Here is a 72089-nt window from a genome sequence, read left to right as displayed (position 1 = left end):
ATATAAATTTGACTCGTAGGTCTTACAATATTAAATTTATAATGTGGTATCTTTGCTATTTAGATTGTTATATATATGCTCTATGTTATTTTCTAATTTTATGTTTTCAAATATTTATATTGCTTTAATACACACCTGAGTTAAATTCTAACTCAAAAAACAGACAACAATTTCAATGTATGTGTTTTGTATAATTATATTATATGTATATTAATACCGAATATTAATGGAATTGTTATTTAAGCAAAATAAGTGAAGTGTCACCGTTTATTATTACTTCTTTATTGGCGTAAATAAGAGATGTTTTAGCGTTGTATCACTAAAAATCTATAGTATTTTATGGTTTGGCGAGTTTGTACACTGCAAATTTTGCTTGGTGCTTAAACAGTTAAATACCTTAATTTTATTTGTGCTTATATATGATCACTCCATCCGTCAATTATTTGAAAATTTTAGAAAAGTATTACGTTTGCAATTAAAATGAAAATCATTTTTATTAAGCCTAACTTAACCTAACTACACGGTTACAAATTTCACAACTGATATAGCGTTTTCGACGGAGATTTAATATTAACCATTAATAAAGTTTCGTTACTTCGAATCTTAGACCAGAAAAAAGTTCGAGATAACAAGTCTTATTGTAAAAAAATTGATATTCGTACGTATGGTATAATATAATCTACTGTAATAAAGGTGGATTTCAATTCATTATCACTGTTTTACGCGTAGGACGTATTTATGTCCTACGTTTCTGACAGTTTCGGTATCTGAGTTTGGTATACCAATTATTGTGAAGTATAATATAAATTGGTCATTCTTGATCAAATTGGTTGTTTAGCGTGGGAAAATGGTAAACGATGTACCACATGTTGATTGAAGTGAAATATGTCAACTTCACGGTAATGTGTGGTGTTATTGACAGGCCCTGATTTGCGTATGTGTAAGCGATGCACAAGCATTAGGCCTTTAAACTTTTAGGGCCTCCTTTCCGTATAGTTTTTTTGTATCTACCAAAAAAAAAAAAAAAAATGTTATTTTTAATATTAGCAATACTATCGTGGAACAAAATGTAAAAATATTTATCTATGCTTCTTAATATATGTTTATTATTTATATCTACTATACGTCATACTGTTTACAATAATAATAATTAGAAAATCAGACAACCGTGGTTATTATTATCATAATAAGGTGTATGATTATTATTCATTATTGTTCAATGATAATCACGGATTAGTTCGTAGTGATAATAATCTTAAATTTAATGTTAATAATGTTTAAAAACAAAAAAAAAACATTTACTAACAACTAATAAAAACAGTTGTGAATGCCAACATAAAACCATAACCAACTGTTCACTGATTGATTACTATTTATTAACAAATATCATACTATCATATTTTGAGTTATAAAATTATACTAGTTTTAAATATTCAGCTGTTTAATTTATTTCAATTTATAATGTCATTCAAAATAAAAAATTTTGTGGAAAATGGAAATGAAAAAAGAAAATTAAAATAAAAATTCGAAGAAGAAAAGATAAAGTTAACTGGTTCACTAACAACATTTTTTACATATAACAACAGCTTTAAGAAAAAAAAGAAAACAGACGATAATCATTATAATTTTTCATAAGCATATCTACTGCTTATAGTTTAACAATGTTATTGAATTAAATGAATTGACATTAAAAAGAAAAAGAATCTCAGGAATAAATGTTTAGATGATACAAATAATCCAGGTGTGATTTTGTCTTTAGAAGAAAATTTCATTTACAACACTTATTAGTTATTATGTAATATGTAATATGTAATAAATTAATTATCTACCTACTGAACCAAGGAAAAAAAACAATGTTTATAAAGAATTAAAAAAAATTTGTGGCTTGGCGTGGCGCGTTGGCTGCTTCCAGTTGCGGAATGCCACTGGGAGTAAGTAACGGCCACAGCTACTAGCTCTCGGATGGGTGACCATTCGGGATCATAGTGGTTAAAAACCTTGCCACACATACACGTGTTTGCTATCAACCGTATCAATTGTAAAAAAAATACAACCTACCGAACCAACCTTACTTAAATACCCAATGGCCTTAGTAGCCGCGGGTCAACTAAATAAAAAAAAAAAAAAAAATTTGATTTTCTCTTTAAAACTATAAAAATATTCAACTAATTTACTGGATACATATTTAGATGATTTAGATTCTAACAATTTTATAAGTAAATTAATTCAGTTTCAAGATTTAAAAAACTTCATTTATCGACACTAAATCTTATCAAGATTCTAGTTCTTATTTGAAATGTATTAATATCATATAAATATGATTATTCAATGTAAATTTCCTAATGTAGACACTATATTACAAATACATTTGTCAATGTCATGCACGGGTTGTAGTAGTGAACGTTTATTTTCTGCGCATAAACGTATTAAAACTCACATGCATTCGTTTTTAATTTAAGAATTATTGGATATCATTCCTGGCAATTAACCAAGATATTATCAAACAATTAAAATTTGATGACGTAATTGTAGGATTTGCAGAAACACCTAGAAAAAAATGTGTATTGTACTTTGTAATATAATAACTGACTAATAAATAATACATTTATATTTAATAATTTTTTCATTTTTATCAAAACTATTTGTTAAAAAAGACCCCTAAACTTAATAATGCAAATGGCCTCTATTTTTCTAAATTAGGACCTGATTATTGGTATCAATTATTGGTCGATAACGTTAATTGACCTATCTAAGAGTATCGTTTCACACGGTATTGACGCGAACACGGAAGAAATCGAAATACGCCTTTCTCATTTCATTCATAATTATTGTCGGAAACGTGAATTACTGCACGTATGATTTTGACGGTACTATTTATTTTATGTGTAATACCAACACGAATAACTAATAACCAATTACTAAATTAACTCTGGGAAAACAATAAATGATTTTCGCCTAATCTGTCACTATGAATAAATAATTATAAGTTGCCTTATGTGTAATAATAACGTCCGTTTTAAATAAATAATATATAATAATGTTATCTAAATATAAATGTCCTTGGTCTACTACATACCGTGTGCCATTGGAAATGGTGTTGCTGTTGTGTTCTGTGTGATCGAATTTTATTTGCGTAAATAGATGATTATTACGGCGTAAACGAATCATATTGTGTCCGTAATAACCACACGATTTAAATCTAACCTTATAAGCGTGATCATCGCTGTCTCTGTCTTTCTTTGGATTTATATTATTTTTGAACAGTCTTGTTTGCACAATGTTTTCTCAAGTTCCAGTGTAAGGTATCTATAATTAAATAGTATATAAATATAATGAATTGCTCGATGTCTTGGTTTTTGGTATAGGTAATCAAACAGAATATCATACATAAATACGATATGTACATTAATACATTATTTAAATGTAATTTATTAACTAATTTAGCGCAGAACTATAAGCTAATTATAAATTAATAAATGCTTTTGAACATTTTTAATAGTTAAAAAAATAACATGTTTATGACCTAATGATAGTGTATTTAAAATTTAAATTAACACAATGCTTTAGAACAGTGATGCCCAACCTTTTTTGTTCAGCGTGCCACTTTGGTTAATAATCATCTTCGAGCGGGCCACTAAATATAAAAGTACGAATAATCCCAATCTTAATCTAATAATATAATTTTGTGATACATATGTGTACAATATATATGGTGTATATCTTATCTTTTATTGATTGAAAAGATTATGGATTGAGGTAAACATTGTAGATACATACGACGATCAGTCTGCTCTTTTAAGTGCATAGGTAATAGCGATCGTAAAATTTTTATTTAAAAATGTCCGACAGAAAAAAGCGTAAATATAATGACGATTGCCGAATTTTTTTATTTTTACAATTACAAAATAAATTTATAAATATAATTTTACTTTTTTTTTTGAATATTTTGTTTAAAACGTTTAAACATTTATTTTGATTTTATTATTATTATTATTACTTTTATAAAATAAATAAATATAATTTTACTTTTTTTAGAATATTTTGTTTTATTTAAAAATTTGTGACGGGCCACACAGAATACTTTCGCGGGCCACATGTGGCCCGCGGGCCGCGGGTTGGGCACCACTGCAGTTTAGAATAATAGAAAATATTTAAGGAATTAATTAATTTTTAATACGATTTTTTTCTGAAAATTTTAACATATTATATTAATTATATAACATATGTAGTATAATTTCCTTATTTTTTTTTCTATAATATGTTGTTATGGTGTAAAACTATAAATAATTATAGCAATAATATAGTTATGACAATTCTAAATAATATAAGTTTTTAAGTAGGTAACTACGTAAGTAGTACTTATACTTTTTTAATAATAAAACTTATAAACGCACATCATAAAAAATTTCGTTATTTTTAAATGTTGTGAAAATGCTATAAAGATGCTCTTAATAAAAAAATTTTAATTTTAAAAAGGTATAAATAATAAATTATGTATAAGTAAAAATATAAACCATTTTTGTTCAAATGCAAATTTGAAAACAAGATTAGAATAGATCAGAACGTCTGGTTTTGTTGCCTGGTATGGCACGGTGGTTGGCCTTAGTCGCTTATGTGTTCTGAGTTCAAGTATCGGTCAGTGTTGCTAGCTCTCGGATGGGCAACCATTTAGTGACAAGTCCTTGCCACATATACATATGTTCCAAAATAGTACTCTCTCTCACACTAAAAATCTACTACATACTAATAACTATTGTTGTTGAAGTCTAAAATCTATGTATAAAAAAATATATATATTCTTAGCTACTGCAATGTTTGAAACATTTTGATATAAAATTTTGTTTAAAATGTGTTGTAATCATCTCAATTAATCAAAATTTAAAAACTCAAAAATATCAACATTTAAAATTATACCATGTCTAGAAAATTATGGCGTTGTTTATTATCTGATGAAAGCTTAAGTATCTACTACAGTTATTCATTTTTGAATTACAACAAAATATCAAAATCGATTTTGTCAAAAAATTTTGTTGCGTAAAATTGAAACATTTTTTTTTTTACTAAGTTTAAAAACATAAAATAAAAATAAACCATTGATTGCTTAACTATTACATTCATTACTTTACTCGAGTTATTTTATTGAATTTTTACTATAAAAGACAAAAACTATTCGATTTTATCTTTGACACACAATAGCGTACAATAGAAATATACTTATAAAACCATACAAGTAGATTTTAAAAAAAGGAAGTCATCCTGATTCTTAACTTTTATTGTTAGGCGCACGCATATTCATGGATCAACTTATATAATTATAGGCTTAGTTATACAATATATATATATATATGCTTTGATTTATTATACTTTATTATTTTTCAAAGTGATCAATAACAAATATATAGTCTTTCGTTTTTAGATTATTACTAAAACGCAGCAAGAATATAATTAGTTTATAAGGTTGTCTGTTTTTTGTTGTTGTTTTGTTTGTAAATAATATATACCTACTTTTAATGGTAAAGTCGACGTGGGTACTATGTGTACTTTTAGTAAGTGATATTTATGATAATGGTCATTTTAAATATTTACTAATTTAGTTATACAAACCGGCAATATATTAGGAAATCATTTATAAACATTTGTGAGCATGCATTTGAAATTTTTAATTCATCAAGTAATATTGGGAACAAAAAATACAAAAATTATAAAATCTAGTTTCTACACTACTTTCACAAAGTGGGATATTGATTCAAAATTTACAATAATGTCAATTATAATGATTGATAAAACGAAAATATCTTATATTCAACGTTGAATATTGTTTATTAAAATTTAGACCATAGTATATTTTATATGTTGTTATTTGTATTTAATTTTTTGAAATGCCGATCATATTCTTACTTTATCTTTAAAAAAAGATTCCGAGTGATGCTATCGAGATTTCGTGTATTTATATATAAATAGATAATGTCATATATTTCAAGAAACCGGGTTAACGTTCGACCTCAGATAGGTAAGGTTCGTCGTCACTAGATTAATTATCATAGTATGAAATTGTACTAAGAATACAATTTGAATTACAAATTGTTGCATATCAATTCAAAAATATTTTGAGTAATTTATTCGCTGTTTGGTTGTAGTAAACCATAGGTAGTTGCTAATTAGATGGATACATATTTGTATAAAAACATTATTATATTAAAAACATGATTGATAATAACAATTTTTTGTTTTAATTTTATTCAATATAAAATATTGTAATATATGCGTAATTAAACATTGCAAGTAATTTACATTAGGTATACAACAATAATGAACATTGCGGTAGTACATAAAAATATATTAATTTGAACAGGTTACAACAGTTATGTCTCTTAAAAAAAAGTTATAAAAAAATCAATAAATTACATAATACAATAATATATAAAATTAAAGTTTGAACAAGTAAATATAATTTTATAAATGATAATATATTATTAAGCGAGTAGTTTCTTATAATTTGCCATTCTTTGATTATTTTATTATAATAATAAATTATAAGAGTTTTTTTTTTTTTTCATAAATATATTTTAATTTTGAAAAATCATAAATTATGATTCATAATATTTAGAAGTTAGAATGTACATGCATATTTTATGTATCTATTACATAATAACTTCAAATATATTAATTTTTATATTTTAAAGGAATTATAAATTTAAATATTGTACATCGTTGCATAGTTTTTTAAGTTCTCATTGAAAAATTATTTGATTTATACGTGTTTCTAACATTTCCATAGACACATATTTTTAATTAACTTCTTATTTCCTATAAAACATAATAATTGGTAAGAACCTACAGTTTGAATATTAGTAAGACTTTGTTTTTCAATTATAACGCAACGTAATTAACCTCCTATTAAATCACTTGAAGGTTGATACAAAATATAATATAGTTAATTAAAATTAGACACGCAATGGAAAGAAAAAATAATGTTTCAACTGCACATAATACAATAATATTTAAGTATAATAAATTGGACATCCAAACATAATTAACAATGTAAATATTTTTTTCCTACCTATTCTTACAATATTGGTTATAGGCACGTGTTATAATAATCCACAACCAATAATATCATTAATACCTACCGATTTAAACTGCATATTATTATGTTTTTACAAGTTGTATTTAATAGATTTCAGGGATAATGTTATACATAAAATTCACAGCACTGTACCAGTGTATAAAATTTTCTTTTCAAACACACTTTCTACAACGGTTTTTTTAATTCACTTAGTATTTACTATATATTATAATAAGAACTAAACTAAAAAATAGAAGTTATACTCGTATATCTCCAACGTATTTAATTACATTGTTTTCTTTAGATAATTGTTTTTTTGAGTGGTATTTTTGTAGATTTTTGAATCATGACGATCGTTTACACATTACGTCAATAGTTTTTTATCAAGTTTATGGGAAGTTTCAAATTTCTAATAACCACTAATTGTATATATTAAACATAATACATATAATGTATATTATTATATAATAAATACATATATATATAGTATATACATATTATGTATAGTCGGTTGACTTTGAAAAACGCAATCACATCGAATCAGCCGTAGGTAGTCTAAATTTATTGGCAATACCTTCGCTAGCGGCGGTTGTTCGGTTATTTATTTTTTCATTTTTGGATGGTGTTGATGTTATTGTTATTGTGCAAATTCGGGTTACCATTGTGATGAATATGATTAGAAATTCAAAATGAATGTACTGTAACCAATCGACCGTAGCCCACACCCACAGGATATATGTATTCATATTAGAATGACGAGGAAAAAATAATTTAATTAATAATAATCGTCCAATATATGCGTCACGTTTATTAATTAATTAATTTTTTTTTAAATCATCCAAATTGTTAACCACCAAATAACTAAAAATATTCACAATGCTATATTATATTTTTAATCAAGTTTATTATTTTTATTATACATTTCTATTTTCCGCCAAATTTAAAATTCTAAATTATAGATTTTGAAAAGTTCTAGTTGATTATAAAGCAATTTTCCATGACAAGTATACTTTTTATGTACTTCAATAATCAGACTTACTCGTCTTTGTGCATAGAGTATCCTGACAAATATAATAATATAATATAAACATAATATATTCTTTTAACAATTGTGTCACATTTACCGACTAGACAAACGATATTTATCGTGAAGAACACCAGTAGGTAAGTGATCAATAATATTTGTTTAAGTATTGTATAGTTCTAATAGAATGTAAAGTAATCACTACTATATCAACTACTTGTACTTTATCAATTATTCGCAAAGTTTATCAGTCCCAGAAATATATCTTTAGAATCAGAATATTTTTTGAAATAAGAAATTTAAGAATCAGGATTATTAAAAGCAGTTGTATTATTTTTTTTTAGAACTGAAAAATCTTTTTTGTTATATTAATTTAAATGTTAATATCCTTAAAATAAAACAAAAGTATTACGCTTTACTTGACTAATTTAAAAAGTTTATTTTAGAAAAAAATTTATTTATGTTTATACAATATTTTTGAGTATAGACTGTATGAAAGAATAGATACATACTGTTTGGGTAAGTGTTTACTTTTATTTTTTTTCTCCTACTTCAGATAGTGGTAAAAACGATAAACCAAAAAAATATTTAAGCTATAATTTGATTTCAGAATCTCTAATTAAATATGCTTTCAATAAATTTTTATGTTTCACTTTTTTACTTATTTGCCTATACCTACTTTGACCTAGATGAAAAGTACATGTGATTAACTGATAGTAAAGAAATATTTAAGTTGTAACTAAATGTGTAGCTTTTTCAAAATCAGAGTGAAAGAAATGTACTTGAAGAGTTTTGCTAATTAATTAGAAACATAACTTGCATGTTTCAAACCACGTAGTTAAATAATTGTTTTTTGGTTTTGATTTTAAGAACACTAATTTTGAAAAAAATTATTTTTAATTTTTAATAACATACGTACTAAATGAGAGTATATTATTACATAAGACACAACACAACATATAGCATACGGCAATGTTAATACTTATTATTTAGGTATAAAACTTTTAAAGCATGTCTGAATAGTAATCTTGTTTAATAATGATTATCAACAATATCATCCGCATCTAGGTTTTTACCTCGATCAGGTAAAAATAATAAAATTCCACAGTTGAGTACTTTTTACCTTTTTATATTTGAAAAAATACAATACGATTGCACACAAAATTAATTAAATTTAATATTGTATCTAATAAAAATATATTAATCTAGTATACAAAGATTTCGTCGAGTATACTCGTACCTACCCTACGTATTTAATTACATTGTATTCTTCAGATAATTGTTTTTTTGAGTGGTGTTTTTGTAGATTTTTGAATCATGACGATAATTTATACGTTAAGTCAATGGTTTTAACAAGGTTCAAGGTTTATGAGAGGTTTAAATTTTCTACTAACCATTAATTGTATATATTAAAAATAATTTATATAATTTACACATATATTATAATTATGTATACAAATACACAGTTAGCAGACTTTGAAAAACGCATTTACATCGAATCAGACATAGTCTAAATTTATTGACAAAATAAATTTATTGGTGGAGTGGTTGTTTGCTTATTTATTTTTTTATTTTTGGATGATGTTGGTATTGTTGTTGTTGTTGTTATTCTGAAAATTCGGGTTACCATTGAAACATTTATTGTTGTAAAAAATCAAAAAATTCTTATGTCTGTAAATAGTTTAAAGAGTCAAAATATTTTGAAAATTATACAATACATAGAAAATGATAATATAAAAATATCAAATATTTGCCTATCTACAGTTATGTACCCAAAAAAATAATTTGTAATTTTCGAGATTTTTGCGAATTTTGTCAACAATTCAACTTTAAATGCTCATAAAAAATATTGTGACTACAATTTTTTTTTTAAACATTTTATCAATATTTTATACTTATTTTTTGATCAGTGTTTATAAAAAAAAAGAAAAAAAAGAATAATTGTTTATAAAAAGTTCAGAAAATCAGAATATTTTGTAAATAATAACATGTAGGAAATAATATAATTTAAATTTTTTTTATTTTTATGACTATTAATTTTTTGAATTATTACCAAAAAAAAATAATCAATTTTATCAATAACTATTTATTAAATCAATAACTAGTTAAACATAAAAATTATTATTTTTCTTAATTTTTTTTTCGATTATATTATGTATGTTATATTAAATGTTAGTAAAATCAATTTTTATTGCCACGCAATTTGCTAATAGCTGGTACCTAACTTCTTTCCGCGCCCTGATATAAAATATCTAAAAGCACACTAATCACATTAATCAATCATTAAACACTCATCTTACTATAGATTTTCTAATTAAGCATAGATTCTTTCAGAATTTTTTTTTATAATTAGTAAATTACCTAAAAACAAATTTCCAGCTCATGATCTAATCAAATAATCAAAAACCTTCACAAAAAGCAATAATTTTTCTTTTCCTACTTATACAACTATATACTGCGTTTATCATATTATATCTCATCAACTTAGAGACATTTAATTAAAGTTATCATTTATAAGCTTGGCAAACCCAGACCTTTCCCCACCCAGATCTCGAAAAATTATTAAAACTACTTTAGAAACATCTATTAAAGTTCTAAAGCTAGTTCCGCTTTTGGAGAATAAAAAAAACGAAACGAAAGCTAACCATATAACCTCCGTCAACAATAATGTTATCCTTCAACATGACAATGTTTAATATCTAGGAATCACCCTTGATAAAATACTTAATTGGGCCCTATAATTTACGTTTACATACCTTGAGAAACCCATTACACTCCAAATTACAAATTAAAACTAAAGTCCTAATACATAAATAAGCTATAAAACCAGCCTTGATTTACGGTATCCAAAGTTGGAGATCAATTAAAAATTCAAACATTAGTACACTCCAATTAATCCAATCCGTAAACTTACATATCGTCATTGACGTTCCACAATTCGTTAGCAATTAGTCTCTACATAATGACTTGAAAATTCAAACACTTTCTGAATTAATCTCTCAATCTTATAGAAAATTACACATAACCAGTAATCACAACTAACCACCAAGTCCGCTGATCTCCAATGAGATATAATATAAATATATAACACAGTTGCGCACAAAATTAATTTAATTTCGTATTGTTGCCCTAAATGATTATAGTTTAAAAAACTATAGCTCAAAATCTGGACTAGGTGTTTATTTGAAACAATTTTTTGTATTTGTATTCTTACTCTCCAAAGATGTAGAAGATGTTCTTATTTTATTGAAAATATTCCTACTGATAACTTTGAATTTACTGATTATATACTGAACAGTTATTTATCATCTGATGCCGCTTTTCCACCAATTTTATGGGCAACTGAACCTTCAACAGAGCTAAGAACTTAAAAGTAATTAGGTAAAAAATGCTCATTCGTGTTTTATTTTTTCAAATATAAAAAGGTAAAAAGTGGGCAATCGTGTTGTACCGCGGTAAAAGTTATACTCACCCAAAAAGACTTAATTTTTTGGTAAAAATTATTACCTTCGTCCAAACGACCACCGTCCATATTTTCATCCACATAAAAGGTATACTTATAAAATAGTTAGAATTATATATCTTAGAAAGGTTTTTGATATTAAAGTAGTGTTGTACGCTATATATTATAATAAATATTAGTAAGTGGAATTAATAAAATATTATACACTTAATACTTAAGATTTTTATTTAATATAATTGTGAAATTATTACTACAATATTAATCGTTTACCTGATAATAAACATATACATTATTTTATAATGCTTTTAGGTTAAAATATTCATTTAGTGAAAGTATTAGCTAGTATATGACTAAGTAGTTATTAGTAAGAATGCGTTACACTAATACTAAAATAATCAAAAATGATTGATTAGACTTTAACGTCATATTATTGTACATTCTACAATTAAGATATTTACGCCCAACATAAAGTGATAAATAATAAATGTATACATATTTTTGTACTTATTGTGCACCTATTGAATATTGGAAAGTTGTTCTAAATTACTATGAATATTTTCTGTAGTAATAAAAACAATAGTTTGTAAATATATTTATTCTATAAACACATGTTACTGTGTCCATTATCCCGTATACTTTTTGTGCTTAATATGTTAATATTAATAAGTTTATCAGTCTACATGAATTTAATATATATTATTAAAATAATGAAAAAAGTTATTTCGTAACAATTTACTCATAACGTAATCATGACATTATACTATCATATTATTACCAATATACTATTAAGCGACCTTGGTCATCGAAGGTTATTCTTAGGAGTTACGGAGCTTACGTTTATGCTTTACGTTTTACAATTCCTTCCATTGAAATATAAACACTCGACACGTAACACGCATACCTTCCTATATGCCTACAGGTTAACATTAAGAATAATGGAAAACAGATGCCAGCTTCTTAATGTTATCTAAGTTCATTTAATGTTAATATACGTATTGATAATATTATTTCCAAATATCTTTAATACCAGCTACATAGTATACGAGTCAACAAAAATGTTCAAGGAAAAAATATTAGTGATAAAAATTAAAGAATGTCAGGAATCAATAATTTTTGTAGTGAAATTATCCAAAAACAAAAAAAAAAAATATAAAAAATGTATCAGAATGAAATGAAAATAGATACTCTGTAATATAAGTTAATCTGGTTGAGCGCTGTAAAAATATATATATATATACCAAGAATAAATAATGTAAATATTGATTTTTTTTAAAAATATTATTGATTTTAAATGTAAATAATTTTTTTTTTTTTGTGATCTAGAAATTATATTTTAAGCTAATTTTTTTTTATACGGTAATTATTTATACACTTGTGTAAATATTAATTAATTTTTTTTTCAATTGTATATCTAGATGATAAAATATTCCATGAATTTATGTTTTAAAAGTATTTAAAAATAATATAAGCCAAAATACGTAAAAAAATATTTATAGCCCCCTCCCCACCAAAAAAAAAAAAAATTCACTTTGACAAATTTTGGTTCTGAAGAACTTGTCATTTATAAAGGTTAAGTAGTTATTTAATACTTAAAGTACATCAAATATTTTTCAAATGTAATTAATACATTTTTATTTAAAAGACTATTTAAACTGGTGACTTTAATTGTTTTCAGGAATTATTAATTTACCAAGTATAAATCATGTTATTCACGGAAATACCAAATTATTTCAAAAAATTACAATTTAAAATATGTAAATTAAAAAATATTTATGATTTTTTGCAAAAACTACAAACGATAATATCGTATATTCGGATGTGATTACTGAGATAAGCCCTACTCAACGTATTCTAATAATAATAAATAACTTTATAAAAGTTATAAATTGCAGTCATGTAAGCTGTTTTTAAAACATTTATAGTTATTTGACACAACAGATGACAGCAGTCAAGTTCGTGAGCATCAGTCAATTGGTTGTTTCAAAAAATGTCTTCACCTTATAACACCTATTAATGTTATTCGATTAAAGTTTTGCGGCATAACATTCAGTATTTATTTGACTTCTTATAACAAAAGGTAAATTAAATAACCATACATATTTTTACGCGATAAGTTTTGATTAAAATTAGTTAGTTTTCTTACACAGACATTAAAGTTTGGTACCACTTCACTGTTTAACCTGTATTGTATAATTATTAAAAGTATAGTGACATTGATATTGGTTAATTTTAAACGCAGAATATTCAATAAGATTATGTTTTGTATCATTAATAAAAATAGTACTGCATGACTAATATTTTAAGAATCGCTAAATTACTATTTTATTTTAATCAACAGTATTAAAAAAAAATGTATTCCAATATTAAATGAAGTTCAAAGTATTTTAGTTTAAATATTAAATTCATTGCCACTTTTTACGATAAAAATAAGCACTTTGAGTTAAGTCATCAGATGTTATATTAACATTTACAAATTTTACTGTCGACTTTATAACAATTATATATTTTTCAATTGTGATGTACAAATATAATTATTTCTGAACCTAGCCGATCTTACACTTTTAGATTCATTAACGACCCCAACCTTGGGACAAAATGTACAATGATTAACAGTAAGAGAGTGAGTCAAAATTACCGAGAACTCACTTTGATATTTAAAAATTAAAGTTACAATTTCGAGCCTCTTTTCTTGAATTTAGCACTCAATTCAATTTGATGACGAGCCGAGGAAACCGCAGTAAAAATTACAACTGAATGTTATCACGTATAAACAAATTATATCAAAAAATAATAACAATTTTTATGGTCACGCGGGAATAATATTTATGGATTACAATAATAGCTGATAATTATAGTTATAATCAAAATAAATTATAAAAGTTTTAGAAATTGTTTCTATGGTTATCCTAATATGATTTGACTAATTTGGCTTCAAGTAAATAATTTAGTTTCTCTACTCCTATTTCCTAATCATAACACTAGATAATCAAATACTTTTTATGTGCCTTTTCAATTTAAGAACTATAGTTTAAATTGTCTAGTAAATAAATGTATGAATAATTAAATAAGTTTAATATTTATTTTATTTTATGTGTAACTATAATGGTTTTAATGCATATTCAAATCTTGTACTTTTTTAACAGTTTAATAATTATAATCTCATGTAATAATTGTTTACTATTAATTAATTATATTATAATTGATCAAACCACTCTCATCTAAATATAGAACAATAAATAAATAATTTCCCTAAAAATCCATCTCGTTAATTAAGACAGAAATAATGCAAAAATCTCCCCTCTTCTTTCAGTTTTATGTGTTTGTTATTATTATTTTTTTTCGGTTAACGAACGATGTTTTCATATAGCTTATAGCTTGTAGCAGGACCAGCTCAATAAATTAAATATCTGCTTAATAAGACATTATATTATAATAATTTAATCAGCTTTCTGTGATTTAAATTAGAGTAAATTTCAAGATTTGGATTATAAATTCAATACATTTTAATTAAAATTATATTCGTTCAAGAGTAATATGTATTATATTGATATATTAAATTATAGTTAATTAGTGAATGTAGGTAACAATTTATATCTTTTGAATATCTATCTAATTTTATAATTAATATACTTTTTTAAACTTTTGTCCATGACTTCTCTCTATAATTTTGTAATCTGATACAGTTGCACTAATAGTATTCATTTTCTGTAAAAATGGTGCATATATATTTTTTTATGAATAAAAAATTAAAATAATTATAATGATAATATTTATTTCTAGTTTCTGTTAGTATTGGGACAGAATTATTTTCGTTAAAACTATGATTTTGTGTATATAATATTTAAAAATTTCACAAAAAGCTCTTTAGAATAATACAGTGAAATCTGTTTTATAAAATATTTATAGTATTGAATTAAAAAAAAATAATCCCCTTAAGTGTAGAAAAACTCGTAAAAATCATATTTGTGTAAATGATTTCATTTTCAAACAATTCTACATGCTTAATTTGTTTTAACTTTTAAATTAACATGCATAATTGAACAATTTAAGTTACGTCAACTTAATATACTGTGAACAATTTTTTGACTTGTGAAGGTATGTACCTACCTTCCAGGGCATTGCCCATTTGCGCCAAAATAAAATAGGTATGTTTTTCCAACAGCCCATTTGCGCCAAATTTACCTGTTTTAAATATAATACAATAATATATTTTTTTCTAAAATAATAATCGATATAATTTTATTTTATTTATTGTTAATTGTACAAAACCAATAATAAACATTTTTTGTAAATAAATAATAAATAATTTGTAAAACATTTTTTTTTTTTTTTTTGAAAATTATGAGTTATCGGTAATCATAGTCAATTGTACGAATAGTTTTCAATAATATTCAATAATACATATTTTAATCTTCGTTTTTGGAAGTAATGAAATATATATATATATATATATATATATATATACATATATACTATTTAATGCTGAACATCAGACTAGGTTTAGAATTTGAAGAATGAGTTTTTTTTACGAGCACGGTAAATACTTTTTTGTACAGCAGATACATCAGATATAGTAAAATTTGAATTAATTATATAGTTATTCATTCAGTAAAATTAATTTTTTTGAGAAGAATACTTATGTCTTTGAAAGTCACACGCTTACATGCTGCAGTAATACTTAAAACCTATAGACCTTTAAAAATAATTGTTTAATACATTACAGACTTTACATTTTTTAAATATACAAATTAACTAATTCGTTAATGTAAAATGTTTTCGCACGTAAATTTGCGCAAATGGGCTGTTGAAAAAAAAATATCTTTTTTATTTATGCACAAATCAGCTGTACCAAAAATGAATTAATTCTTTTTTTTTTGTGCAAATGGGTAAACCCCCCCCCCCCCACCCTTTCATTCGATTATGATATGCTATAACAATATTGTATGCGTATAATATGTACACACACACATAATAAAATATTTATACATATGATAACTGTAGTGGTACGTTCGAAATTGTTATAATTCGATTTCTAGAGATTTTAAATAACACAAATAATATGACTTTATATTAAAATATAAATATAATGTATATTATAACAGCGTACGGTAAAAAAAGGTATTGTGTAGATCATTATATACACCAATATGTACATGTAAATTTACTGAGCATTTTCGCTTATGCTACCCCGTTTATAATTTATATAAATTATTTATTCAAATTCTAGTTTTTAAAAATTTTAGTTTACTCAAAGATCATATTTTTAAATTCTTATGATGTTATGCTCTTTAATAATACGACTTTGACGAATAAAGCACTTTTTAGATTCTGAATGGAGCAAATGTATTGATTTTACAACAATGTGTATATTTATTGTGTCTGTTATCTTCTTTTAAAATAATAAAAATGGTTCAATCTTAAACTTCTTTTTGGTTTTTAGAAACAAATTGTATTTAGTTGGTAATCTCTTAAATATTCAAGAAAAGTTTAGGAAAAAACTATACAGAAAAGTGGGAATAAGTATTTACGAGACAACACTGATATTTAACTATTTAACAAAATAAATTTTGTTATTTTTTTATTATTAAATAAAATAACTATATTAGTTTTTTTTTTTTTTTAACAGTGTAGTTATCAAAATATTTTGTCTCTTTTTAAGTTATTTATAGATATTTGAATTAATCGAATTTTTATTTATTTTTTCTGTCAATCAATGTTGATAAAAATGTTAAGCTCGGTCAATAAACTTGAATATTTAATACATTTTTAATAAGTTCTATACAATAAATAATGACAATAATTATCGATTTAAAGAACATCGAAATCACATAATATACACAATTTATTTATAAACATTTAAGTTAAAAACTTTTAAAAAGTTGGATATGTTAACGAAAAATAATGATTTTATAGTTATTTTGTTGTAATTGAAAAAAAATAAATATTATTTTTAGTGACTTGAAACTTTTTGCTTTATTTATATTTCTTCTACACAATTATATTATATTATACACTATAATATTTTCGTAAAATTTAAACCAATTTTAATGATGATACGAACCTATTCATAGCATTCAACTGTTTTTTGATATCGTATATCATATGTTGAAATCAATTAAATAGTTATGAAATAAATAAATAACAATAAAAATAATATCTTGTTATACTGATATTTTAATAATATATTTATATATTTTTTCCATAATCGCTGTTAAATACAAATGTAAAACAATGACGATTATAATATATATAGTATATCGGTCCTAACTTGGTCAAGATAATGTTATTGTTTTTGCAAAAACGAATGTAAACTTTGAATTACTAAAAAATAAATAACATATAATATGAAATATCTCAAGAGAAATATACTGATAGTCAACAAACATATCTTAGAAACTTATTACTTTAACATGGAGGTTTTATAGAAAGTATCGAGGAGGAGGAAAAAGAAGAATATGAAAAAGTTAGATTTTGAAAATTGGTTCAAAATTGATGAAAATATACTTACTACATCAAATTTTATCGAAGAAGATATTTACATGCTTTATCACAAACAAATGAACCTGGAAAAGTTTAAAATGAAAAGATTGAGTTTGAGTCATAAACAGATACTAAAAAATCTCCAACTCCTTTTGAAATAAAAGAGGCCCTAAGAGTATTATGAAGGCGAGTGCAACAATACTCGTCAAATTTTGAAATACATTAAAAATATGAACATTTTATCAATGATTTTTTAACGGTAAAAAAAAAACAAACATCTATAAAAAAAATAATATTCAAGTTAGTAGTAGTTGATATTTATTTACATTTTATTTATTTTTTTTACAATTTTAAATTTTGTATACCTACATAATATGTACTTTATGTATTGTGTATACTAAATTTGATGAAACTCTACATTTTTTTTTTTGATTTAACGTACGTTTTATTTTTTTTTTCAACTTTAATTTAGTGTTATCAATCAGATTATGTTATCAGTTTTGTTTATATCAAAGTGATCACATCAAGCAATGACCACTGTACTTATACAAAAATATACTTGTATTGGTCTTTACTTGGAGTCGATTTCGAATAAAATTGTTCATTTATTAGTTAAATTTAATAATAAATATGAATTTATTAAAATGTTATACATTTGTAAAATTTAGTCAAGTATAGTAAGTATTAGGTACTTAATACCTAGTACCTAATAGAATAAGATTATATTTATTTTATATTTTATAAAAAATTATTATTAAGGATTATCATCATTAATATAATAATATAATACAAAGATAATTAACCCAGAAATTATAATCATTTCTGATGCATTTCTGATTTAAAAATGTATTTTATAAGTTATTTAAAAAAGTTTGAAAGTAGTTTATATCACCAAAGGATAGTCTTTAATTAAATAAAAATAATCTTATAAGTAGGGCGTTTTCCATTATCACTTAAACACAACTCCCATATAATACTACATATAAACATGGCAATAAAATAAGAAGGTAAAAGTTCATAAACCCGCATATAATCTGTGTACATTTAATTTACTACACATTAAAAAATTAGTATAAAATAATAATAATAGAAATTATTTTGTTCAAATCATCGTAAATCATTTGCATTAAATATTCCAATAATAGTTCGGTAATAATACAAATTCAAATTAAAAAAAATATGTACATATTGTGTGTTTAAATAGTGTTAAATTTATATTTTATGTGAACGAATGAAAATATAACTTTTATAATATTATATTGTCATTTAATATTATGGTTTGTGGATAATATTTTATAAATAACTGATAGTGATATTTAGAATATTTACAATTATAAGTTTATAACATTTGAAAATTCAATAAAATATATTGTATTCTGGTCTGTGCGATAATAGGCTTTCGATAAACAGTAATATAAGAATATCCGTGCGGTTTTGGCTCAGTTTTTGATCATTTTTATGGTAACGAGTAATGCCTTTAAGTATAGTTTTATGTAGGTATTGATTCAAAAATTTAAAACTAGAATTTGAATGAAATTTACGTCTATAAATCATACGGAGGAAAACAGATTGAGCATACTTTGTACGTTGAAAAACATTGTGATTTCCCGATACAATATCTACGTATATTAATATAAATTATATTGAAGAAAAATATGATCCAATAATGCTAATACATACACTAACGTAATTTCTCTGCTGTGAATATATGATGCGCATTTCACCTGTGTCATGGGGAATTTTTCTTGTTTCGAGTGTGACCTAGACCGTCAAATGGTATTTAAGTATATTGACGCATGGTGGGTACAGATCTAGTATTAGTCAGTTCCACTAAACCAGCCAGGCAGTGCACGGACGGTAGACCTCACGGTTTTATTTTACTATTCTATGGAAATATTGTACCTGTATTTGTAGCTTGGATAGATTTTTATAGTAATATTTTCCAAGTTAACAGTTAACAGTATATTATATAGTTCTATACACATTTCAATTATACAATTATAATAACAAATAGTATAACGTCGAGATTAACGTGAAGTTTCCGTACCAAATTATTGAAACATTTGGACGAGAACTATACAGGTAATTTATGTTTTAAATGTCTTTATAAATTTAACGACTATTAAAAAAATAATGTGAACAGTTTTAAATTTAAATTTTTAGAATATTCCGATATTATTTGTTGCATTTTATACTTTTTTAATTCATTATTAAGATTTACTTTTTATGTTTTTAATTTATCTTGTTATTAAATAACATAAAATAATAACTATAACTTATAATTATATAGAAATTATTAGGTAGATACATAAATTAAGAATGATATTTATAGAATACATAACAAAATGTATTTATTTAAACGAAATTCACGCGTTTCTGAATAATTCGCTATTCCCTAGTAAAAAAGAAAATATTTAGTATACCATTTTTAGAAAACTAATTTATATTATCATCTTATACATTTTATACAAATTAATTGATTTCAATAATTATATTCTGTGTTAAATTGAGCTTAATAAGCAAATAAGATGATTTAATTAAATTCAATTTCTACAGTATATTATTTTTAATGTGACATTTTTATTCAAAGATATTTATTTCCAAGTATCTTTTATTTAACTAGGTATACAGTTTAATACAATAATAATATGCGTAATTATTTATTTTAAATCAGTAATTACTCAGTCTATTAAATAAAACTTAAATATTTAAATTTATTTTTAGTATACAAACTTCCTCAAATTTGACAAATAAAGATTTATTGAGCCTAGCATTTACTTTTGTTCAATCTGTCGTAAGAAATATATATATATATATATCCATTTATTTCAATAGCTTAATTTTCTTTTAAAATTACGTATATATTATTTAATTTAATTTCCTAGTTAATTATAGCTAAAATAATAGTATTAAGTGTTCGACTCATCTTAAATTCACTAAAAGAACTCTTTAAGTTATTTTTAAAATTACAATTTTAAAAATATCAAACCATGTTTATCCAACATCAAATGCTAAATCATTAGAATACACCCAATACAAATTGTATTAGAATTTTAAATTATAATACTGTACGTTCATTACTCTCTTACTTTAAACAAATTATATATTTGTTTATGGCTAAAGGTCTTAACTCTTGACATACGATATTATACATTCATTGTGTTAATGAAAGACCGATTTGAAATTTATACTACACATTTATACGTCTGGTTAATGTAAATACAAACAGAAAGACTTCAGTATTTGACTACCATATATTATATAATCATATAATAACCTTTAATTATTGTAAGTACAAATTTACGAATATCGGTTTTTATTCAAATATGACGTATATATATCGTATTATATCGTTTCTAATAAAGGGTGTTATATAATCGTATAGTATAATTATAATAATATATATAATTTAACTTTTTTTTTTTTTATTGATCTTTTAACAACTACTCTGCATAAAAAGCTATTAGTTACATTTAATTAATTACTAGTTGAAATTATTTAAAGTATTTATAAAACTTTATATTAGAACTATTATTAGATTATATTTTGTTGATTATATTGGTTTATTTTAGGAGATACAAAATGTTCTTGTCTTAGTTAGGTATCCAAGCGTAAAATCAAGGTTTTCTATCATAGTTTAATTAGTCAATATTTTTCTTATCATTAACATTCTGCTATAATTGTTTTACTGCGAGCGTAATACCACTGCTTCGAATTTAGGAAGTTCTTTTTTACAACGAGAAATTCATGAATAAGTCTTGTTTATACAATTCTTAATCAATTTATAATTGTTTCAACATTTTGTGTTTGGTTTTTTCAATGTCAATTTTTTTATTTGATTCAGTTTAATGTTTTGATTATTTTAGAACATATACTATTTATATCTGATGTGTATTTTATTTATAGCTTTTAAAGTCTTCGTAAAGAATTTTGATTGTGTACATAATACACCTGTATACGATATACTCATTATATAACAGTCATGTATTTTGTATTTATATGTAAAATTCTAAAAATATTTTAAAAAATCTTATAATTTAGATAGCTACGTATGCATGTATTTTGATAAATATATTTTACAATAGATATACCTACGGGTACAGCTTCTAAAGACTACCACTGTTAATAAATAAAATTTTATTTTGCTATATATTATATTGTATTAAATGATTCGGTCAACGGCCACGCATGTATAAGAGCTGTTTAGCCTGGTCAGGTTTCGATACATACGTTTTATAGTATCTACTTATATTAACGTTTGGTAAACGCTATGGTCTGCGAGTATTATCGTGGCAGACGGAATATATTTATTATTGTAGTTGACCTTAAGAAATTCACTTTTGCAGCTACACAATTGGATGAATATGTTAAAAATGTTTAAAAAAAAGTATAACCTGTTATAGGAATATAAATAAACTAAAAATGTATTCTAGATATTTACAGTTATATAGTTATATGTTTTATAATAACATAATGTTTAATATTACGATTGGTTTTTACATGATAGCTATATGATACATCATACAGTCATATCTATATAAATATAAGCTAAAAAAATCAATTTAAGTCACGTGTCTGTCTAGTATGAAACAATTACACATATTATTATAGGAATGATATAAAATAAAAATACATTCCTTTCTAAACTAATTCCTAGTGTCTTGTGTAACGAGTTATATTTTTCTTGTTTCTCAATTTGTTTAGCTGCGGTTGTTGACAACAGCAATAATAATAACTACATTATTAATTATAGTATTTTGAATTTTATTATGAGTTTTTAGTATAAAATGCTCGTATTCTCGTGTTTTTCAATAAGATAAAAATTATATTGTTATGCAAATTTATTTTAGTAATAAAAATATTGAATGATTAAATTAAATTAATTTTAAATTAATTAAATTCAAGATTATTATCTGTAAAAGTCCAACGTTATAACTATGTAAACCTGCTTAATAATACTTTTGTTTTAAATAATTACAAAGATAGTTATATAATCATAACGTAGTTGTATTAATGAGTTATTAATAGTAATATTGCACTAAGTGTATAGCTTTGTTATTGTATTATAATTTTTTTTCCAAAATGTTCTTGATATGAATTTACGTAGATATACTATTATAATACGGTAGGTATCTATTACTAATTAACATACAAGTTCAAGAAGCTAAATATTAACGTAACTACTAATTTCCATATCACCTTATATGTATAATAGTATAGGTATACTCTATACCTTTATTTAATATTTTAGAACGCAATGGTAATTTTTTAAAAATTTTTTTCTACGTGTTTCGACAATTAACTATATAGTATGAAAAGCGTATTTGGTCAATGAAATTCCCTGCCTAGTCCCCCATATTATGCTACATATACAAGGATAAATATCTTCTTTTACTTTATTAGTTATAATAACACAATATATTTGAATAATAACAAAACTAGCTGTATTTTAATTGATTACTCGTATAGTTTTTAATTTTCATATTGTTTTAATATTTCAGGATGCCAGCTGATATTGCCACCATGGATAATTTTGATTTGAACAGCCACGACAAAACTCGTGAGATGTCAGAAATTCAATCTTTTTACGATGGTATGACAGTTTTGTTAACCGGCGCTACTGGATTTTTAGGAAATTTAATACTGGAAAAACTAATCAGGTAATAGCTATTCATTCGAATACTTCTATATATTACACGACATATCATTGTTTAATCGTATTTAAATTGTTAGTTGTTAATCACCTGTATAATGTGTGAATTCACAGCATAATATTTACTAAATATATTCAAATATACAATAATATGTCAACACGACTATATATGTATACAGTGACGTGGCAAGAATATTTGAAATACTAAAGAAAATATTTAAACAATGACCTACCCCACTACCCCTACAATATAATATACGTATAACAAAAAAAAAAAAAAAAAAATTGAAGGTTGCTAACTTTATCTTTATTATTTAGAAATACAACGTATTGATTGATTATTAATTATCCGAAGTATTATGTCAATTACGACAAATCTATTACAAAAGTATTTCCACAATAACTAACGAATTTTATGTAAAGTGATTTTATTCATCTATACTAAATTATTTAAAAATATCATTGATTTTAAGTTTATTAATATTGCTTTCAATTATTTGTACGTTACAATAATCTTACGTGTAATATTGTATACACCGTGTAACACCGTGAACGTTGAAATTTGAAACTTTTTTGTAGAACTTAACTGTACCTATTTGATAGTGTACCTACAGCACGAAGTAGAATTATTATCGTTAAGAATTATTTTTAAATACTATATATAACTAAAACGATGGACGAAAATAATATTATCTGTAAAACTCTACAATTTTGGTTTTATAAATTAAAATTCATACTCATGTTTATTATTTCAAATTTAAATGTAATTCCTATGCTTGTATATACGCTTACTACGACATTAGAATACTTGAGTAGTTGTGTATACCTACGGTTATTTTCTTATGATTTATGATAACAAAACGCGGAAAACAAAGAGTATAAATATAATATACTGTATCCTTCATGCAGAATATTTAAATATTTATAAATTTAATTTATGTATACTTGAGTTGGTTTTATTATTTTATTTTTATACAAATTTGAATTCCAAAATTGGAATTTACCTCTAAATTAGATTTTTTTTTATTACGTGTAAAGTATTATGACTGAAAATACTAAGATCCAATAAAAATATTCTATGAAAGTATATTATTATCTACTGCTATATCAACTGAAAATATCAGATTTTATTTTATTTAGGAAAGAAAATTTATTTCCATAGCATATTAATATTTTGACACACATTCAGTATTATATTTTGTACAAGTACAACGTATACGATCTAATAACTTTTCATTACATCTTATTGTTTTATTTAATTTTAAAACTTCGTAAATTATTAAATTTTAGGTATTTAAATAATATACTTATTTTTTTGAAATTTTTAACAGTAAAATACTTAAGCATTTAATTACATATTTAAAATAATTAATTTTTAAATGTTAGCCAACTAAATAATTAAGAACACTTAATTATTAATCCAATAGTTCTTGATATAATATTGTATATAAATAAATAAAAAAATATTGTAAATTAATAAAAATATGTTTTATTTTTATTTCAGAACTTGTTCAGGAGTTAAAAGAATTTATGTCTTGATCAGAGAGAAAAAAGGAAAAACTACAGAAGAAAGGTTTAAAGAGCTCTTCAATGATCCGGTGTGTAAATATTTTTATTTTTTTCATGTTTAGATAATTTTAAGAAAATAATTTTTGAAATTAAATTATGGATAATAAATGTTTACTAGATTTGAATGTATAATATTGTGGCTAAATTATATATTACATTGAATACTTTAAATTTAAGACATAATTGAATATACCAACTGTACCTATACTATATTTGCTTGTCCATTTGATTAAAGCGAATTAATAAGATGAAATAAATAGTTATTAAATTATTTAAAATTAAAGTTATCTGAGATAAATATTAAAATTTAAATTAAGTTTTCGAGCTTTTCAATTTTCAATTACAATTTTTAAACTTAATATTTAAAAATATTCTGTTCAATTGTTTTTTAAACATCTTATATGTTCATTCATGGATATAGAATAAATAATACATGTAAATGGATTTTGACTGAGTCATATTTGTTGTTTTTTTTAATCAAATATGTGTATCAAAAATTACAAGTGAAAAACAATAATATTTATGAACATAAAGTATAAAATAAAAACATATAAAATGAACAGCAAACACATAATACTCGAATGTCAAAAATATGAAGAAAAAAAGAGTTATTGACCTCTAAAAGAGGCAATTAATACTTTAAATAAAATTTAAATATTTTTAAAAGTTATGCATATAATTTATAAATATGTATCATATAATGTATACATATCTATAAATATATTAATATATATTTATAATTTAATTGAAAAAATATATTTACAATTTCTTTATGCTATTAATATAATTTATAAAAAAAGCAAGTGAAAACGTGTATTATTTAAATATTTTATAAAAAAAATGTATTTATAAATTTATTTTTAACTTCAATGTATTATAATTAGTTGATATTTTTTCATCTAATTGCATGAATATTCAATATATGTTTATTAATTTGTTTATATTGTTAATTTTATATTTTTTAATTGTTTTTAAAATAAATTTAATGATAACGATAAATAAAATAATAAATAGCAATAAATCAATATCACTATAATGTCAATAAAAGCATGGTAATCATGGCTAAGTAGTCAAAAAGTATTAAAAATCAAAATTTAAATAAATACCATCTATACATTTTAAAATTTATTTTTTGTTAATTAAGACTTGAGATGTTTGATTTATAATTTCAGCTGTTTGAATTAATGAAAAAACAAGAACCTAATTATTTAGAAAAGATCACAGCAGTTATTGGGGATTGTTGTTTACCAAATTTAGGAATAGATCTACAAAACACGAACATTTTAAAAAATGAAGTAACAATTAATATAACACTCAAATATAATTATATATATCATTAACTTCTTTTTAATAATAATTTTTTTTTCTTTTTTTAACTAAGGTTAATATTGTTATACACTCAGCTGCCACAGTAAGATTTGATGAACATTTAAGAAAAGCTGTAAATGTCAATATAATTGCTTTACAAGATATTCTAAAAATGAGCCAAGAAATGCCAAACTTAAAGGTAGGTAATGCATTACTATGCACTTTTTATAATATTTTTTTTTCAACTAAAATCACTTAAAAAAATTAGGTAGAGGAATACCGCTCTACAGTATATTAGGTGTCAATTGGATCAATATTTAGGTCTATTACATTTGAATTCAATAATATATCATTTTATACAAAAAATGATTCTGAGTGGAAACAGTCTATCAGCCTATATCATCAAGTGATGATGTTTTTTTTTTTTTTTTGATATAGCTATTTAAGTCAATTACTTTACTTTTAGTACCTACATAATAGGTTGATATAGTTTTTTCCAAAAATATTGCATTTATTTTGCATTATTATGAGTATTTAGTTGTTGAAATTATATATATTTATACCACATTATATAAAATTATATAAATCAAAATGTAATAAAATTCTTCTGTAAATACCATATAACAATAAAAATAAATTCATAGTACTTATAATTAGATAATATTTTAAAATAAATCAAAAATTTTATTACTTATACTAATAGTAATATAAAATACATGCAATTTAAAATTTTCACGATAATGTTTTTAAATTATAACAAAATAGTTAATATATTGTTTTTTATTATTTAAATTTCGTCAAAATTCAAACTTTAAATATATATGAAAAAAATTGTGTCAATGTATTTTTAATACATTTATGCAGTTATGAGAATATATTTTGTGAGGTTTTAAATTAAATTTTTAAGCATTTCTACCCAGTAAATAATTCAAATTAATCGACATGTATTGGTTTAATTTTTAATAATAAAAATACATTTTTTATGCCTATAAATAACTTTAAAAGAGTTAAAAATTTAGAAAATTTTATTGTTTGATGAACATTATAATATTTGGTGAAACTTTCAAGTACCTACAATTTTTTATTTTCAAATTACATTAAAAAAAAATTAATTTTTCTGAAAATTGAATTTGCTTAAAAAATTCCCGTTTTTCCTTAATAATTGTCCCAATTATAAAAATAAATACTGGCAATTTTTAAGTTAGATCTCTTTAAAGTACAAACTAGATCTAATTTGATATTTAAAACCACTTCCAGTTTTGAAAACAAAAAAAATTTATCTACAACTTATCGTGTACTTATATAAAAAATCCAGATCCATTATAAAATCAATACATTCATTGCTCCGTTTAGAATTTAAATAATTTTAATAATAACAACAATTTGTACAACTAGTCACAACTAAATTGATCAGTTTTGTTTTTATTTTCATTTTATTTATAATTTCTATCTCTTAGGCTTTCGTTCACATTTCTACAGCTTACTCAAATTGCGTCGGGAGACAAGTCGTAGATGAGGTGTTCTATAAGCCACCAATATCTGGAGATAATTTGTTACAGCTCGTAAACAGTCTTGACGATGACTACATCACTAGAATTACTCCTTCGTAAGTAGTATATTTACGTATCGGTAAAATCTGTACTCTGTTAATAGATAGAGCAAAAATTCAATAATTAAGTTGAAACATTTATACTAAGCAAAAAGTATAATACGATTACACTTCTGTCGATAATCAGATATAAAAAATAAATAAAATAGATAGAAATAAATAAAATACTTAAACTATAATTTATCGGTTTATAATATATTGTTTAAGAGTAATCGCATTTAATGAATAAAATTCATTGGAGGTAAAAAAAAAAAAATTGATTTAATAAATTAAACCGTGTTAATTGTTTATTTAATTAATATAGAATATTGAAAGAGTGGCCAAACACATATGCAATGACAAAAGCAATAGCCGAAGGCGAAATTTTAACATATGGCAAAGAGTTGCCCATCGGGGTGATAAGGCCGTCGATGAGTGAGTAATAAATTTACTTGATTCTATGTATTATGATACAGTAGTACAACAAGTCTGAAACTCTTTAGCCGTTTGAAATACTCTTATTAAATTGTAATAATTTCTTGTATATTATGTATAATAATTGTTGATCTATCATAATTTATACTAGTAGCTAATTATAATAATAATAATAATAAAAAAATTACTCTTTTTAAGTGATGGAAAATAAATATATCATAAAATGTATTCTATATTAATATTAATTATAGTAACAATAATATTCATGGCAGTAATACTTCCATATTATATGTATTGTCATCATAAAATCTAAGTAGAAAATAAAAATATTTATTTTATGCCCTGTTGATTTCTGTCCTACGCCTAGACATTTCTGGTTGCACTACTGATATATTAATTCATTCCTATGGTCGTTATTATGAATAAATTATAAGGTTTTGTAAATTATATTTGAACTGTAGTTGTCGCAACCAGTGACGAACCTATTCCCGGGTGGATCAACAACATTTATGGACCAACAGGAGTCGTAGCTGCTACCGGCATTGGTCTCATGAGATGTATGCGTACAGATTATACTAAAATAGCTGACATCATACCTGGAGATTTCGTTACCAACGCTATTTTGGCCTCCGCCTGGGAAATTCACAATCAATGGTGAATAACGATTTTACAAACAATTACCTACGAGGGCTATGATATTTTCTAATTGTTTCACGTTTGTGTGGCATTGAAATCGGTGCAAATAGTCATATTATTAAAATGTATTAAGAATTAAAATATTTTTGACATAGCATATGACTGATAGTCCTCAAAGCAAAATGATGTTTATAGTCAGTTAAAAAATGTATTTTCAAAATAGTTACCATGTAGGGCCCTACCTTCGAAATAAAAATTCAAATATTACTGACCAGCATCATATGGTACGAGAATATTTATTTTTTTCAATCATATATGATGTTATTCGTACGACAGTAAAATAAAGTATAAACTAATTATGATTTCGATAGATGTATAGTACTATAAAGAAATAAATAAGTCGGTAGTCGAGTAAATCTCGTAAAGTTATATTGATTTTTGATGTAGCTGTAATATTATTATTATTTTAAGAAAAAACGGTCTACGGGTATTAATGTAATATGCAATTTTCTTTATAACCATCGAGATAATTAAATATTTGCACTGGTTTAATAACTCTTACTGATTTAATAATTAAAAATAAATTATATACTATTACGGTTTTAAATACACCAAATTTATCTGACGTAATCATTTTATAGGTAATAGGTACTACTAATTTACGAGTTCAATAATTAATTTTACTATAGATTCTCGCCTTAAAGGTCTTGATGTATAATTGTAATTATATAAAAAGTACAAGTAAATTAAAACATAAAATACAATATTCTAGGAAAAATTATAAAAACTCCAGTGATTTGAATAAAGAAAAGTTTGTGCCAAAAATTTACAATATCGTTTCTTCGAGCTCTAACCCCTTGACATGGGGAGAATTTTCATTTTATAACAAGAAATATGGATCCAGAATACCCTCTATAAGAGCGGTAAGTGGTCCAAAGACATTTTGATTTAAATAATAATATTATGTTGAATTCAAAAATGGTTTATTTACACGTAGACAGTCTTTATGATCAAATAAAAATAATTTTTTTTCTTTTATACATAGATTTGGCCAATTATGTTGAGACTATCCAAAAACAAATATGAATATTCAATCTTATGTTTTCTTCTTCACATTATACCTGCATACATTGTCGATTCCTTAGCCAAACTCACGGGAAGAAAACCACAGTAAGTACGCGACGACGAAAAATGAAAATAATATATAATACATTTTTTTTTTAAATTAGCTGTTAAAGCTCCAATAACAATGGTTGTTATTGGTAGCTTAAATATATTAGTGTATAAACGAAACAAAAGAAAAAAGATTTTTATAATTTACAATTATTTAAAATTTGAAAAATAGACAAATTACTTGAGTGTTTTCTTCATTCAGTACTATTTAAAGTGAAATTACGTCGGTGAAGATCTTTTGTGCTTAGGCATAATTTGGGCACTTAGTAACTATGTGGTAGATTGACAAGTGCTCCTTGTACATGTCATATATTGGAGCTGGTTCTTTGGTTATAAGGATTGAAGTAGGTTAGACGGGTGTGCTCTATTTTGGATTCGGTAATGGTAACTTCATCTTTTTTTTAAGATTAAAGGGAAATTTCAATTTTCGAATGGAAGATGTAATATTACTTAATTTATTTGTAAGAGCTACTTTGTTTGAATAGTTTTTCTATGTTTCATTGGTTTTATTATATGACTAAATAATACTTTTCGACCAATCGGTTATATTGACGCACGTTTACTCATATTATATGCCTGCGATTTTTATTTTTCAGATTAATAGAAGGATACAAAAAAATACACAAATTTACTGCTGTTATTTCGTACTTTAGTCTACATTCGTGGACGTTCCATGATGATAACACAAAATCGCTGATAAAAAAGCTGTCCAAATTGGACCAGTCCCTATTTAAGTTTGACATATCCAAATTAAGTTGGAATGAATATTTCAAAAAACATGTGATGGGAATTAGATTGTACATTGTAAAAGAACCAATGGACACTTTGCCGGAGGCAATGAAACGAAATACTAAGTCAGTATAACATACATTCCGACTGATTGGTCATAATTTTTTTATTGCAAGTATTTGATTATTATTATTTATTTTTTTCCAATTTCTGTTTTAGGTTGTACATGATTCACTATACGTTAGTATCCATATTGGTGGCATTATTAATATTAATAATATATGGACTGTTCTTACTATTTGTATAGGAAATTAAAATCTCTGTTGTCCTAAATGGCAATTTTACATGTACGAGTATGTAAAAACACATATATTGCATTATTGTTATGATTTTTCTTGTATCTCATTATGATTATACTTTTATTAAAATTTGTATAATTTTATGATCATGTTTATGCTCAAAATTATATAAAATGATTAAACATTTTAATACTTACACTGTATGTACATTCATATTATTGTTAAAAATATTTGTTCATGTATGCATGTAAGTATATTTTATAATATTTTATAGGTATAATGTGTTGGTATTTATAAAAAGTGGAATTAATAATTGTTATTGGCAATTTCAAAATATTGCGTGGATATAATATACCTGATTTTAAAATGTATTTATATCTGAATATAGTTTACAAATTATCGATTTTAAAAGTAATATTTAAAATTTAATTATTAAAAAGACTTTTAGTTATAATGTAAATTATTATAATAAATATATTTGGTGAAAAATTACTTTTTGACTGTTTTAATTTTTTATTTTCAGCAATAGAATTTTTATTTAAATAAATTAAATACAAAATGTAGACAAATAACAGATAAATTACATTTATTTTAATCATGGTAATTTTCTGTTTAAATAAAATGTAAATCTGAGCTTGATATCAATCAGCTTTTATAAAAAAATAATCAGTCATTTATTAAATAATAATATATGAAACTAACAGTATAATATTGAGTTAATTAAATTTATTAAATATGATAGAAATAATATTGGTTTATATTAAGGTTACCCCTTATAATTGGCTTTAAACTGCCTATTTATTTATACTGAATACAATATACTGTACGCCTGTATGAATTATTTATTTATTAGCTTATGCGTCGGTTAAGTGGTGGACTTCATGGTGTTGGTCTAGTACCAGGACTACAGAGGTAGCTTTTGAGAAATATGTTTATGTAGACTGATAAAATAAAAGCTTACCAGTAAAATATTCATTTCACTTTTTGTTTTTAAATTTTATAAGTAGATGCATTTAATATAATCAACTAAAATAATTTTAAGAATCGATTTCCGTTTTTTAAATTAATTACCATATTATAATATACATGTCTTGCACATTTAAGACTAAAATAAATTAAAATTGTTTGAAGATAGTTTTTATTCTTTCTACTAATAAATAATATTATAATATCACTGAAAGTTGTGTTTAGTTGATCTTTATAAATTGGAATAGCTAAATTAATTAATATTTATAAATATTCTGACAAATTATTGTCTTTTGAAAGCAGAATACACAATTTATTTCAGTTGATAGACCACAATTTTTTTCTCGTTTTGTACTTCGTTAATTCATTTAGTCTATTTTAAATATTAAATATTTCATAAAATAAAAACCTATCAATCCAAAACTCTAAGACAAATCACTAAAGTACCATACTACGTTTCCAATCACACACTCCATCACGATCTCTCTATACCCTTTGTTGCAGACGTGGCTAAAACACACTACAAAAGATTCCATAACCGTTTTTTAAATCATAGAAACCCAATCATACACGACATCTCTTCCTTGACTATCCCCGGAAATCCTCCTAAATGGCTAAAGCGAAAATGGTGTAGAAACCTACTGAATAATTAAATTTTATACTCATATCTTTTTTCTTCTGCTAATGTAGTACCTCCACTGGGAGGCCTCTACGCTCTGTTAAATACTTATACATTTCTTGTTATTTTATTTTATTTTTTTCTACTACTTTTTAATACTTCCTAAACTTTTCTTATTGTTTTTTTTGTAACAGATTGAATAAAATATTTAACAAAAAAAAAAAATAAATATATTTCACGTCCCATTAGTGCACGTATTTTTAAAAAAAAGTAACAAATTACCAATAAATGTTCAAAATTTTAATTAATTAAATCAAATTATATTATTTTATTAAAAAGGTTTTACTAAGATACATCATGTTTATCATACATACGTACAATATATAGCTACCATATAGTAATTACAATTTAATAAAATGTGATTAACTACTGCCATAACATAATATTATTACCAAATATTAAGATTATTTAATTTCAACGTAATACTTTGTTTATAAATTTAATTATCATAACACATTTTTTAGGTTCAGAGCTATATAAAATATTATTTTTTTTAATCTGTAACGTATAAAACAATCAAAATCTTATCTGTATACTCAATCTTTTTTTTCATTTAAAATCACGACAATATTTTTAATGGTTGAAACAAATATTACACGATATTATGGTGCTTGATATAGTTGCGAATAAGACACCTTTCTTTTTGTTGATTTTCAAGATATCTATACAATTTTACAAATTGTAACGAATCCATTTCAATGTTCTAAGACAAATAATTATACATTTTATCGATTTTTATTACATTTTTTAGTTAAATATCATTTATAATTATTCATGATTAAATCCAATTTTATGTATACTATATGAAACTTTTTTTTTCAGTTGTAAATGATAAATGTAAAATAACAATAATTTAACATCAGAAAATAAAAATCGTAATGTTTATTATGAAGTGTAATGTATATGCAGTGCCGTTAAGTATTTAAATCCCTGTGTTAAATATTTTTATGACCATCGAATATTTATATCCCAACCTACATAATATGTAAATATATTTGTCAATTTAAACAGTTACCCATATTATATATATATAAAAAAAAAATACATATATTTTGAAAATTACAAAAAAGAACCGATTAAATTAAAAAATCAAAATCAAACTAAACACCTATAATCTTATGAAATTTTTGTAAGTCTCCTATCTTTCTTTTTCTCAACAAAAGTGTATAATTTATCCTAAAGAAATATAATATTTAACCTGTATAACTACGTATTTAGATTAGATAAAACAAATGAGAAAATAAATTAAAAAAAAAAAACAATATAGATTAAGTTAACCATAAATATCTTCAATAAAAATATAAGTTTGTAAAAATCTTTCATTAGCTATTGTTCTTTATTAGAGTCATATAAATACAAAATATTAGGTAGGAAAACATTATACGATGAGTTGTGTTAAATTCAATCGATTTTTTTCTGCAAACATGTTCATTATATACACTTACATTGGAACACTTTATAATATTAAACATCATTTTTGCGTATAACTTAAATTTTTATGGAATTATAAAAATAGGAACGAAAAACGAAATATTTTTCAGGTAGGTATACTCACATGAACAGATATTTTACCAAATTTGCTAATGACAACCGGATATGATGAAAAAACGCAATCGTTAATGTGTCCCGGTTGATGTACGAAAAGTGTCATACACACTGTTCTTTCGCCTGTGCCCCGACACCAGTCGATTATATGATAGCAAACTGCCGATATAACACATTGTCTGTAGGTTTTGACGGTTTCTACTGCTTCCTACATACCACATGTATAATATTAGGACGGAAAATTTGACAAATTTTAACAATTTTGGGATGAAAAAATTTAAGGTTACAAAATTGAAGTGAAGTCTATAATACAATTTATACTAGCATATATTAAATATGCTTTAATTCTGTTAGGAATTGTTACTATAGTAAGACCCACAAATACATTTTGTAATAAATATTTTTATTTTACGTACGATATGTATATCAACTTTGATATGAAAACAATTTAACTAATTTAACTCGTAAATCATTTAGTAATTTATAAAATTAAAATTGAGTAAACTTTTATAATATATTTGTCAGAAAATGAACTATAGTCTTAATTATATATATATATTTTGTTGCAGTATATACGAGGTGTATGGTGCGTACAAACTGTGGTGTGAAAAAATTGTCAATCCAATTCGAAGACAAAAGATCCGTAACGTTCTGCGTTTTCACTGTACATTGCAAATCATATTTTCCCGGTCCAAAATTCGTTTTTTTCTTAGCGTCAGTTATGTCCAAGTAATGTTTTCCCCAAACGTATACGTCTGACAGTTCTTGCATTTCACACTGTTATTTTACACAAAGAAAATATGTATGTAAATACGTAACTTATTATATTTTTAGTATTACACTATGTATAGCACCTAAAATATTTGACTTTGAAATTTTCTTTTAACATGTATATCATGAGTGATAATTTGCCAAAATAACTAAAAGTAAAAATATCGAAATCTCAAAATATATTTCCCTAAAAAGTAATGACAGACAGAAAAAAACACATATTGGGCAGTAAACTTTCCATTTAATAAAATTTTTTGTTAAACAAATTATTTTCAAGAACCACGACCTTCATTATTAATCATGCGTATATCTATTTCTGTATAACGAATCACTTTTTCTATAAAACGAATAAACTATTTTATAACAAACCTGTCTTTGTAAATGTTGTCACTATCTAATACCATTGAGTATATATAGTAAATAACTATATAATATATAGTTTTATTAGAGTATATTATACTCAATGCTAATAATTAACATCTAAAATACCTATAATTGTATTGTATTTGATAAAGATAAGACATTAGTAGGAAAGTCGGTTAATGTAACGCAGTGCTGCATGCTGCAGTTCCAATATTGACGTAAACGTCTTCGTATGCTCAATATTTTTTGTTATTTTGTCTATTATACGTACATGTTAAAATATAAATAAATATCAATTATCGATAAATTTTAAATTTTAAATTAAGCTGATAAAGGTTTTAAAAAAAAAATATAAGTATTACCGAAAAAATCATATTCAGATAAATTTTCTTTCAACTATATCAAAAAATAGTGAAAACCTAATGAAGCAAGAGTAAGAATTTTCACTCATCTGCAATAGAAAACCAATGAAATTTCACTGTAAAATCAAATACATTCATTGCTCCATTCAAAATTTTAAAATATTCCTAATACAAAAATAAATTATTAAAAAATTGTATTGATTTAAAAATGTATAGTGAAACATCTTTAAATTATTTATTATAGTATTAATCAAAAAATATAAGGTTTATTTTTCCAGAAATTTAAAAAAAAAACAACTACACAAGTTTATAGGTAAAAATATCAAAAACGGATTAACAATTTTACTATTATAACATTTAATTTTTAAAATGTAAGCAAATTTTAGTAATTACAGAACAAATAGTAAATATTTTGATACGTTTCTATATTTTAATCATGACTCACGAGTAGTGTTATTCATTTTCATAAAACAAACTGTCTATATTATAATATGAGGGTATACGAGGTATGTAGAAGACCATATGGTCAACAGCCGCTCGGATGATATCGTATCGGCTCCCGCTAGACGTTAATGAGTCCGTATCGGCTCCGGGTCGTTATTCCTTGCCATCCATTAAATGGCCGTATTGCGTCCGGTTTTTTAATTTTTTAATTTTTAATTTTACATTATTTAAAAAAAAATTTAATTCAACACAATTTTTAACCATGCCTACCGAGAATTTCTTCTCACCGTAGCTAGTTCTCAGTCAGTAAATGGGAAAGAAAATGTTGTTGAATGGGAGCCGATACGTCTATACCACTGGCATCGGATCGGAGCCGATACGGCCACCTTCAAATAAAAGGAGGGAGTCGATATAGATACTTCCAGCCGCTCACATAATAACAATTAAAATTTAAATTATGAAAGATTAGCCTTTATTTATTATACGAGTATACCTACTTATATATTATTATATTTTGTCATAGTATATACTGTACTAAACACTTAAATCTATTTAATCATTAAAATAAAAATATTTATCATTCATCTTTGCACAATATGTTGTTGTTTTTGTATAATTATTGGTAAATTTTATAACGACATCGTCAGTACATCCAAACATATAATATAATTATAAAAACACATTTCTCATCGAAAACGAAACCACAGTATTATTGTAGGTAAGTATATGAATATTAATAATGTATTATTGTGATTACTGTATTATATTATTGTGACGTATTCACAATCAACTTACGTCAAGTTTTCGTGCGATGAGCCCCAACGCTTTACTCACGTGATGTCTAGACAAACCGGTAAAGTTGCACTTGTTCAGGCGTGTCGCAACTTCCGCAAAAATCTGTAACCACGTATTTGACCATGGTCCCATAACGACGATCCTGGCATTTGGATTAGCAAGACGATCGAACGATTTGGCCTATATCATATTACTTTTTAATATATTCACAACGGTTTTTAAACGTAGTTATAGAGTATGTAAGTATGTAAACACTTATTAAGTTTGACCTTTTTGAAAACGTGATCTAAGTTTTGGATGTTATCTAGAATTTTACAGTCCGGCGCATTCAAATTAGTCATTAGTAGGAGATAGTCGGCCTTCAAGAATGCTTCGAGATAATCTCCGGTAACAACCAATTCTGCAAACATATTTTTTATGATCGTGATGTTCGTAGTGGTGGTTGTACAGTTATATAGTAACGATGGTTGAATGGGACGACTACGAATTGGTTCCCAATTATCGAGTTGATTCCCGGATTGTCTACAGGTAACATACAAGTTGGTTCCCGGGTTGTCTATAGGTAACATACGAATTGGCTCCCGCAAGCTTTCATGATAATACAATCTTGTTAAATTTTACTAGTGGTGTTCGCGCAAGTTATCTGGTGCAATGAAATAGAAATAGATTTTATGGCCCTAATCGCGACTCCTCTTCCTTGGGGTCAATGGCCCCCTGCAATATGTTATTTTGAGATCAATTGTCCGATATTATTCTCGCGATTTTAACTGGCACCCGTTCAAAAATATTCATTTTTAATGCATATTTTGTATATTTAAGTGCATATCAGGTGATTTTTTAGAGCTACAAGTCCTCTGCCCTACTGATAAGTAATTTTATTCGGGAACCAATTCGAACAGTTGTATACTAGACAGTAATTTTATTCGGAAACCAATTCGAACAGTTGTATACTAGACAGTATTTTTTTCGGGAACCAACTCCACGTTTACCGTTGAATGTATTAATAATATTCACAAAAAAAATACGATTAACAGCGTCGAACTGATAACAGTTATTTATTTATAAAATTATAACCTAATTATATGGTTCTTATACAATATTATAGGTATAGAGTGATAATTCGAATAATTATATGTATACCATATTTATAGAAACTAGTTTATTATTAAGATTATTTAAATTATTTACAATATAAATATTTTCTATTAAAATCGATCATGACTTATTATAGGTAAATGACTAATGCAGATTAATTAATTCTTTTTATATAAAAATATGGTCATGTTTTGAAAAAAACATTTAATAGGCACATACCTACCTATTTCTTTAACTAAATGTAAGTTGTATTACATATGTATGTATATATGTATAACAATTTTAAAGATGATTATGTATTCACCGCGAGACACACAATATTTGAAAATTTCATTTTTTTTCCAAAAAAAAATATATATATATATACTTTTATTATTACTTATCGTTATTATTTTTTACCTTATTAGTAACATCATGCATTTCTAATTTTTTATTCTAAAGCAGAATATTTTTTAATATTAAGGAAATCAAATTTTCAATGAATTTTATAATTAATAAACATTTAAAGATCTTACGAGTATGATAAACGAAAAAGAAATTACCGTATAGAATGTCGATCTATTACTCTTCTTTTCACCGCAATTTTAAATACCTATAATTTATAAGTCAGTAGTCCGAAATTTGATTTTTGAAGATTGAATTACTCTGAATTTTTCACATTCTTCTTAGAAATAAGAAATTCAAAACTATGTTATTATTCAAAAAAGAGAAAAACTTAAAAAATTATAACGATAAAAAAATAAAAGAATTTTCCAAAAATTTTGTTTTATAATAACTTTAAATTATATAAAAAAAATATATTCAAAAACGTTAGTGTTTTCTGAAATTATGAATGTCTTACGTAAAATGGATCACTCCATAAATAAATATAAGTACCATTCAAGTTAGAGAAACAACACTTTTTAATATGTTCAGCCGTTTCATTAACTTTATCCATGTCTAAAGTTAAAATAAAAACGTCCAATTTATTGTCGGCGAACACTTTTCTTTGGAGTATGTTGAACACCAACTCAATGCTAAGCACATTATGGTTCACAGAGATTACGACTTTGGTGACGACAAAATCCATTATACACTACGTTTTATAACACTATAATATTATATTACTATCAAAGCTCAGTTTTATAATTTAAAATCACTTAACATCAAATAATTATATTGTTTAGAAATACCGTAACACGATTTCCACGGCAACAAAATATTCACAATAATACTTGCATGCAATTTAAATTTTATTGTTATTTTTCAAACAATTCTCAGCGAGATGGACTGTCGCCTTTTATTTTATTAAGAATATTTTATGATAGTTTTTACTGCTAAGTATTTATTTTTTTTACTGTTTTTAATTTTTATTAGCCATTAGGGTAGATTAATTTAATTTTTTACGTAAATATTGCATTCATATTATTATTAATATTTAATTATAATAATAAAATAATACAATAACCTTATTATTAAATTTTGAGCCAATACCACCTTGCTGTAAGATAGAATGACTAGATTTTAGGTAGAAAAGTCTAAATAGATAATATTTTAATATAACTAACCTATATATTATGAAAATTTTATGATTGTGTTTTATATTTTTTTAGATTATAGATTTTAGTACGAAATACTTAAAAGAAACATTGTATTTAATTTTCATATTTAAGCTATAAAAATTAAAGATTTTATACCTTTTTTTCTATAAAATGACTAATATTGTCAAACTTAAAACTTAATGAATAATGAATATGTATTTTTAATATTTTTATATTCACATAAGACCATCTTATGATGAATTTCGTAATAAAATTTTAAGTTTTTTATCCGGTGCTAAATTTTTTATCGGCATTTATAAAAAAACAATCTAAAAAATTAAAAATTTAGAATGTCTATAAAAAGTTTCTAAAGATTCAAAATATTTTATTATGTACCTATAGAAAATTATAATATAAATATTTGGTTACATTGGTAATTTAGTTATTTTTTTTTTTTTTAATTTAATTACATCAAAATAACAAAATAAATTTTGTCATATAATCGTTTTTCGTTTTTCCTTATTTTATTTTTAACTTTTTTTCGATTATTTTGTAAAATATACTCAGTTTTTTTACTTTCAACCTCCCCTAATATATAAACTAGATTTAATTTTTTATGAAAAACCACCTAGTTTAAAATCAAAGTATTTTTACTATCCCATAAAATGATACAAAACAGAATAATAACTCATATTAATGTAAAACCAATACATTTATCGTATTGTTTAGTGCTTACATCCTAAATGGCTCAAATATAAATTCTCGCATATTCTTCTGTCTAACTGAAATATTATTTTAGAGTTTTATATTCAGGTTATTGTTTATATTATAATGCTTATAAATATAAAAAAAATATTCTGCTACGAAAAATAAAAGTAAAATTATAAGTAACAAAAAAAGCAAAAAATGTTTGTTCCTACAATTATATATATTTTTATAATCATAATAATTGTATTAAATTTAATATAAATTCAAAAATATTCATAAATATCAGTTAAAAGTTATAACAAATAGATACCTAACTACCTTAACCTCTCATAAAATAGCTAGTCTTTTAATAAAGGGGAAATAATAGAGGAAATCAAGTATTCAAGTAATAAGTAAACTCATTCATAACTTTTATATAATAATTAAAATGAAACTTTAACATATTTGTTTTATATATATATATACAACAACAATACTAAAATTAATCTACAATGTTTGTAATTTTTAAATTAAAAAAAAAAAATTCTATAACATGATTATTAAACTGAAATGTGCACGATAACATTGAATAAATATTATAATATATTAATTTTCTACTATCCAATGTAGATTATAATAAATAACAAGAATCATAATTACACAATCATTAGCTATATAAATATTGGTCTTTTGTAATACTAATATAAAAATACGATTAATGTTTTAGCTGTTATAATATTTTTACTAACGTATCATTAATAAATATGCATCAATACATCATGATATACTTTAATCTATAAATATTTGTAACATTGATTATTTTAACAACTAAGAAATTTATATCAATTACAGATATAACGTATATTTCTATGAAAAATGAAATAGTGAGTATACAGTTTTGTTGTGAAAACTTTAAACATTTCAAGTGATGGAAATTGATTATTATTTTTTTTTTTTTAATAGTCTGATTACCCTGTATTGTACATGTACATAAATAATTATTAAAAATGAATTTTTCAATTTTAAAACTATACATAACACATTTAATATCTATAAAATATATAATAATAATAACTATAACAATACGTAATAATACGGCTATTTATGATCAAATGTCTATTAATTACTTATAATATACTCTTATATAATAGTACTTACATAAAATACTGTGTAACGGTTATATATGATGTTCGTTTGATATTATGAAGAAGACGTGTCACGCGATAACAATAAATTACGGCGGTTATTTTTAATGTTTTAAACACATTTTCATCATAGTGCTCCAAAAAGTTTCTCTTCTATTAAGGAATTAAACTCTATTCATACGTTAAAAAATAATTGAACGCAAATGATATTTTTACTGCATATTTCGCGGAGATAATTTCGACGTGTATATTCTACGTCTGTTTGAAATAGAAAAAAAATTGTATTTTAATTTAAAATAACGACCGTAGAATTTATTTTTTATGACCTGCTTGCGTCGCAAATCTAAAAAGTGCCATAGGTATAGGTTATTGATGTAATCAATACTACGCGTGTATTTCACACGCGGAAAAAACATAAACGCTAAAGAAAAAATAACGGTCTATATGGTTTTAATGGAATAGTGTACGCGAGGCGCCCATCGATTGCAGTAGTGCAACCGAATCAGCTGAAACGCATCAGCTGTTGCAGTACGTATGCAGCGGCGACAGGATCGCGTGCACTCGGTCGATGGTTCGTAAGTCGCGCGAAGCGATAATGCCGTCCGCGTTGCAATGAGCCCGTCCACCGCCGGTGGTCTTGGACCGGTACGTGAGTGGCCCGGCGGATGTGCGACAGGGGCACGCCGCGCCACCCTGGGACGTCAACATTGCGTGCGCCGCGCACGTGTCCCACGAGTACGTCGAGTCCTTGGTCAGCGCGTAGCACTTGACGACACCTAGCGCCACGCACAGCATTTTGTAACCGGCTCCGGACGCCGTGGTTACGATGTAACCGGACCGCTGTAGCGCCTTCTTGGCTTCGTCTGTCTCGCTGTTGCTAGTCACCACCAACTCCTGTCGGACGCGCGATACACGAAAAAAGCATTTTATCATCAAATGGTATTATTGTTATTATATTATTATTATTATTCTGTATTTTATTTTGTTCATAAATACGCGCGATACCTCCCCCCCCCCCACAATAACGAGGTTAAAAAAATATAATAATAAAATGCATTCAAGTTTATGTAATACATCTGGTCTGAAGATTAAAAATGGGGTATTATGTGATTTTAAGCCGCGCGTGCTAAACAATGGATTGACGAGTAAGTGGTTTTTGCAATCAATCGATTTACAAATTGATTGATAGAATTATATAAAAATTAACAGGTGTTAAGGTAAAAAATTGATATCACGGCTTGCCCTTGATAGCATAAGTCGGATAATAATTGTGAAATTGTCAACGTTGTTTAACAGATGCATTAGACCATTGGGGTATGTATAACGAGGTATACGAGTGGGTAAAGCGATTAGGAACATCGAAAATTACGATCGTGTCAAAAAGTCGATTTACTAGTTAGGAGGTTCGAGACCTAACACGTGATTAAAGTTTTTTGGAAAAATTTTGCGAAAATACATAATGGTTTTTGAAAATTACTGTTTTTTAGTATTACACTAAAAAAATAGGCTTGAGTGGAATATTCCTCCTTAAATGTTTTAAATTTATTTGCTCAAAAATGCTGTGAACATAAAAATACATACTACTTACGATCAGTAAACTATTTAATAGGTCAAGGAGTGATACGTACCCATTTCAAATACAAGGGTTAATATCTAGTCCTAAATATTATCATATAATAAAACACAGATTTTTAAACAGAGCGTCACGAGATATGATAGTGTAATATTATTAATTATTATTATGAACGACCGTCCTGTGTTAGAAATTCATAATTTGTGTTTTAATAGTCGTATACAATTTTATTTTAGTTTTAAATTCCAGCATAACGTTTTATTTTTTAATGAAACATTATTGAATAAAGCATACAAAGTATAATTATAATAATATATTATTTTTAGAGATAAACAAATGAAATAGTCAAATTTGACTTCGTACTGAAGACATTGTTTTTGAAAAATAAATGGATAATTACATTTTTTTAGAGTTCTAAAATCTATTGTATTATCTATGTCAAATGTCAATCTAATGTTTTAAATCAATTAGTATTTAAAATATTTAATATGTTTGTATTTATTATTCTAATGTTTAAAAACAATATAAAATTATTTAAAACCATTAAATGTACGCTATTTAACGTAAGGCTTTTAAAAACGATCAACTTACTGATATTTTACCACAAACTTAGAGTTATTGCAAAACTATTGAATACTATCCGAAATATTGCACATTTTAAATATTTGAATGATAAAAAAAAAGTTTAAATACTCTTTTTAATATTAGAATTTTTCTTGAATATAATATTTTCTCCTTTCTATTTTATTATTATTATTATATTATGACATTTTTGTGTTATTAAGAAGAAGAAGAAAATTTATTTAAATCATTTTGACTTAATTTCATAACATGTATACAGACGCTTTATTCATAATTAATAATCATATCTATGTATCCGACATTATCTGTTCGTAAATTTAGTGTTTTTAAAACAATATTGGTGTAGTGTTCACTAGGTACTCACTATTATATTATATTATATATATATATATAGACTATTGCTTATTTGTATAATATGTATGCGTAGACTATTTAATTACGTTTAACAGTCATTCATCCCATTTTAAGAAAACAATCGATATGTGCATACACATATAATGTAACTAATTGATGATTTTTTTACCTGATTGCAGCTAATGAATTTTGGCAATGAGTTTAAATTTTTCTGTCCATCGCAGTACGCCCAGTAACATCTTCCACTCCACCTACAAACACACATACGTGATAAAATGAGTTCTTAAAATACGTCTTGTTGACGCTTCACGATTTTTTATTATGTTTATATAGATAATTTTGCGTTTTTATAAATATCCATTTTTACCACATACATATGCTTCGCCTATACGGGAATTCACATATAATTCAATATTGAAATAATTTATTTTGAATTTATAATAATACAGTTCACTTAATGCTTTAAATATCTCTCTTGATCTATTTTCTATCCTTAACTCTAATTCCGTAATTGTCATAAAAATAATATCTAATTACTTTTATATTATAAGCTAGTTTTATCATTAAATAATTGTTCTGTTTTTATCACATTTATACAATAAATAATTGTGTATTTTTGTGTACTATGTTTTATAACGAATTATGCATTTATATTAATTATGTATATTATATTATGTAATAGTTGAGCTATTATAGTTTTGTGCTGAAAGCTAATAAAAAAATAAAATAATATTTAATAACAGTGTAAGTATTGTAGATAAGTATAATATAATATTTATCTATTTCAAATAATTATCAAAACAATTTGATTTCATATAAATATATATATATTATGTTGCAAATAATATACCTATCTAAAATAAGTAGGTTGTCAAAATAGTATGTTACGACGTTTAAATAAATAATATTGCAGTGATGTCGTAACGTTAAAACAAATTGTTTGTTATTAAACACAAAATGTGTGTTCTAGTTTTAAACAATTAGTGCAAAATTACGTAATTTTGCTATTGATGTTCAATTAAAACAATAAAATTAACGCTTCCCATTTAAAAAACAAACTATTCACTTAGTATATAACGGTACTAATAAATACAGTAGTTGATTTTATTAGTTTAAAACAAATTTATTGAATATTAAATAAGATTAAATAATTGATATCTTTGAAAATTATTATATTTACAACTGCAAATCGGCAATTAAAAACCTTACCCTTCGATTGTGTCAAACTTGAAAAACGGTTGATTGATTACGCCGGCGATAGGTTTTCCGCTATGCTTGTCAAATAAACCAATATTAATTGTAACACAATGGAGTCCACTTGAATGAAATCCGTATTCGTTTATATTATCGACATTTCCGTTTATATATTCGTTTGTTGAATCTAAACAGTAGTAGGTTAAATAATATATTAGTATTTATAATAAATAAGTTTTATTATTGTATTAACCTAACTTATATCATAAAATAATATAATGTTTAGAGCATTTACATAGTAAAATTAGTATAAAAAAACGAAAAAATTATTAAAATATAAATATCAACTAATAACGTAACGACTATTAAACTTATCGTTAAACTATACATAATATTGAATATTATTAAAAAACTTTAATTGTCCACCATTCATCAATAGCGTTTATAGTGATAACATTTTTTTAATAATATTTCAAAGAGTTACAATGATATCATTTTTTTCGTTTTATAATAATATTATTTAATATACGTATTATAAATTATAATACATAGGTACAATAATTACCAATAGGATCGATCCATATTCCGACTTTCTCCAAATCTAAGTTTTCCTCTTCAGGTGGATAACAGTCGACGTTGAGATCATTCAACCTGAATTCTTTATGAGCAGCTTCGGCTAAACTTTTTGCTGAGTCTAAATCGTCACTCAAAGCTTTGGACAAACACTGCAATGTCTCTTCTACTGTCTCTCCGACTATTATGGTGACGTCTTGACCTTTATTGTTCTGTATTGTATCATTTTCTTCACCATACACGTTTCCATCGAGTTCTGGAAACTATAAATAGAAATTTAAATTTAAATGATTCCTATACGGATAAGTTCATAAGATTTCAGGGTTCGGAAGAAATACGATATGTGAATACTCCTTGTTTGAAATTGGATCAAAACCAAATTAAACAATGTCTACGCAACACTAAACATTAACATCAGAAAAACAACAGGACTTGGAACTAATACATAAGCAAGTGACTACAACCAGTACGACCTCGATTTTCACAGAACTTAGTCCTAATAGAAGATTCTTAAGACGATGAAAAATGACTACACATAGAACATGTTACATTTTAATTGTTTTATTTATCAATCCTAAATCTATTAATATTAATTATTAATATATTATACTCACTAATAATCAGTACTATTTACATAACGTAACGTTAAAAAAAATTTTATAATATAAAAATTTCAACAAACTTGTTAACATATAATATTATTATAAAATGTCGAAACCTTTTTAGCATGATAAATAAATGAAAAACATACATAACTTATCAACTATATATTTGATAATACATATGTGACGGTTTCATATTTTATTGTATAGCTATAATATTAGTTAATATTGAATACTAGTAAATTAGAACTCAATATATGTTAATAATAAATGATATTGATAAAGAAGTAGGCAAAAAATTATAAAATGTCTGCACTTTATAGGTGTCAATAATATATATTATTGTAGTAATAATATGTATATTATACAATAGAATATGTTAATAATTTTAATTAAAATTGATGTTTAGACTAATAATGTGTAAGTACCCTGAAAAAAATTAATTTTGTAGTATTATAGACTAAAGTATATCTGTTATATAATGTTGGTATATTATGGAATTACTTTTTCAGACATATTTTTTGATAAACATATATATATATATATATATTAACTGGTTGGTTAGACAATGCGTAGTTCTTTTTTTCATTCTACAAGATAATAAATCATATAAGCCAGGAAGTAAATACAAATTACTGACGTCATACTTAGGTAACGTTTTTATCCAAGATAAATGTATTACCATTTATACTTTACTAAAAAAGTTTTGATTTTGAGAGGAACGATTAATGTATTCATTTTACAATGATGTGTATGTTTTTTTTTTTTTTTTTTTTTAGCACTTTTTGAAACAATAAAAATTTGATTTTAAATTTTGGGAGTAGCTTTTAATAGCCAATTGGATCTAGTTGAAATTTAAGAAGGTTAAAACTTTCTAGTAATTTTTTTTAATAATTGAGAAAAACAAAAAACAATTAAAGTAAAATGGGAATTTTCAAATTAATTTAATTTTCGACAAAATTGATTTTTTGTTTTGCTATAATTTATAATTAAAAAGCAAACAACTGTTCGAAATTGAAACTTGAAGTAAGTAATTTATAGAAGTATAAGAATCTATATTATATTTTTCTATACATTGTATAATTGTATTATATTGATAAAAGAATATTGTCAATATTTTGACTATTTTTCAACCATTTAAGACAATTTAAATTTTCGACTTTGCTTAGTTATTTTTTGTTAACAAAAATGTTTTTTCTAAATCAAAAAGTTTGAAAATTGAATACAAGCTTTTTTATAAGTTGCTATAATAGAAAGTGAACGTAAATCTATAACAATTTTCATAAGCATTTAAAGTTGAAATGTCGACAAAATTTGTAAAATCTTAAACATTTTCAAATTATTTTGTTGTTAAAAATCTAAAATATTCGATTTGCTTATCTACTATGATGGTTTGAATATTGAATAAAAAATTCCTCATAAATAGAGGTCGGATTTATATTCTCTTAAAATCCTTTAAAGATTTAAAGATTTTAATTTTTGTATATTATTTTATAGATAATATAAAGATTTCTACTATGAACCTATTCATATTGTTTTATAGTAAAGTAGTATTGACTCAAAATTTAATAACAAGAGTACATTTTAATATACTATTATAATGATTATTTATTAATAATATTTATAAATACTATGCTTTTAGCAAAAATTAAATCAACCTACTGTTCTAATGTAACACTAATAATTGTAAACTAAATTACTTTAATTGAAATATCAAAAAGCATATTTTGAAATAAATTCAGTAACAGCCTGACAAAATCGTTTTTTTGTATAAAATGATACATAATTCAAATTTAATTTAGTCATTATTGTGATCTACTCTAAATAAATACGTATACTGTACAGCTGAGTGGTATTCACTTGCCCAAACGATTTTTTTCTATATTTTATAGTTAGGTATATACAATACCACGCATACTTGTATTAAAAAATCTATCCAATATATCTGCGAGATTTAAAAAAAAAAAAACATGAATGTCATGTCATATTATTTTCACAAAAAATAATAACTATAAGTAGAAATATCTAATATAATATTTATATGAAAACAAAAATTATTTTACGCAAATACTTTTTTTGAGAACACTGATATTTTAAATTGTATTATATAAAAATGAATTCTATTTTAAGCAAAGAAGTTATAATTTGCAAATAATGTTTTTATTGTTTATTGAATAATTTTTAACTTAAATATATTAATACGTTAAATTAAATTATGAAAACTGTCGAAGTAGAACACCAAAACAAACAAAATTATCGATCTAATGACTTACAATAATATAATATATTATGTCTATATACGTTTTTACCTCTCATATAATATTCGCAATGCACTTATATCGGTACACCTCAAGGTAAGCTTTACTGGCTACTTGTTAAATTTATAACCCTGGCCAATTATTAAGTAATGTCCATAATTCAGTATGTACGTATTATGTAGTCAAAAATTATTATCCAGTTATATAATATACACATACGACATAATAATAATAGATGCACAAATGCACTATAGTCCATAACAACATAAAGGTTTAAAGTGTGATTAATTTTAAAATATCTGTTATGTGATTTATATTACGAGGAGAGCAATGACTGAGATCCCACCACGTGCCGAATAACTTTTAACGTTTAATACATATTAATAATTGTATGATAAATATAAAATAGGGACCGGAAATATATTGATGTACTAAATAATTTAATTTAATTTATATATTATCTATTTACTCAATACGACTCTCCATATTTCATACATAAATATGGGTATTAGTTTAATTTATATTTAGTGCGTTATAAGGTATTACATTATATTATAGCAATACAATTTTAGTTGGAAATAATAGGGTGGTTATTAAAAAAAAATTATTAATAGAATTGACTATTGCATTATAATGATTTTCTGCCAAATTGTATTAATTTGTTAATTAATTCGTTTTTTATTCATTGTTCGTATATTTTCGTGTTTGTATTTGATGTAGGAATATACATTAGGTGACGCTTGTTAACAAATCATAAATAATAGAAAACCCAAATTTCACAACGAACTAAAATTATTGCTTCATGTAACGGTATACTTAACGTAGCGTGTATAATATTTTTAAACGAATTCTCACAAACGTAAGCGTATAAAATAAAATATACAAAATACAATAATATATTGTTCCGAGCCCTGAATAAAAATAGCACGTGCCCCGCACGTGTATGGATATCATGATACGGCAACCGCCAACCACACGACCGACTGTCGGCCGTCGTCTGCACGTCGAACGTATGTCTCGCGCGACATTCGACCGTCAAAATAATAATATCATCACATATTTTATTGTGCACCTACCGCGGTGCACTGTAGCTCGCAGTGGTGCAGCCGCTGCAGCTGTGACCGCGGCAGTCCAGCGCGCACCAAACGCGATCTATATGGCGTGCATGTTATAACGTACGTATATGGGTACGTCGTATCATTTGGCGTACCTGTCGGCCGATGCGTTTGGCCACGATGCGCTGCACCAGCACGTCGGCCAGCGTTTTGAAGTCGTGCGCGAACCGACTGCTGTTGGCGTCATCGCCGCATTTCTCCTGGACCAGCATGGACAGGAGCCGCGGATTAGACCGGCACAGCCTGGCGACGTGGGCCGCCGCTTCGGACGCGAGGAGCGCGCAGCCGATCAGGCCGCGGCCAGCCGCGTTTCCGCCGCCGTCCGGGGAAAACATGGTGCAGTCGCAGTGCGCGCCGCGTGAAATTCGAACGCGATGTGCGCGCCGTCGCGCTTAGCCGCGACATCGGCCGGCGGCGAGAAAATCAATCACTGCGTTGCGAGGTAGACGGCGGCGGCGGAGAGCGCGTGCGCGGGCGCTTGTTATTTAAGTAATAACGTTGTTTGTGTGACAATGCGGCGGAATACCATGTAGGGAATCGTGCGATAGGTATTATTGTTGTGTGCCTGTTTAAGCGTAAATTGTAAATGGGTACCTACGTTAATAGAAAAAAAAAAATAATAATAATATTTGAAAGGACAAACAACTAAAAGTATAATCTATAAAGCGTATACGCGTATATACATAAATTAATTTGTGTTAAACTATCTGCAGAGATTCGTCGTCTGTAGATTTAACTCCATTCTGCGATACCATATCGTATCACGTTTATAAACGTATGCTCCATAAAATAAAATTTATCTGAAAAACTTTTGGTCTTGAGTAGTTGTTCTCATACCCTACAAATATTAAAAAGCATTTGAAATATTTTTGTTTCTTTTTTTTTTCAAATAATTTTTCATTAGAATATTTACAAACCTATTTAGGAAATTTTAAATATATAATTTTAAAAGCGTTTATAACAAATTTGCATCTAGACGATACATACTATTATAGATTTATGCAAAGGCCAATGAAGTATGGTTTTTTTTTTTTTTGTTGTTGTTATTTTTCATATTCAATGATAATTAGTATATGTAAGGATAATCCAGCCTTAGACCACCATGTGTAAAGATCATTTAACCACATGTGAGTAAAAATGCCATCTGTTTTTAATAAAATATTTTAAAATTTAAAACGGTATTATTTAATCGAATTTCACGAATATTTTTATGTCGTTAAAATACGTTGTATCCCAAAAAATGTTTATGCTACATTGTTTGTAAACGTTCAAAAATACTTACTATCTTTTTATTTTGAATACTTTTCTGAAATAATCAAGTATGTAAAAATTTTAATAGTTGCTGGTAAAAATGTAAATAGTATATATTTTTTTAAATTAAATCTCTATATCATTAAAGATAGTTTCCGGTAAATTAAATCTAGTTCGTATTTTAAATGGTTAAAAGTAAAAATTCACAGTGCTTTTCTTAAATATGAAAATCCGAAAAAATGCTTCAGATATTTTTTCTCACAGAATATTTAGATTAAATATTTCTCAAAAAGACCTAATTTCTGAATTTTATGAAATTAAAACTTAAAACAATAATCATAAAAATCGTTTTTTGTTTTTCATTCGAAAAATATTCCGTGATTACGCACATGCAATATATTGTGTATTTGTGTGTTTACATAGTATTTGTGGATACAACTGTAGTAGTTTTGAATAAATGTTTACCACTGAGCCGTTAACGAGTATTTTATTTAATCGTTGTGTGAACTTAAACGAACTCAGATCAGATATTAAGATAATATACTAGACTCAATCAAACACCTAAAATTAGTCAGGACTTAATTCAAAGTTATCTGTTTAAAGTGGTAACCTTTATAAAATTTAAGATATTATCGCTTTTACGTGTTCCACTCATGTCAAAAATAGACGTGGCTTTTAAAAATATAAAAACAGTAACAGAAATTCAAACTTGCCACAATTTTGGGATATGAAATTATCGTTTAAAATGTATTTTAATATATGGTTAAATATTAAACTGCTACATCTCGATAATTTTTTTTTTTTATATTTCAATTTATTAAAACATAGTGGCAACAATTTATAATGTTTATGTTTAAGTATCAATGTGTAAATAGTATAAATGTATGATAATATGACATGTCATCGTATACTTTTATTGTTCGCTATATGTACGTGGGCGTTGCATTTGCGTCACAAGAAAGCCGTATAATGACGACAACTAGTGATGATTGTTAATTAAATATACATATTATATATTATGCATAGAAAAAAAATCGCTTTCGAAGCCCATTTGAAGCCAATTAATTAGAGCACAATTTTGTGAGCAGTATTATGCGACGAGTTAGTTGTTTTTTTTTTCATATCTAACTATGTATTCAATTTAGGAGCACGGCAATAGCTATAATTAGGCAATAGTACTATACAAACTTTGTTTTTCAAATTAGAATACTCCTTTATATTACTGTATATAATTTATTTGATGATTATTTTAAAAATTTTGACGTATTGAATTCTAAATTTCGAATGAATAGTTTTTTAATTCTTATTAATACGTTTATACCAAGGAAAAGTGAGGATAATAATGTTTAAAAATAGTTTTACAAAAATATAAAATATATGTTGTATTTATTATACTTTATGGATTTTTTTTTTCAATTATAAAATATGTTAATAAATTAATATTAATTACTAAAATTTTCAACAATATGTGTTTTTTTCGACAATAGGTATACTATATCTACGACTGGCGAAATAATATACGTGTTGAAATTAACATTATTCAAAACAGATTATGCCACAGACTTTAAAACCACTTAGTACATGGATATATTTAGTGTTGTAAATACTATTAAAAGTATTTGTATACGTTTTACATTTTCATTTCAGTATTCAAAATACTACTCAAATACTTTGAAAAAGTATTTAGAAACTCCTCAAAAACTTTTGATTATTATTTTGTAATTCTTAGGTTTGTAATTGATACACCTAATTACTTAATTATTACATAATAATATATACTCGTATATGGTAATTTATATTTGTTTTTTAAATAACTATTTATTACACTTAGAAAACATATTTTTCAAAGTTATCAGCCGCTATGTTGTCTATATTTATTATAGTTTGGAGCACTTACCACTGAGAAAAACTATATTACGGAAGTGATGGACAATAATGTTTGTTTAACTAAATTTTTCAAAAAAATAATACTCACATTTTTTATATAATACTTAAAAAAAGTTTTTATATACTTTCCTTAAACACTTCACATTGTCAGGTATAATCCATATAAAGTTGTATAACATACACTTTATATGTTATTTTAGTATGTTTAATATGTATGGTGTATGTAATATACATGTTTAAATAGGTATATAAGTTGTTATTATTGTTCATTTTACATAGTCGCATTTAAATGTTCATTACTATTACCTACAGTTTTAAATTATTCTCAAGCCGTAGTATATGGAAACAGCTAAGCATAACAAACCAACAATCATTTATCGATGTTTAATTTATTCTTACGTTGAAATATATTATCGTTTACTACAATGACATAATATTATATCGTAGGTTAGTGATCGATTAAGTCAGCGTACAATCCAATATGAGTGAAAATATATATGCACATATTACACAGAATACCAATACAATTTAGTTATAGTTATATATATATATATGATGATTATTGTTTATATGTGTGATAAATGTACCATACTCATGTTATACAGTAGTTTTAATTCAAAAATAATTAATATTTTAATATTTTAATGTTATTGTCTACTTCACTATTTAAGTTTCGAACACTCTATATCAAAATATCGTCTACATAATTTTAGATTCTATGTTTTTTAAAGTATTAAAAATATTATATAATCATGATTTTTTTTTTAAAACATTCTAAGTTAAATTTTTAACAAAATCCCGTATATTTATAAATAATTTAAAAGTTTATAAAATATTTAAATTTATAAGATACATTTTTAACAAATTCATAACAATTAAGAAATTTTCCTAAGATATTATACAGTTGTTTGTAATATTATTTTTTCATATATTTATAAACATGATAATATTTAATATTTAGATTTTAGATGAGATAATTATGAAATCAGCGAGTATATTTATACTTAATATTACTACAGTAATAAGATGACTAAATTTAAACATGCCCAATTTGGAAAAGTATTTTTATTTATTCGGGTTCAATTTGTACACAAATTAGAGCTGTAACTATTTTTGGTCCAAACTCGGCTACGGCAAAACAAAAATTAAAAGTTTTAGTTTAAAAATATTATTTATGGATTTTGAAACTTTTAACGTATGTCGTAAATTATTATATTTTATACGCACAATAACATTTTTAAATTTGGTATTTTCGATAAATTTAATTATCTACTGCGTATTACTATATAATAGTAAAATAAATTACTGCAGCAATATAAATATATTACGAATTTACGATATAATTTGTATGTAGGAATTTAGACTTATTTTAGATGCATAATTTTTTGTATGCAATTATTTATTACTGAATTCAAATTAATTGATTTGATTTTCAAAATAATGCATAAATAAGAATACACGTGGTTTCAAATACAAGTTTTCACACGAGACAAAAATGATACATACCTGTGTCCTCTTATTTGAAGTTTCTTATTAATTATCACCTCTAATAACCGGACAATGTCTCGCAAGTTAAAGTTCTTATAAATAATAAATAGTGATAATAATAATGAATTTTATTATTTAAATGCATGCATATTATGAATGTGGAATAAAAAGTATAATGGGCGCAACCGACAGTTAATGTACACGCTGCTAATTGCCTAGCAATTTAGTGATTAGGTAGGAGATATTATAAGGGTGTAATTTGATAAAACTATTTTTTAAGTTAAAAAACTTACCTAGGCATGAAAATAGTTAAAATATTATAAGAAATATAATGCTCAAAAAATATATTATGTATATGGAGGTGGCTTATACATATTCTATAATTTTTATAATAGATGATGCTTATAATGTGTAAAATATAATATTATATTAGTATAAACTAAATATATTGCATTATTTACAGCGTTTGTACGTCCCAGTCCTCTTTGATCATGTCCGATGCTTTTTCCGCGATCATAATCGTCGGTGCGTTGGTGTGAGCCGCCGGTATTTCCGGCATAATCGATGCGTCTACCACTCTCAAACCGCGGACGCCGTGCACACGTAATCTCGGATCGACGACTGCCGTAGAATCAGAGGCCAGTCCTATCTTGCAAGTGCCGGACAGGTGATAGATCGTGTACGATATCTGTCGGGCGGAACACTTCCAGTAAGCGTCCGTGTCGAACACGTGTTGCTTGCACCCAGGCAACGGAGTGTTCAGGATCTTGGCGCCGATTAATTTCATCCGACCGGTGCGCAATATCCGTTGGAATAATCGGACTCCAGCCACCAACACGTCCAGATCGGTCTCGTCGGCAAAATAGTTAGGGTCGATTAATAGATGATGAAACGGGTTCGCGTCCCTCAGCCATACTTCAACCGCGACTCTTGGGTAGCATTACTCTTCGTCACTACTGATCCGGCGCTCCCGATACAGACAATGATAAAATCGTATTCCGGAAGCACGTTTGCTTGATCAACGGTTAACTGTGTTTCCCATTCCAAAGTTTCTCTCAAATATTTCAACGCCGATTCGAATAAAGGTGGATAGTATGATGACGATGACCATGAAGGAACATTACATCATTATGTGTTTATGATCAAAATTAGTGTCAAACCTATAAGAAATACACAAAATAATTATTACATAAACAAACACTAGTATTTCAACCGGCAGCGATATTCCGATGACGTCAGAGGAGTACCGTTTAACGTCGTCTCTAAGTTTGTACTTGTGTACATAAATTACACAAATACGCGTACGTACGTGATAGTGAAATAAATAGAATAACGCATACGTAATGATCATTGTGAGACTCAATTTTCATCGCCTCTATTTACTAAAAAAAGAATTAGTGGTATTTTGATCAACCTAAAACACATAGTTAATTGTTGTTGTCATTTATATATTATTATATAAATAATTATAATTATTTTTATGTTTTTAAATTCCATTATTGCTTAGTTTAATTTTTGTTATGATAGGGGGAGGAGTGATACAAAATTACAAATAAGTCGCCTCGGTAAAAAAATACAACTCAAACCGCCACTGTGACCTAAATCTGAAGATATAGTGGGCATGGACTAATTACACCTAAAATAAAGTTTTTGTTTAGGGTCAATGTACCAATCGCGCTCCTTATATTTTAGGATCAGTTTACCAATTGCGCTTGTATAAAAATTTTTCTATTTTCAGATATGAAAAAAAAGGTCGTTCAATCTAATTCTTTAATATCGGCATAAACAATCTACACACAAAAATGCTTAAAAATTAAAAACTTATTTATTGATCACTTGATTACTGGTTTAAGTAACTAATTATAATATATTTTTTAACATTATCGGGAATTTTATAAAACATTATTATTATTACGCACATTTAGAGTTATTAGAATTTGAGTGATAGACAAAAATAAATTTTCATTATCGTTGGATATTTATCAGTCTAATTACTCTAATTGTTTCGTTGTACAATATGTACTGTATTAAATAGAATAACACATTGATGATAGCCGTTACTTATATCTTGTTGTTTAATATTAGTTTGAATTATAAAAAATTTTAAATGTAAATTATTATGTAATTGATATAACTTTAAAGTTTTAAGGTGACCACAGTGACAAAACAATTATTTTAATAATGATATTGGATTTGTGTAAAAATTCTCGTTTTTCTTAATTTTTTGTTTATTTTACCCATTATAAAAAATATATTTTTGACCTTTTAAAGTACAAACTAAATCCAATATTCTTAAAAAGTCGAAAACTTAAAAAGAAAAGCACTAAGTAAAATTGTATACACTTATTTTTTAACTAATTTATGGTTACATTTAACTTGAAATTTTAAAATTTTATCTTAAAGAAAATATTAAAAAGTTAAGACAATATTTTTAAATTATATTTTAAATAATTTTTTGTAATATACCTACTAATATAAAATTAAATTAATTATTCTGTTTTTTTTTTTTTTTAATGTACAAATGCAATTATAAAATATTAATAACACATTGATGTATTGTGTAACAATTATAAATATTAATATGTTACATGACACCTATTCATATGAACCCCACTTTATACTGACCGATACATTTAGATTAACACACACACACACACACATACATATAAGTGTAAGGCTTATGGCCAATACACACTATGTATAGGAAGACAGTTCACTGTGTACCTTTGACCAAAATACACTATCAACACATGAACTCTGTAGGACTACGACACAGACATATATTGTTATCAGATAATAAGATTACCTGTATATGTAAGTATTATGTTATAAGTATTTTATAATTTATAAATTAATAGTCACTATCACTGAGTCCGTGGTTATTTAAATATATTTTACGATCCTTTTAATCCATCTCTACTCCCAGCAACGGTTAACTATATTCATAGAATCCTACGATTCTCCCTGAGTATCTTATATTTAACCGATCGTTCCCCCGACCACGTTACACTATAATAAATATACTATACCGAACAACTCCCCAAAACAAGTCTTCCAACTCTAGTGACGTATAATCGTATGCAAATAACTAACCGCTGATATCACATGTTTGCATCAAATAAAAAGGTTAATTACTTAATGTATCCAATGATTTTATATGCAAAGCTACCTATCGCCATATTTATGTAACATCATACCTACTATTAACAAATGATATTTTAATTAAATACTGTATTATTCTAGGAGTAGAATAAAAAAATAAATATTCTGGGATGAATAAATATTAAATACTGTGATATTTATTAAGAATTGTCAAGGTATAAAAATTAAATAACGCAAAAAATCAAATTTCTGATAAATTTTTATATTTTATAATATAAATGTGCTTATATTGCCTATACAGCGCTTAGGGTCACAATAAAATATACAATGTCAACATAATATCAGACATAATATTTAATATTAATAGACTTATCTGTGGTCAGGAACTCGTTTTGTTTAAATCGCCCATGCAATGCAAAGTGGTATATCATTGATTTATTTTTAAACAATACAATATAAAAGGAAATATGATTCTGAATCAATTTTACCTAAATAAAAACATGCATATTACTTTCTGCTTAACTGAATATTATTGAAATAAACAATTATTCATTGTACAGTGACACTACAAACCATACTTGATTTTTCATCGATAGGATAAAAATATGCACTTAAAGTGTAAGTAACAACGTATATAGGAAGGACAAGGAGGTATAGGCCTTGAATGGAACAATAATTAAAATATATTTAATATTTAAACACACAATATGTAAGAGTACTATCGTTTTTAAGTTTTGTTAAGTCTTTTTATCAAGCTTAGAGTCTACGACGCCCCGAAAACAAAATTTATAAGGTACACTTATTTGATAATATGTACCTATCATAAATATTATTGGTTTAAAGCGTGGTTGAACTAATGTCGAGTTCTTATCTGTTGATTACTTTTTGTACTATATAGTTTTTACTCTCCATAGTGACAAAATTGTGAGATTTTGGTTTACCCAAATTTAATTCTGTAAAATTGCAAACACTTTTTAACACCTACCCTGGAGAACGATCAGAGCACTTTTTTAAATTTTGCATTTTGATCCTATTTTTTATAGAATAATTTAGGACTATTCTAAAAAACAATTCTTAACTATTCTTAAATTTTAATACTGTATTAATAATAATAACATTATATGTATAGGTAGATGACCAACAAGTTCAAATAACATATAGGTACACGAAATCGTCAATTGTGTTGCAATGTTATTTATACAGATAAAATCGCTTTTTAGGTAATACACACCGTTGGACGTCGGTAGTTATTATATAATAGTCATATCAGTTAATATGCTCAAAATCTTAGACTAGATTTAATTTCCAAAGTTGTTTGTACATAAAGCTATCCTTTCTATACAAAAATTATAAAAATTAAAAACATCATATATAGGTATGTGTATAATCACACCATTGACTACAACGTCAATACGTCCCAGTCCTCTTTGATCATGTCCGATGCTTTTTCCGCGATCATAATCGTCGGTGCGTTGGTGTGAGCCGCCGGTATTTCCGGCATAATCGATGCGTCCACCACTCTCAAACCGCGGACGCCGTGCACACGTAATCTCGGATCGACGACTGCCGTAGGGTCGGAGGCCGGTCCCATCTTGCACGTGCCGGACAGGTGATAGATCGTGTACGATATCTGTCGGGCGGAACACTTCCAGTAAGCGTCCGTGTCGAACACGTGTTGCTTGCACCCAGGCAGCGGAGTGTCCAGGATCTTGGCGCCTAGTGATCTCATCGGACTGGTGCGCAGCATCCGCTGGAATAGTCGGACTCCAGCCACTAACACGTCCAGATCGGTCTCGTCGGCAAAATAGTTGGGGTCGATTAGTGGATGGTGAAACGGGTTCGCGTCCCTCAGCCATACCCGACCGCGACTCTTGGGTAGCATTACCATTGGAAACACTATGAACCCGTCCTTGCCCTCGGTGGCCCGGTATACGGCGTCGTACAGGTCGGCCTTCATGCCACAAAGGCTAGAAATCATCTTATGGGACGAGTATGTCGCCGACGCTAGCAGCAATTCGAGATTGGCATGTCCGTCAATCGACCCGGGCCTGTGCGTGTCCACCAACGCCAGAGCTTCGGCACCTCCAGGCACTGTGCTCACGCTAACACCATGTACTAGAAAGTCGTTCACAGCGTCTGTATCTTTTAAAATGTTTTCCATTCGTATCGAAACGGTTTTGTTTATCGATACGGTCAAACTGCCGAGCGCTACATGGTCCATCAGGTTCTCGCCGACCGGCAAGTCTTTCACCAACGGGATGTGATGGTCCATCAGGTGTTGCTTCGGACCGATTCCGGATAGCATGAGCAGCTGCGGAGAATTTATGGATCCACCAGAAACGATCACTTCCTTTCGTACAAACACTCTGTATCTTTTGAGCTTCGAGACAAATTCCACTCCAATTGCCTTTTTCGTCGCTCCATCTATCAGTATTTGCGTTACCGTGCTGAACTTTTTCACATGCAGGTTCGATCTGTTTTTCGTTGGGAACAGAAACGCAGTGTTTGTGCTCCAACGACGACCGTTTTTCATTGTAGCCTGAAGTTAAAAAAAAATATATATATTTTTTTGTAAAACCATAGTATGAAAATGTTGATGGTTTTAATAATGATATACAATATTAAAGTTATAGAATGCTCAAACGTTCTTTAAAATTAAAATTAAAAAACAACAAAATCACGTGATAACTTCTTGTTATTATAAATTTGTGTGCCACTGATTGGTTATTAAATTAATAATGAAAGTGGCTGCTTGGTGGACAAACAATAAAAATTGGTTTTATTTTTCCTATAGTTTATTATAAAAAACTACGAAAAGCTTTAAATAAGATAGTTATGCTATAAATTACTGTTATTTTCTATAACCTATGGAGTATATTATACTACGAGTTATTGATTTAATAATATTACAAAATATTACTACGGCCATTAATTACAAAATAGATTCTTTAATCGATATCATAGCTAAATAAGACATGGGAACCAAGAAGAGTATTTTAAATATCCAATTTTCTTCTTCCTACTTATAGAAATTCACTATCACAACTTGGTGAGCCATGGCAGGTGAACAGGGAAGTGGTGTCGTGGGGACAGTTACTATTTATAATTATTAATTATAGTCATTCTTATAGTTCTTAGTTGATTATACTCGTCCAATATTTATTATTTTCGTTATTCATAAGTATATCATACATTTCTTTCTCTATTTTTAAATTGTATTAACATTTCTAAGAGTAATGAAACAGTTAAGTTGCATATATTATGCTAAAATAATTAAATAATTAAATTTTGTATCTAATTAACTAATTGAATTTTATTTGATAAGATTGGAAAATGTGTTATTTTTTTATGTGATATTGTTTATTTAAAAAAAATAAAAAATTAGACATTAGTCAAGGTGACTATCAATAAGAGAGTATCCAATTATTTTTATAAAGACTTTGTATTTTTTATTAAATTATATAATTGAACTATAGGCAAAGATTATAGGTATAAAAAAAATAAACTATACTAAAATGTATATTTTATATTGGCATTAGATTTTAATATGTACTATATTTTAACTATCAAAAGTTGATTTTCTCTAATATTATTTTTTCTTAATATTACGTAAAGCATTTTGTAGATGCTTTTTTCCAAAAAAATATTAATACTGATTTAAACTTATGAATTTATGTTTAAAAAAAAAAGCTAGCTTATAGAATTATTTATAGTTTATGAAACTATTAACAATAACAATGGTTTTGATTTCTCATGGGAGGGAGGATATATAGTGTACCTTAGATTGTTTAAAACCATTTATATTTTTGGGTAAAGGTCCCATTTTACATTTGACTTTAGGACCCTTAAGTTTAAATTGTGCCACTGTTTCGAGTAAGATCGTAGTTGTTTGAATATTGACAATTTAAAAGCTCCTTAAAACTCGTTAATTAAAACTAACGATCTAGTATAATTATATCTAACATAGTATTATATACTCACTGCCAAATTTTAAAATATAGATTACTTATGCATATATACTATTTTTAATAACTTTTTTTTAGTAATATAAATATTTTTATAATTATTTAAATAAGCATAAAAGAATTGTACATTGGAACTAGATTCTTATGAATAAAATACGTAGGCAATAACAATTTACATGTGTACTTTTTTTTGTTTTGTTTTGGAGTATAGTTTTAACACTTTTAACGTTTTAATTGTTTCTTATTTATAGATAATAAATATTAAAATTAATTTCAATTTTATTGAGGAAAAAAATCAATTATTTGGGAAACCAATCATAACCATAGCACCTTTTAAGTATAAAGTAAAACATATTTTTTTAACCTTTTATCATGTCATATTCAGCAGTACAATTTTACAAAAACAACAGCAAATTTAATTTAATTTATATATAGTTATAGGTATAATTAGGCCTCGGAAGATCTAGAAGCTAAAAAAGGCAAAATATGCACGAAAAAACTATAAAATATGCATTAAAAATTATGTTAAATATGCAAAAAAATTATTCTGAATTCCAAAAAAAAAAAAAATCAGATATTGTTAATGAATTAATAAAATAATAATATACATAAAAACTGTTTACAACTGGTTTTTAATATAATTAAAAATATTTTTTCAGTATTTTTGAAATTACTGTAAACACCTTCGTTGAAAATTTTAAGTTTTATAATTGAAGTATACAGGTTAAGAAAGAAAAAAATCTATTTTTTTAGAAAAATATAAAATATGCATAATATGTGTATAAAATCAATAAAATATGCACTTTTTAAACTAAAATTGACAAAATATGCAAAATATTATGCATTTTCAATTTTCAATTATTTAACTCTTTATTGTACAGTTCAGATTTCTAGCTTAATCTGCTATAAATTGAGAGCATATAAAACAATATGCAATTTCTACAACTTCCGAACCCTAGTTATAATATATAGTTATTTTTGTGTTTTTATAACTTTCAAAAATCGTGATTTTGAAGCTTAAAAGCCTACAATTTAATTTAAAATATTTTATGTACATTATATAATAACTAAATATTTACTATTACAACATTGATTTATTTTTACCTGTAAATAATTGATTCCTATTTGTTTTTTCCCATTTACGTCTACAATAGGAAGTCCGATTTGTGATCCGGCTTCAACAAAAGCTTTCGCTATTGGCGTCTTATAAGGGACGTCGGTCACCGACAACAATCCACTTTTGCCATGATAACCCGAATCAGCATGAGACAAGTTGGCGCTCTCCGATTTGATAAAATACTTCAGAACACTGTCATAGTCCCATCCTTGAAAAACGTTTTAATTTTTGAGTTTTCAAACTCGGTCCCGACGAGATATCTGCATATTGTTATATTACTGAAATAAATGTTTTACAGTTACCTGTATTGCCCATATTTGCCCATTTGTCGTAATCTTTTCTATTACCACGTGTATATATCATATAATTTAATATACTACTGCCACCCATGACTTTACCCCTTGGAAATTTGCATCGACTGCCCTCGAAACCTATACATTAGGAAAATCAAATTTTATTGCGAATTTTTAAAAAACTCGCTCTACATTAATTGATTTCAAAATGTTAGTTGATTGTAAAAATTACCAAGGCACGAATTATTTGTCGGCACTGTTTTGTAGTTCCAATTGATTGTGGAAAATTGCCAAAATGGAGCGGCCAATGGTATATCCATGAGATGGATGGCGTGTTGTCCAGCTTCAATCAATAATACCTGCCAATTTTTGATCTGATCATCACAAGCATGATCATAGTAAGATAAATAATTTAATGAATAAAAAAAAAAAAAAAACACCAAAACCACATCAACTACAAATTAAAACGTTACTCTGTTTTTGGTTACTTACTTCAGACAATCGACTCGCCACTACTGATCCTGCACTTCCGGCACCGACAACAATGAAATCGTATTCCGGAAGAACTTGTTCCCGGTTGATGGGTTCACGTGACTCCCATTCAAAATTTTCAATCAATGACTTAAGACCCGATTCGAATAATGAAGAAAATCCTGCACTACTCGTATTTGTAAATCCGCGATCGATTGAAACTACAAATAAATACAATGATATTTGCACCTGAATTGATAGTGAAATAATTTTTATAAATCTCATTATCTTAAAAATAATTATATGCACTACTATTATTTATACTTAATTTATTGTATTTTTACAGACAAATTATTATTTAGTATACTGATCAAAAACTAATATATTTTAGTAAATAATTTTAAAAAACACTACAAAAATTATGGAAAATACAAATCAAGTTAGACGTATAATATTTTTCTTTAAACATAGTTTGACTGCTTCGGAATTTAAACTGAGACTCAATCCAACAATGAATTTCATTACGGTTGTATTTATTATGATTAATTTTCTAATAATACAATATTAAAAATTTACGAATGAAGGTCGTGCTGATAAAAAATAGTTTATTAGTAAAAATATCTTTATTTTTCATTTTTGTATTTAAGTTTTTCTATAACTTCCATTTGATGCTTATTATTAAAAATTATCCAAAAATATAATTATTTAGAAATATTCTCTATTGTAAACGCAGGGTTATGTCATTTGCAATGGGTAAGTATTCAATATTTTTATTTTCTGCAAAATATGTCACTGTTTATTATGCAACAATGTAAGTATATCGTTTTTTTTTTTTTTTGTAATATATTTATTTATTATAATATTTTAATTCAACAAAGATATTAAAAATTAACTGATAAATTTGTTGTTTTTTTTTTTTTTTAAATTAAATATCTAATTATAAACTGTAATTTACGTTATCAAGTTAATAACAGACCCAGCAGCCTAGCTAAAATTTGCATGAATATAGCAACCATGTCGCTTTACTACTCGTATTATAATCTTGTTGTATTTCGTAATAATAAATGTAATTAATTTTATTATATTTTGAATATTATTAAAAAGGTAATGTTTATTTATGCGTAAGTGATCCATTACCAAATCTATTGCACTCATAGTTTTGAATTTCAATTAATAGATCATTTAATCACAAGGGTAAGTTACTTAGAATCAATTATAGTACAAACTTATATTTACGTACACATTCTTAAAAATATAAATATTTAAATATCGGTAAAGCACGATTGAGCATATACCTTTTTAGCAACATGATTGAGCATAGAATATTTTATACGATGTTGCCACATTCACGTTGCGAACATTTTGTAGTTTATTATTTTCACATATTATTACACCAATTATTAAGATATATCAGGCGCGAGCTGTGAGCCGGTCCAACTTTATCGACAATGTTATCGATTAATAAATTAATTTTAGAGCAAAAAAGTTCTACAGCGTTTTAAACATTTAGAATTGGGGGAAAATATAAAATAATTATGATACAATTCAAAAATTATTATAGATTATAGAAATAATATCAGTGTTCGATCACTTATCGTCGTGTCACATAAAGTGTGATTCTCATGTCCATGAAGTCGTTGGATATTGATCGAAACACAAACAGAAACGTTGACTAAGATCAAATCAATTCAAAATAAGTCCATATAAAATTACAATCCATTAAAGAAATTTAAAAAATAGAATTTTATATTCAAGCTTTCAACCAATATTTAAATTGTAAGAATACGGAATCTTTATTAAAATATTTAAACCAACTTGGAAATAGATACCAAGGTATAATAATATAATTTAATTTATTATTATTATCAAATAAATTTATATATTATATAATGTGACTACTATTGGGACTGTTATGGACTTATAAATATTTTTATTTTATTATTTTATGTCATAACTATTATTATTATCAAACAATCTAAATACTATTATAATGCGATTAGGTATATTACATATTACCTATGAAATCATGACATGTTATATTTTGAATTATTATAATTATTTGAATAAATAATTTTGTATAATACAGTTCAAAATTAAAGAAGGCAACGTTGCATAGTTTTTTATGCTCAATCGTGTAGGTTTTCTTTTGTATTTTAATTTCCTTTGATACGCCGACAATTTTGCTCAATCCTGTCACAAAAAAAGGTGTTTTATGCTCAATCGTGTTACAGTCAAGATAACAGGTAATCGAACATTATTATCGATTATTGCTCTGTTAATCTAACGAGTATATTTTATATTATACAATATACATATTAACGTTTGGTATTTTAAAATATTAAATATTTTTAGAAAATATTATAACGATCAATAACGACATTTAAAATTTTAAAAAATTTAAAATTTATAAAAATATAACCCAGATTTCAATAAAGTATAAAAAAAAAAATGACCTAAAAATACTAAAAATGACCCTAAATTCAAAAAAAGTACAAAAATATGCAAAATAAAAACTATATATTTAAACTCATAGATGACTGAATCATATTTTGTGCTTGAAAAGCTATATCCTGTAAATCTTAAAAAAAAATGCAAAATCCTATACTCGCCTTAAAAGAAGCATTTGCAACAAAATCTGGGCCCTAGTTATAATAATTACGACTTTAAATTGATTCGTAGACTACTAGTTTTTCTTGATTTAATGGTAGTTTAATTTTGGAATAAAAAACATTAATATCTATATTAAATTATAATATACAGTTAACTCCTATTATGTCAAATATCTAAGAAAATAGAAAATTTTAAAATACAGGGTGTTCCAAAATGATTCATCCGATTTAAAAAAATCATATTTATTGTAAAATTTGATTAATCATGTTAGAATTAATTTTAAATTTTGATGGATTATTTTAAGTTTTAGGTACAATGCTTATAAATGTTCAATGTGACCCCCCTTACTTGCACAACACACATCTAAGCGATATTCAAATTCCTCATAAACCTGTTGAAGCATGTCAACTGTAACCAAGTTGATGGCGCCTGTAATGCGACTTTTCAATTCGTCAAAATCTTTTGGAAGGGGAGGTACATAAACAATGCTTTTTATGTAACCCCAGAGAAAAAAAAAAAAAAAAAAAAAAAACTTCTCAAAGCGGAGCACACAAAACGCTTTTTGTTGCTCGGTCGACATTTCGATAACAACTAATTAAGTTACGTCACTAACGATTACGGTGCCGAATTTAACAACTAGATAACTTAAAATAAACTTAGTTATCTAATCTTTCCATTAATACATTGGTCATTAACCTGCGATTAACCGTTGCCGAACTATATCAGTTCGTAATCGGATGAATCATTTTGGAACACTCTGTATTAAGAATAATTTTAATGACATAATTTCAAGAGAATTTCAATGTAGTATGAGATGACAAAAAATTCATGATATCAATGTTTCGAATTTTAAGAATTTCCTATATTATGTTAATGTTTTAAAACACATTCTATATTCATAATAATTCTATATTTAAAAAATAATAAATTAATCAATGACATTGTCTATTGTTGCATTAAATCATAATATGTAATAAACAAAAATACCTAATACTTCAGTTAGTATTAGTAGGTAATACTAGTCTAGTCTTAGTAGATATAACACGTACCTAGCATAATTATATAGGTACATTTTATGTTATTCTTACTATTCTTCACTAAAAGTTTTTTTTTATCTCAAGTAGGTTTTTTATATTTAAACTTGAATTAAAGGTATTTTTCATCAGTGTTTTGTTAAAATTTAAAAAATACAGTAATATAAATAATTTTTGCTTTAACTTATTTTAGTGAGAAATAATAAAATTATAATTTAACTTATCAACTACAATAGTCGATGATTAACTTTTTTTTTTAATAATTAATTAAGCCTGCTGTTTTAGATAAGTTGTGATGAGATTTATCATTATAGAGTGTATATTATAAAGTAGGTATATAGACTATATATTTCGTTTTTAACATATAATTAGTAAAAAATATATTTTTAAATTCAACATATTGTATGATATTTTAGAGTATAATATTGGTATTGGTGTATAATTAATTGTAATATAAACCAAAATTTGTTTCTTGGTATTTATTTATTTTTTTTTTTTTTTTCGTAAAATATTAAGCTATATTATAATCTATTATATTATACAAATATAAAACTGTTTTCAGGTTTGTAAAATTGTAACTCGTCAACATTCATTAATTAAAAAATATGATCAAATACAATATTATCTATATTCTTTAGCTCTGTATCACTTACGGACATTTCAAATTATAACAGAACGTATTTATTAGCCTAAACAAGCCCGAATTATTACGTAATCCGTATAGAATGTTATTTTCAAAGTTATTTTTAACCTAGAAAAATTAATGTGGAGATTTCTAAATTATTATAGCACGATATTATAATAAACGGCTAAACAGATTTATACAGTGTTAGCAAATTTGACCGACTAAGATCATTTAAACTCATGATATTATTGTCAATGTAACTTATATAATCACCAGTATTATAAAATAACAACCTGCCAACTAAATTAGATGTACCACACTAAAAAATGAATACGTAATAACGAAAATATTGAAAATTTGATATATATCAATGATGATAACTAAGGATTAGAACTTATTGCTTCAAAAATGATCGAAATATGCAGTCAAAATTGTCAAAATACGTTTAAAAGTAAGTCGCTACTATTTAATTTTTTTTTTTAATGTATAAAATATATCAAATATTTAAAAAATAAAACTTAAATTAAAAGATAAAAATAATTTATAAATGATTTTTATTTCTTCTTACAACATAGAATATAGATGACATTAAGTTTTACTACAACTGATTATAAAGTAGTCAATATTTTTGCCAACTAAGATTTCCTGAAAAATCTTATATATAGATCTATTGATTTTCCTAATCTATAGGTGAGCTTAATTTCAAGTTTCTGAGCTTCTAGACTAGATCATTATATTAAATAGGATGAAAAAGACAGTTCTGGCGGCTGATCCTGCTGGCTGATCCCTATACTGGGTTGCTGACCCCTGACTATGTTTTTTTGACCCCCTGATCCCTGCTGATCCCTACCCACTGGTCGCGCACGTACGCGACGTATATTTACCCTCACCTCCTCATCATGGTCGTTCATATGCTTGCACTTGAAGGAGAATGGTACAAGGACGGAGCTGATGAGATTTTAAATCACCATATGGATGCATATGAAAACCGCGAAAGAGAATTTCGAAAAAACTAATTTTTTTATATATATTTCATATTTTGTTTTCAAAATAAATATATTATGATTTACAATAAAGCTAATATTATAATTTTATATTTTTATATTTTATTTTCAATTTATAAACATAATGTTAGCATGATAGTTATATATAGTAGTAATTTTTAAAGTTATACGTATTGGTGAGGTGACTGTTTAACGCACGCCCCGATAAAATAATATTATCCTATATTTTTGTGTAAGTTCTAGTTAATTGAGTGAAAATAACAATAAATTGGTTTACTTTGATAACATGATAAGTGATAACGGTAATATATTTTGTAGTTTTTTTCCGATTCGAAATATTGTTGCTTTTATAACATGATAAGTGATAACGGTAATATATATCTCGCACACGTATGCGACCGCCGGGCCAGCAATGGTCGACCATGATGAGGAGGTGGGGATAAATATACGTCGCATACGTGCGCGACCGGGCCTGTTGAACCGGGTTGGTTCAACAGGGATCAGGGGGTCAAAAAAACATAGTCAGGGATCAGCAACCCAGCATAGGGATCGGCCAGCAGGATCAGCCGTCAGAACTGTCTTTTTCATCCTACTATATTATTTTTATAATTCTATTAGCACCACCAATCATTTCCGTAATAGATATATAATCTATATTCATGATGATGTACATTGCTAATGAGAAATGTCCACTTCTATTTTTTTATAGCTTAATTATTATATTGTGTTTAGAAAATTTTATCGTTGTATAAAATAATTATGTGTCTACATTATGTAAACGTGTGTACAAATATTGTATTGGTCCGTTCTGTTAAAATAAAATAGCTAGGTTGATTATTAAATAATAAATGCTCATAAAATCTTACGTACCTGCCTGTCCTAAGATAAATTATTTAAAAAAATATTTTTAATCACTTACCACATGATTCCGTTACATCTAAAAATAAATATGTCAACATATATTGTGTTAATATTTTTAAACAAATAATAAAGATATATTTTTATCTTTTTTAATCAAATAGAAAAAAATGCTAAATATGTAAATTCAAACTTTTTATTTAATTTTACCATTTCATAAAACAAATTTATAGGTTATCTAAAATAATCTATGACTACTATATAAAAATCATGTAATTACAAGAAACTTTGGATCCTAGTAATAACTAATAACTTATTAGTAATAAGAAATAACTAACATTATCATTCAACTCTGCTATACTATAGATAAATCTAATAATGAATTTTGACGAAAGAAATGTAGATATTTTATATCTTTAAATTTTATAGATTAGATTGCATACTTACTTAAAAAAGGATAGTTGTAGAATTTTTTTTCTAGTTGAAATTGTTTACATAATTCAGGTGACAGTACGGTCTTAAATTTATACATGCCCTATATACATATATTTAAAATAAAACGAACGTATTTTAATTAAATTTTATTTTTGTTTAAATGTAATATAATAAATAATTAAAAATAGTGTAATTTTATTATTTACTTTACATAAATTAAGTAATGATTAAAAATAAAAAAGTTTATATAATAAATTATAAAATCAAATAATTAATTTAAAAAAATTAGTAATAAAATAGAAGCACCAATATTTTCACAACATATGAGTACTATAAGTTTTAATATGAACCTAAGTACAAACACTATTTAATTTCTGCTTTAACAATTTGGTCATTAGTATATGTTTTTTTTTTATTGAATTTAAGCCCGGCGACTAGGACCATTAGCTGTTGTAGGATTTATTAACTCTGGTAGGGGTAAGGTTGGTATGGTACTACGGTAGGTTGTTTTTTTTTATGATTGTTACGGTTGTTACGGTTGATAGCAAATACGTGTATGTGTGGCAAGGATTTTAACCACTATTAACCCGGGTGGTCACCCATTCGGGAGTTAGTAGCTGTGGTCGTTAGTTACTCCCAGTCGCATTACGCGACTAATAGCAGCCAACGCAGATCGCCAAGCCACATTAGTTTTTTATAAAGGAACTACGTAGGCAATAACAATTTCATACATAAACGTTTTTTTTTTTTGTTTTGAAGTAGGTATAGTCATATAACTCATAACAGTTTTAAATTTTAATCATTAAATTTGTTATTTGTAGATTATAATTTATAAATATTAATATTAATTTTAATTTTATCGAGGAAAAAAATAAACTATTCGGTAAACCAATTATAAATATAGCATCTCCAAGTATAAATTAATACATATTTTTTAATCCATATATCATGTTATATTCAGTGGGTACAACGATGAAATCGTATTTTGGAAGAACTTTTTCCAGGTTGATGGGTTCACGTGACTCCCATTTAAAAGTATAATGATAGGCTCACGTATCATTGTATATTATATAACTATAAAACTCAAATAAATAAAATAACGGTCTAGTTGTCACACGCAGATTAAAACCCCATAAACATCCTTTCACCACTGATGAAAGAAACGACTTATATTATATGGTTACGAAGGGATTGACACATAATTGTGGCAATGTACCGCAAAGCGTATGACCCAATTTCGTGTGCCGCCAGAGACAAGAGATGGTCCAATGAGGGTCTCTGTCGCCTAGGAGAAAGCCTGTTTCTTTAGAAAATGCGGAGACATTTGATGGTGCCGCCTGCGATTCTGGCTGGCTTGACTAAGTCGTCTTCTCTCATTAATGCATGGGCACCAGCCAAAACATTGAGTGCATGAACACCGACCAAGCTATCAAGTGCAGGTGCACCAGACAAGCGAGTAAAAACTCTTCTAAAGACCACCACATGGCACACACACAAGATTCTGCGAGCGACAACTGGACTTCTTTTTTATAAGTCAAATCAGAGTTGTTTTTTCTTATTTAAATTTAAGTTCTTCTTAAGTCGTTTCGCAATTTGAGTCACCTTATATCTCTCTCCGAGGAACTTACAATAGGCATTCACTGCGACAAATCAGTAAGGTGCATGTCTAAAATACCTATTGTTAGTACAGGTTCTTTTACTATCTAATTTATGTAACGGTGCACTTGATTATATTCTCGAATACAAGACCTCGAGAACCCTCCGAAGAACAGGAGGAAGGTAATAACGCGTGAACAAGTATATTCAATAATTATTACACCGGACTTACATCCAAGGCTTGTGTCCCTTGTGTTTGTCCGTCTACTATTATTATCAGTAGTTTTAACTAATTTATTTTCATTTT

The 72089-nt window shown here is 25.7% G+C and overlaps 5 protein-coding genes and 1 long non-coding RNA gene across 10 annotated transcripts; 2 read left to right on the top strand and 4 right to left on the bottom strand.

Moving 5' to 3' along the window:
- Positions 1-19843: 19843 nt before the first annotated feature.
- Positions 19844-35273, top strand: LOC112593817 (fatty acyl-CoA reductase wat-like). 4 transcript variants are annotated; one of them, XM_025338386.1, is made up of 13 exons: positions 19844-20115; positions 23535-23693; positions 25191-25284; positions 26428-26550; positions 26637-26762; positions 28021-28169; positions 28477-28586; positions 29048-29240; positions 29995-30145; positions 30268-30392; positions 30992-31249; positions 31344-31477; positions 35183-35273. In XM_025338386.1, the coding sequence occupies exons 2-12, from the start codon at positions 23536-23538 to the stop codon at positions 31429-31431; spliced, it is 1575 nt and encodes a 524-aa protein (XP_025194171.1). In that variant the 5' UTR covers positions 19844-20115; position 23535; the 3' UTR covers positions 31432-31477; positions 35183-35273. The 4 variants fall into 4 exon arrangements, with proteins under 4 accessions (XP_025194171.1, XP_025194170.1, XP_025194172.1 ...); XM_025338385.1 differs by lacking the exon at positions 35183-35273 and having other exon boundaries at positions 31344-31537; XM_025338387.1 differs by lacking the exons at positions 19844-20115; positions 35183-35273 and adding an exon at positions 21242-21321 and having other exon boundaries at positions 31344-31537.
- On the bottom strand, positions 33661-39512 carry LOC112593655 (malate dehydrogenase-like). The gene is made up of 6 exons (XM_025338159.1): positions 39320-39512; positions 37618-37748; positions 37349-37528; positions 35208-35390; positions 34624-34821; positions 33661-33771 (listed from the first exon to the last, which is right to left on the bottom strand). The coding sequence occupies exons 1-6, from the start codon at positions 39510-39512 to the stop codon at positions 33661-33663; spliced, it is 996 nt and encodes a 331-aa protein (XP_025193944.1).
- A 2197-nt stretch (positions 39513-41709) lies between these two features.
- LOC112593762 (inositol polyphosphate 1-phosphatase) lies at positions 41710-50662 on the bottom strand. Its single transcript, XM_025338300.1, has 5 exons — positions 50142-50662; positions 46064-46334; positions 45514-45685; positions 44474-44555; positions 41710-42689 (listed from the first exon to the last, which is right to left on the bottom strand). Exons 1-5 carry the CDS (start codon positions 50379-50381, stop codon positions 42312-42314), a joined length of 1143 nt encoding a protein of 380 aa, XP_025194085.1. The 5' UTR covers positions 50382-50662; the 3' UTR covers positions 41710-42311.
- Positions 50663-55129: 4467 nt separating this feature from the next.
- LOC112593653 (glucose dehydrogenase [FAD, quinone]-like) lies at positions 55130-56183 on the bottom strand. The gene has a single exon (XM_025338154.1). The coding sequence runs from the start codon at positions 55457-55459 to the stop codon at positions 55130-55132; it is 330 nt and encodes a 109-aa protein (XP_025193939.1). The 5' UTR covers positions 55460-56183.
- A 1074-nt stretch (positions 56184-57257) lies between these two features.
- On the top strand, positions 57258-63737 carry LOC112593785. Its single transcript, XR_003114609.1, has 3 exons — positions 57258-57486; positions 63417-63547; positions 63647-63737. It is a non-coding gene; the product is annotated as an uncharacterized LOC112593785 (long non-coding RNA).
- Positions 58864-63913, bottom strand: LOC112593784 (glucose dehydrogenase [FAD, quinone]-like). 2 transcript variants are annotated; one of them, XM_025338328.1, is made up of 5 exons: positions 63642-63913; positions 63382-63508; positions 63159-63287; positions 62844-63064; positions 58864-60313 (listed from the first exon to the last, which is right to left on the bottom strand). In XM_025338328.1, the coding sequence occupies exons 1-5, from the start codon at positions 63903-63905 to the stop codon at positions 59174-59176; spliced, it is 1881 nt and encodes a 626-aa protein (XP_025194113.1). In that variant the 5' UTR covers positions 63906-63913; the 3' UTR covers positions 58864-59173. The 2 variants fall into 2 exon arrangements, with proteins under 2 accessions (XP_025194113.1, XP_025194112.1); XM_025338327.1 differs by having other exon boundaries at positions 58865-60313; positions 63382-63523.
- Between the last annotated feature and the right edge of the window lie 8176 nt (positions 63914-72089).

This window comes from Melanaphis sacchari, unplaced genomic scaffold (assembly GCF_002803265.2).
Source record: "Melanaphis sacchari strain LSU unplaced genomic scaffold, SCAv2.0 Contig20_pilon_pilon, whole genome shotgun sequence".
In the NCBI taxonomy this organism is placed as follows: Eukaryota; Metazoa; Arthropoda; class Insecta; order Hemiptera; family Aphididae; genus Melanaphis; species Melanaphis sacchari.
This window is presented reverse-complemented; position numbering and strand designations above follow the sequence as displayed.

Excerpts from the sequence above, each read along its gene's own strand:
- LOC112593784 (XM_025338327.1), bottom strand. The coding sequence starts at position 63,905 with ATGAGATTTATAAAAATTATTTCACTATCAATTCAGGTGCAAATATCA. Across the intron at positions 63,524-63,641 it reads TGGCGAGTCGATTGTCTGAA|ATCAAAAATTGGCAGGTATT; the intron begins GTAAGTAACCAA and ends TGTGATGATCAG. Across the intron at positions 63,065-63,158 it reads GGCAAATATGGGCAATACAG|GATGGGACTATGACAGTGTT; the intron begins GTAACTGTAAAA and ends ACGTTTTTCAAG.
- LOC112593817 (XM_025338386.1), top strand. The coding sequence starts at position 23,536 with ATGCCAGCTGATATTGCCACCATGGATAATTTTGATTTGAACAGCCAC. Across the intron at positions 26,551-26,636 it reads CGAACATTTTAAAAAATGAA|GTTAATATTGTTATACACTC; the intron begins GTAACAATTAAT and ends TTTTTAACTAAG. Across the intron at positions 28,587-29,047 it reads GGTGATAAGGCCGTCGATGA|TTGTCGCAACCAGTGACGAA; the intron begins GTGAGTAATAAA and ends TTTGAACTGTAG.
- LOC112593655 (XM_025338159.1), bottom strand. The coding sequence starts at position 39,512 with ATGGATTTTGTCGTCACCAAAGTCGTAATCTCTGTGAACCATAATGTG. Across the intron at positions 37,749-39,319 it reads TTGTTTCTCTAACTTGAATG|AATTGGTTGTTACCGGAGAT; the intron begins GTACTTATATTT and ends ATATGTTTGCAG. Across the intron at positions 34,822-35,207 it reads ATTTTTTCACACCACAGTTT|GAAGCAGTAGAAACCGTCAA; the intron begins GTACGCACCATA and ends TGTGGTATGTAG.
- LOC112593762 (XM_025338300.1), bottom strand. The coding sequence starts at position 50,381 with ATGTTTTCCCCGGACGGCGGCGGAAACGCGGCTGGCCGCGGCCTGATC. Across the intron at positions 45,686-46,063 it reads AATATGGATCGATCCTATTG|ATTCAACAAACGAATATATA; the intron begins GTAATTATTGTA and ends ACTACTGTTTAG. Across the intron at positions 44,556-45,513 it reads AAGTTTGACACAATCGAAGG|GTGGAGTGGAAGATGTTACT; the intron begins GTAAGGTTTTTA and ends GTGTGTTTGTAG.
- LOC112593653 (XM_025338154.1), bottom strand. The coding sequence starts at position 55,459 with ATGAAATTAATCGGCGCCAAGATCCTGAACACTCCGTTGCCTGGGTGC.